General features: G+C 32.4%; 1 protein-coding gene and 1 long non-coding RNA gene across 2 annotated transcripts; one reads left to right on the plus strand and one right to left on the minus strand.

Moving 5' to 3' along the window:
- Positions 1-9,620: 9,620 nt before the first annotated feature.
- LOC139510973 (contactin-6-like) lies at positions 9,621-37,011 on the minus strand. The gene is made up of 8 exons (XM_071297533.1): positions 36,945-37,011; positions 22,666-22,722; positions 19,523-19,825; positions 18,805-19,083; positions 14,965-15,255; positions 13,000-13,284; positions 11,731-12,048; positions 9,621-9,957 (listed from the first exon to the last, which is right to left on the minus strand). The coding sequence occupies exons 3-8, from the start codon at positions 19,620-19,622 to the stop codon at positions 9,635-9,637; spliced, it is 1,596 nt and encodes a 531-aa protein (XP_071153634.1). The 5' UTR covers positions 19,623-19,825; positions 22,666-22,722; positions 36,945-37,011; the 3' UTR covers positions 9,621-9,634.
- A 1,730-nt stretch (positions 37,012-38,741) lies between these two features.
- Positions 38,742-42,806, plus strand: LOC139512705 (uncharacterized). Its single transcript, XR_011662322.1, has 5 exons — positions 38,742-39,368; positions 40,179-40,384; positions 40,869-40,935; positions 41,252-41,323; positions 42,313-42,806. It is a non-coding gene; the product is annotated as an uncharacterized lncRNA (long non-coding RNA).
- The last annotated feature ends 29,283 nt before the right edge of the window (positions 42,807-72,089 follow it).

The raw sequence follows: 72,089 nt of genomic DNA on the forward strand, positions 1-72,089 counted from the left end.
ACATCTTTAAAAACATAAATATTAAAATGCTGAGCAAATTACTCGAATGCAATTCATTTAGTTTTATCGATTTAGTCGTTAATTTGGATGACATCTACTATTTAGATTTAGAATGGAAATGGGGGATGCATTGTAAGAAACAACAATCCGACTACAGAGCAGAAAAAATAGCCACCAATGGGTCTTTCACACCGGTGGAGGGCTTTAGATTGCCACATAACAATAATGTACCTGTTCAGCAAATATGGGCGTCACACTAAACTCCGAATCACTTATCTATGATACAATTGTGAGTAATTATAATGAAAATGATACAGAAATAGAGTAACACATCTTGATTACATAACAATTAAAACATCCTTAAAACTATGTACATATACATAGTTTAAATACTTAAATGTAGAAGCATCGTCAAATAAGATTTTGACTAAAAAGGAAACAGATCAATCCTTACAGTGTGTTCTTAAACTACAATTTTAATCAACAGGGATGAACTATCATGAACCTTTCATCAGTTAAATAAAACAGAAAGTCTACAGAGCTTGTGGCCTTTCTTGACATTTTTAATTGATAAATTTGTTACAATTGCAAAAAAATCTTGTCTGTCTGATCGTTTTTCCAAACTACAACTTTAATTAACCTCTTACTAATGAAAACACCTCGCCATGACACTTTACATAAATAAATAAGCACGAAATGAGCCCAAGGTGAGATGATAAATAATACCTGCCTGATACAGGTTTTACAATAGTCATTTTTCGGACCCTTTATAGCTTGCTGATCGGTGTGAGCCAAGGCTCAGTGTTGAAGACCGTACTTTGACCTTTGATGGTTTACCTCTACCAATTGTGACTAAGACTGAGAGTTGTTTCATTGGAACTTGTACCACATCTTCTTATATCTACACGTTGTAATCGTTCTATACACAAACAAATATTTTATTTATTGCATAAATTACATCAGAAACAGATTGAATCACAAATACATTATTTTCAATATAATGGAATGCATGCGACTGTCATACAGGCGAGAGGTTTAGCTAGAAATAAAAACAGATTTAGTCCTCCATTTTCTTCCTAAGTAAATGCCTGTACAAAGTTATGAATATGACAGTTGTGTTCCACTTGTGAGGTGTAATTGAGATTTCGGTTTTGCCATGTTATAACGGACTTTCCATTTTGAATTTCGATATGATACGGAATTACAAGAGATGTAATTTATACAAAACGGTAACATTTAACACTGACCAATAAACCATTGAAATGAGACTAAAGACAGATAAAACCTAAAAGTTTCAAATCATTACATGCATCAAATATAGTTGACCAACAGCTTTAAGAACCTAGCACAAAAACTGAAAATTTACCTAACCGCCAGGACAATGGTTTTAACGTCAGATTGAAAATGCCAGTCATACATAAAATTGAGAATGGAAATGGGGAATGTGCCAAAGAGACAACAACCCGACCATAGAAAAAAAACAACAGCAGAAGGTCACCAACAGGTCTTCAATGTAGCGAGAAATTCCCGCACCCGGAGGCGTCCTTCAACTGGCCCCTAAACAAATATATACTAGTTCAGTGATAATGAACGCCATACTGATTTCCAAATTGTACACAAGAAACTAAAATTAAAATAATACAAGACTAACAAAGGCCAGAGGCTCCTGACTTGGGACAGGCGCAACAATGCGGCGGGGTTAAACATGTTTGTGAGATCTCAACCCTCCCCCTATACCTCTAGCCAATGTAGAAAAGTAAACGCATAACAATACGCACATTAAAATTCAGTTCAAGAGAAGTCCGAGTCTGATGTCAGAAGATATAACCAAAGAAAATAAACAAAATGACAATAATACATAAATAACAACAGACTACTAGCAGTTAACTGACATGCCAGCTCCAGACTTCAATTAAACTGACTGAAAGATTATGAGTTCATCATATGAACATCAGGCACAATCCTTCCCGTTAGGGGTTTAGTATCATACCATCATAACATATATGAGAAGAACATAACCCGTGTCATGCCAACAACTGGTTTTTGAATAAATGTGTTTAGTTCCGATGCAAAGACCCTATAAGTGAATCAATATTAACGCCAAAATATGCAATCTTTAATGACCTGACAACAGTCTCGTAACTATATCCCTTCTTAATAAGTCTATTCAAAGGTTTTGTTAGTTTTTGAGGTGAATACTGACACCTTTGTGCTTTATAAAGAATATTTCCATAAAAAATTGGATGTGAAATACCTGAACGTATAAGAAGTCTGCATGTTGAGCTATATTTACGAATGATGTCCTTATACCGATGATAAAATTTAGTAAATGTTTTGACTAGTTTGTGATATCGAAAACCCTGGTGTAATAATTTTTCAGTAATACATAAATTTCTCTCGTTAAAATCTAAAACATTGTAACATACACGAGCGAATCGTACAAGTTGAGATATATAAACACCGTAAGATGGTGACAAGGAAACGTCACCATCTAAAAATGGATAATTAACGATAGGAAATGAAAAATCATCTCTTTTATCATAAATTTTAGTATTCAGCTTTCCGTTAGTGATATAGATATCAAGATCGAGGAAAGGGCAATGGTCATTGTTAGTATTAGCTTTATTTAAAGTAAGTTCAACAGGATAAATTTCTTTAATATACATACTGAAGTCGTCATTATTGAGAGCCAAAATATCATCCAAATATCTAAAAGTATTATTAAATTTGTTTATAAGATGTTGTTTCGATGGGTCTTTGCTTATTTGTGTCATAAATTGTAACTCATAGCAATACAAAAACAGGTCCGCAATAAGTGGTGCACAGTTAGTTCCCATTGGAATTCCGATAATCTGACGATATACGGAATCCCCAAAGCGAACAAAAATGTTATCTAGTAAAAATTCAAGGGCATATATAGTATCAAAGCATGTCCAATTGACATAGTTTTTTTTGTTTATTGCTACTAAAAAATGACCTAAAAGAGTTTGAACATATATATTCACATTCTGACTTTTTAAATGCCCATTTAATTAGGTGTGTGAATTTTTTCTTAATGAGAATGTGAGGCAATGTGGTATACAGGATAGAAAAATCAAAACTTTGAACAGATTTAAAATCACCAATATAAGCATGCAATTTATCAAGTACTTCCAACGAGTTCTTGACACTCCAAAAGTAATTAATTCCACTATTTTCGAAGGCCTTATTTGAACAATTTATTATCAGGTTTTTAATTGTACCAAGTGTGCTGGTAAGAAGAATAGACAATTTAGTAGTGGAACAATGGCTTGAAGACGAAATAAATCTATATTTGTAAGGTGTTTTGTGTAGCTTCGGAAGCCAGTACATAGTTGGGACTTTCATTGTATTTGGCTCTGCTTGTAAAGCGGTAGCTAAAAGTTTATGTTTGTTACAGATGTCGTTTTCTGAAAATGGAGTCAGTTGGAATGTTGGTGAATTGGTGATTTCTTTTTTCAGAACCTCAATGTAAAATTTACGTCAAACAATAATAATATTATTAGCAGCTTTATCGGCCGGGACAAAAACAAATTTCTTGGCTAGTTCTTTTAGTTTATGTTTGATACGAGAAATAGGTTTTTTGTGGTTATTGTTAATAGTAAAATGTTCTTTAAAATGTTGAATACGCATATCAACTATCTTCATTACTGAATTAAAAAAAGAGTCCAAAGATTTTTTGTCAGCTTTTTCCCGTTTTATCCATTTCATACAGTAAGTATGGAGTGAGTCGTGGATGATATTACGACACTCATTCCAATTAATAATTGACGGGGGACGATATTTAGGTCCTTTACTGAGGAATGATTTTAACTCTCGGTCTTGAACGATGTTAAGATCTCCTGTAATAACATGGGAAATGGGTCCATAAATATATTCGGAGGTACTACAATTACATGAAGTAGGTGTATTTTCACTGATATTAACATCTTTACACAGTTGACTATAATTAAACACAAATTTCCGGGTAGATTTCTTGTAAATATAACAAATAAGAGGTAGCTCAGTATTGTCAAAATATCCAGGAATTTGTTCTTTAACAGAATGGTCGTTAAATATACCGGCAATATTTACAAAATCAAAACCTTTATTGACATACTTTATTTTAATAAAATGTTTTTTATGATCTTCAGGGCGATCAATTTTGGGAAATAGTATAGAATAACAATATGCCATAATAATTTGAACAATTTCATACTTAGGACTGCTATATGAAATTGTGTTGCAATCCTCCAAAATTTTATTTAACTTATTAACCGGTAATGAACAGAGTTTTGTTAACAGATAATGTCTGCCGTTGTTTTTTGAAATAGAAATTAGGTCCGAAATATTGGTATGATTGGTCCGAAATTTTCTTTGATTGCGATTTGTCCTACGACCGTGAGAACGGTTTTTACGAACAGTTTTAGAAACTATATCCAAAATGTTAACGGAATCGGTTCTAGATATATTACCAATTCCCATGATATTATCATTAAGACCGAGAGGGTAGACTGTCTGTAATTTTTTAATCCAATTTAATTCAATTATTTTCCGTGATCGTACAAACTTTGAATGAGATTCACCAGGCTGCTTATTTACTACTTCTAAAGGTTGAACTGCTAAATATTTAAAAGGATGGTTGTGCTTCTTAAGGAGTTGGTAAATGATACTTTTGAATTTATTGGGTCTTTTAAAACGATACAGATGTTCTTGAGTGCGTTTAGATAAATATCGTCCAGTTTCTCCTACGTACTGAATACCACATCCCGGTTTGTTTCATGTGAGTAAATAAATAATACTGTTTGTTTTTCAAGTTATATCAGTTTCAAAATTCAAAGAAAATGTGCGACCATTAAACGTGGACCTAACCGTATTGTTGGTGGAAAGACGGGGACATGTAAGTCATTTTTTGACATGACACTTATCGATAGAAGGGTAACCACGATTTTTATTGTTAAAAATGTTAGCGATGGTAGTATTTATAGATAACCGATTTTGAAGATTGAGACGTGTAGATACCCTTTGAACAAGTTTAGTATATAATATTTTTCCATTTCTTGTTTTTTGTTAGTGAATTATATTATAAAGGAGCAAAGATACTCAATCCTTAAAACAAATAACGTTGACCTTCTTACAGTATTTGAAAAACGGATATCTCACTGGCAATCATACCACATCTTTTTTTATTTATAATCATCACATAACTAAAACCTTGATCATTGATCTACTAAATGTATTCGGGGTAAAACAAAACCTGTTTGAAAGACATGTATGCCTTGTAAGGACCCCATGTATCAAATATAACTATTCAATTACTCATAATAGGTTGGACATTTACATGAGAAAATAACTATACAACGGATAACATAATATAGGAAACGGTTCTTTACCTTGATCGTTTGTTTAATTGGAAATATGACTAAATTACATTTCCAATAAAATTGATACAATATATATCAATCTTAAAATTCGAAGCAGCTTTAAACTAATATGAATTTTTTTTTTTTTGTAATGTATAGGGAAAATAATACAACACCATAATAGCAAAATGCAATAAATAACCAAGCTATTTCAATAATTTATGATATTACAAATGCATTAATATTACCGTTGACATATACCTCGAAACACGTATCATACCATTTGACCGTAAAGTCGTTGTCGGGCTTGACGTTTGAAATGTTTAACATGGCCATAAAAATTATCGTTTAAGTGTCATCATTTATCAGCAAAAACTATTTGGTTTCGCATATACGCAATAATAGCGAAGCATTAGGCAAGCACATCTTATCGTCCTTCCCTACACCTTTATCACCCTGCTTACTCGCTTCGTAATTCTCGTATCAATGCTTTGAGAAGAGAGCAGGCATTTTCAGCGTCGTCGCAATGTCTAAGTATAAGTTATCAGTAACATCACAATGTGTGAGGATATGTTATCAAGCTTGCTTTCGTCAAGAGTAAAACTGTAAGGGAAGGACAAAAAGAGCAGTGACAGAAACGATAAACAAATCATCGGGTTTTCTTCGTAAAGATATCGTAGAATATCAGCCACTGGACACCATGTGAAGCTCTTTAGCTCGTTCGCTGCGCTTACGCGCCAAAAAGTTCTCATTGTGTCTCGCGGCTTATATTTTACGATATCAATATTAACAAAACCCGATAATCTTTACTTATCAATCCAGATGTGACATTAATAAGCGTGGATGCTATTGGTTCAATGATATCAATGTATATAGAAGCGATTATTAACCAATTATCTTTTCTTTGAACTTATTTTTTAGACAGAGATGGCCGCTGGTTGTTTTCTCTATTATATCTGTTTGGATTTTACAATATTGTCAAAATAACAGAAATCTAAACAACTGTTATACAAATGAAAAGTTTTTGTAGCTATAAAACCAGGTTTAATCCACCCTTTCTAACAGGAAAATGCCTGTACCAAGTCAGAAAATTCTTTTGGTTGATAACGTCTGATTTTGTCCGATTTTATTGACTCCCCCGTTTTGATTGATTTACCTTTGAGTTTTGCAAGGTTTTTTTTATACTTTTTATTTGACAGGAATACTGTCAAATGATACATTTACGATGAGAACATTTAGTTAAACATATTAGATACTTTATACCCAAGTTGTATTTTGCTGATAAATGATAACAGGTTAACTCAAGACGCTATTAGACTTTAACATAAATATGACATATTTACAAATTACAAATATTTAACAATAAAAAAGAATAATTCTACACATAGTTTTACATATTAAATCATTCAATTAGCAATTTAAAAATATAATAAAATCACAACGTATATCTCACTAATAATTATAAAAGAGAATATGTGTTTGCTTGGACATTAAAAATAATAAGATAGATATTTGAAAATGTGTTCCATACTGAATATTGTCACAATACAATATATTTTAATAAAAAAAACAAATCTATTAGTTTCAGATATAGATATGAAAATGTTTCTTTAGAAAAAATCTTGTTATTGCTTATTTGCAACTGTAAGATCATAAAAAAAGTTTGTTTACAGCCTCTAGTGAAAAAAAATCATTTCAGAAAATTTGAATATAAATCAAGCATGGTTGACATAATTTATCCGCAACGCGTATACAATGACGTTATTTTGGCATCATGTTTTTGTCTATGTCAAGAAGGCTAATTCTGCTGGAAATTGAGTTTAATAAACATTGGGTCGACATATATTTATTTTGACATATAGGTCACATAGTAGAATTCATGTGTGCATATCTTTTAAAGCAACAGTTGAGATCTGTATTATTTCAAAGCGTGTGCAAGAATACAAATATTTCTATTTAAAGATTTTTCTGCCATCTTTGCACTGGTGCGTTTACGAATGGATTGTGACAATTTGTCCTTTTCAAGTTTCATTTCTTCAAGAATTTATTTTAAGACGGTTCCATATAGGCTAACATGTCTTCCTGAGTAAAATGTTTCTTTTTCCAAAAGTTTTTTTTTCTGTCAATTTTGATGACTGTCTAACCAATGCCAAGGGTTTTTTGCTTAAGAAAACGACAACAATTTAATATAAAACTAGAGGCTCTCAAGAGCCTGTGTCGCTCACCTTGGTCTATGTGCATATTAAACAATGGACACAGATAAATTCATGACCAAATTGTGTATTGGTGATCATGATGTGTTTGTAGATCTTACTTTTCTGGACATTCTTCTTGCTATAATTATCTCTATCTATAATGAACTTGGCCAAGTAATTACAGTGGAAAATATATTCTAAAAATTTACAAAAATTTACAAAAATTTACAAAAATTTATGAAAATTGTTAAAAATTGACTATAAAGGGCAATAACTCCTTAATGGGTCAACTGACCATTTTGGTCATGTTGACTTATTTGTAGATCCCACTTTGCTGAACGTTATTGCTGTTTACAGTTTATCTCTATCTATTATAATATTCAAGATAATAACCAAAAACTGCAAAATTTCCTTAAAATTACTAGTTCTGGGGCAGCAACCCAACAACAGGTTGTCTGTTTTGTCTGAAAATTTCAGGGCAGATAGATCTTGACCTGATAAACAATTTATATCTGTCAGATTTGCTCTAAATGCTTTGGTTTCAGAGATATAAGCCAAAATCTACGTTTCGCCCCTATGTACTATTTTTGGCCATGGCGGCCATCTTGGTTGGTTGGCAGGGTCACGTCACACATTTTTAAAACTCGATACCCAAATGATGATTGTGGCCAAGTTTGGTTAAATTTGGCCCAGTAGTTTCAGAGGAGAAGATTTTCTAAAAGAATACTAAAATTTTAGAAAAATGGTTTAAAATTTACTATAAAGGGCAATATCTCCTTAATGGGTCAACTGCCAATTTTTTGGGCCAGGTGAGCTACAAAAAGAGATCCACATTCGATACTGCAACTCAGAGAAAGCTTAAAGGGGCACTAGCTACGAGATATATAAAAAATCTAAAATTAGATTTTTTTCTGTTCAATCAATAATGAAAGTGAAATAGTGAAATAACAATTCGCTTTTTGCAGCCAAAAAGGTTCAATTTTGTCAAATTACACTAAAAAACATTGATAATTAGTCATTCACTTGCAAGTGAATGAGTCCACCTCTTTAAATCCGTATTCATGTGAACTTCAATTTAACCCCTAGCTAGAGATTGACAACGCATGCATTGTACGTGTACTGGTTATTTAAAGAAAAAGAATATAAACAATGAAAGTGAAACTACGGTAAATCATTTGATTACTAATTCGATGCACATAAAATCATTCTTATGCGGTTAAAATCAATGAGAAACATCTAATTTTAATCTATAAAATAAAATCAAACAGACCTATAAAAATCTAAGTGCACGTGTTCGTTTAATCTATCATCATATCTTTATTTATGTTTACATCGCTTATATGGTCATCTGAGGTCAAATCGATAGTTAATTAAATGGCGTCTGGACTAAAATACACACGAAACGAGCCTATATATTATCTACCCCATGCTCTGTAAACTGTTTATTTTAGACTTTTGATAGTTTGGATACATGTTTTACATTGTTATAAATCAAATATGAGAATTTGAGTCAAATCAGTGACCATGAATTTGACAGCTAGTGCCCCTTTAACATACAAAAGATGTTATTGTAATTTGGTCAAAGTTTTTTTTTTTATATACAATAAAGCAAAAAAAAAACTACTTGTCTTTAAATCAACGTCAACAAAATTTGACATTTTCCTTCACAGTATTTATATTGGAATCAATCATCAATTTTTTTCGAAAAATGATAAATATATTACTGAATGTTAAAGACTTGATTGTAAGCTAATTTTAGTATTCCATATACCAATACCCACTTACTAAAATAAGTTTATATAAAAATGTATTATAACGATAAGATTTGAATATAAGTAATTCAAGATATATTTAGTTATCAAAGGTACCAGGCTTATAATTGTAAACCGCAGACGCGCGTTTCGTCTTCATAACACTCATCAGTGACGCTAACATTAAAAGGTTTGAAAGCCAAAACAAGTACAAAGTTGAAGAGCATTGAGGACCAAAAATTCAAAACAGCTGTGCCAAATACGGGTAAGGTAATCCATGCCTGGGATTAGAAAATATATAGTTTTTCGAATAATTAGAACCTTATAACTATGTTATATTAAACGCTTCTCTTACGTTTTGCACATATCGTTTTATGGAAATAATATCGATAACAATTATCAATCCGAACGTGGCACCAATGAAAACTACACCCGCTATTCCAATCTGTGTGGACGATTTCCTGTCATCTTTTGCACTGGTGCGTTTACGAATGGATTGTGATAATTTATCCTTTTGAAGTTTCATTTCGTCAAGAACTTTTTTTAAAGACGGTTCCATATAGGCTAACATTTCTTCCTGAGTGAAATTTTTCTTTTTCCAAAAGTTTATCTTTTCTTTGAAAGAACATTGACATGTGCACATATCTATAGCTGAAAAAAAGAAATCAAACACTTAAAATGTAAAATCTAACCAACATTTCGTGCTAAACGGTTTTATAGAGAGCCGTGGTGTAGTAGTTAGTGCATCGGACTACTAACACACAGGTTCCTGGTTCGATCCCTGCTCCGGGGAGAAAATTTCAGGGACTGAATGTTCGGCTATCCCTTGACACCATTTGAGAGTATGATCTTTAGAAAAGGATGATAGTCCGTCGGATGTGGACAATAAAAGGATGACCCGTGTTAAGAGAGAGCCATATATCTTGCACGTTAAAGACACCCTTTTAGATTTAGAAAAAGAGCTGGCTAAAGCCGCTGCAAGGCAGCACTCCCACCCGCAAGGTGGAAATGGATTAATATAAGTTGCAATAACTTTTTTCCCAATCAACTATAAATAAATATGTTTAAACTAAACTTATTGTGTATACACTTGAAAGTCTGTAATATAATGATTTTACTACAAATATTCCCTAAACCTAACAGTATTCGTTAATATGAGGTCAAGGTTAGGTCCAGTCATAGCCTAGAAGGGAATGTACACCGTACTATTATACTGTCCATCAAATATAGTAAGCCTACTGTTATTATCGTCCAAGAAAGAGACATAATTACGCACTGAACATTGGTAAAAGAACCACCAGGTTATACGAACCCTGCCAGACAACATGTTTAGCATGCAATCATTTAAAAATGTGACATTAAAGAACATCAGTGAGCACGCTCACATAACCCATGTTCCCACATTGTCACTGGACAAACAAAAAAGTGTAAGAAAACAAATGGAATCCTAGTTTTCTGTCGATATGCACACTTACATAGTATGTCCGTATTATCTACAAAGTTTCATGAAATTCTGTTATGTGGTTTCAGAGGAGTTGTGATGACATTTATTGCTAATTGTACCTTAAATGCGGACTAGACTACGAAAAGCTTATAGTGTATACTAATATTAGTTCGAGGTCATGTGAATCCTATTTGGCAGACATATACAAGTATGCAAGTATCCCAAAAACCAAATATAAAATCATAATACTCATAATTAGTGAGTAGTTAATATGTAAAAAAACACACCTATTAAACGTATTTAGGCAGTCGATGAAATCAGGTGTAGGACAATGGACAAATGAAAGACGTTAACTTCGTAACATAAGGCAACTAGATTCTGAAACAGAAAACTTTAAACAAATAGTGAATGCCGTCGCTGTTGCTTGGTTGTAAGTATTTCGCCTTGATTTTTGCGAGTTTTATCGTAGACGATAAAAAAATAGATATATGAGTAGAAAAATATACACAACTATTTACTTTTATAAGTCACTATATAACTTTACTTTTATTAACTCGTTTTGTTTTTATGCAAAAGGGTCAATACGGAGCATACAAATCCATAAGATGAAAGAATTTAATAAGATTTTCATATTCTTTTTCTGAGAATGTACCTAAAAATAGAAATGCTAAAAAATATTTTATGCCAAATGGTTAATTTAAATAACTACAAATTGTATCACCCGTTGTCACAGATATACATTTCAATAACTAATAAGGAATATATGTAGTAACATTTTCTAGGTCACAGACAGATCACATCAACTTTCTTTTCGGAAAATATTATTGGTAGTTGAAAAATACATTGTAGAGTGTTTCGAATATGACATACACCATGTTCACTGTGCAATCTCTTTTTTTTTTTCTTTTTTCATTAAGTATAACGTGTAATAACATTTACAGGACGTAAAGTCAAGTATTTAATTACAAACTAATACTTACATTCATTGACTTGTATATATACTGAGTTTCCAGCACGTGTACCGACAGCATTTGTGACAAAGCACGTATAATTTCCTTCGTCAGATTTTTCTATCGATGTAAAAGTGATGTTTGGGTCTATCGAATTGCCACCAGTGGCTCTTTCTGACAATGGCTGGTATATGTCGTTTTGTTTTTCCCATTTTATATCTGTTGCAGGTGGGAAGGATTCATAACTACAAGTTAGTATAAGTGTTGAGACTGTTGACTCGTTCAAGCTTACAATCGTCGAGTATAAAACGTTGTTGTAAATTATAACGCTGTTCACGCTCGGGAAGTCTGAAAATAGGTTTAAACTAATGTTTATGGTGAAATATAATAAAATACTAATAAATTGAAGCTTTGGAAATTTGCAAAAACAACATGGACAAACAAATTACATGTAACCTTGCTGGTAACAACTATAATGTCAAACTATAAGGCATCATTTTTACAGCGAGTCAACTATTATCAAAATTTAAAACAAGAAAGAGAACTCTGCTGTATTAACCAGATAAACGACAGCACTAACGATGATTAACTTTTAAGATATGATATACCCATTTCTAAAACTAAAACAGTGAATATCAAATATCAAATATACCTACATAATCCCATAATTCTAACATAAAAGAAAAAAATACTATTTCAAATATCAAAACGTATCTGAAATTTATATAGCTAAATTATCGTTTGTGTTTGGTTTCATTTTAGTTCACGCATCATTGTAAATATAACGGAATTTGATGAGACTGTCATCAAAGTGAGAGGGTTATCGCTATAAAACCAGGTTTAATCCACCATTTTCTACATTTGAAAATGCCTGTACCAAGTCAGGAATATGACAGTTCTTGTCCATTCGTTTTTTATCTGTTTTGTTATTTGATTTTGCCATGTGATTAAGGACTTTCCGATTGGATTTTCCTCTGGGCTCAGTATTTTTGTGATTTTACTTTTTGGAACTCTTGGATGTATAGCAACCCAATATCATGGAAATTAAGATAGGAAATGCAAGCTCGGGAATATTGTATCAATTGGGCGATGTACAATCCTTGTCTAGGCGCTGATGGAAGGTAGATACACAGAAATGACAAGTTCACAACCAAGAAGCTAAAATCATATCTTTTTTGGTAAAGGTTTATTTTTTTCCTAATAATGCTCTCTTTGCAAGAGATCAAATGGGAAAGAAATCTGCAATGAAAAATAAGTTAAACATTCAGACCATACACTTATGCTTTGAATTTGACTTACCTCCAATCACATTAAGCCAAAGTCCACTACTAGTTCCGTTACCTTTATCGTTTTCAACTGCGCATGTGTACGTTCCTTTGTCACTAAACCCAGCATTTTTTATTGTCAATTCGGTTGGTGTTGGTTGGAGATATTTTGTTGTGTTATTAATATTAATACAGCTTCCATTTAATGACCAAGTTATTGTTGTTAATTGTGTTATCGGTGGATGCGAATCCACGGCACAGTCGATGGAAATGTCTTCTCCAAATGTAACGTTTTCATCAGGTTGTTCGTGAAATGTGACTGAAAAAAATAATAACTAGAATTGAAATTTGGAAAAGGTTAAAATAAACAATTATATAAAGATATTGAGAAAAAAATATACTTTGCTAACTTGCAATTCGTTTTTCGTTTGATGTGCTTTGTAATAAAAGTGTTTAAGTACTCCTTGTTTAAATGTAGTCCATCTATCAAAATATTCTGTTGTTGGGAAAATCTTGAATTCGTAGAACGACTTATTTAAATATTTTAAAGTACAGTCAGCATTTATTCAATGGAATATAAATGTGATGTGTTCCTTACAGAATTCAACGTGTAAGTCTGGAGCAGTCCTTTGAGATATTATCCAAACTTTTCTGATTGGGTTCCATTAACATATCCTCCAGAAGTAGAATTCAAAATAACAACACGTTTGATGTGTTTTAAGTTTTTGTGATTTTGACATTTATTACGGACCTTCTTTTTTGAATTTTCCTCGGAGTTCTGTAGTTTTGTTATTTTACTATCATAATGCTACCATTTATGCATACATGCTATAGAATAAAATTTCTTAAAGGAGTAGGTCCAGTAAGACCCCTTTTTGACCCAAAATATATCTATTGGAAAGAAGAATGCTTGTGCTACATAGATATAGGCTGTTTTTGACCAAATATATCGGGTATTAGCATCATTAAGTCATGCTAAATTACTGAAATCTTCACAATTTTAGCATTTTAGTTAAATTTTGGACAGTTTCCGTCTTAAATGAAAGTGGTCGCATTTGTGTTCATTCTTTATATTGAAATGTAATTGTATTTGATGATAATACATAACATATATAAAGGTTGAGGATGAACACAGATGCGGCCACTTTAATTTTTGACAATAAAATATCTAAAAAGTGACATTTTTTGGCATATTCGATTTATTTTTCATATTTAAGCTTGAATCGGAGCGTTTTTAAAGATTAAATAAGTTAAAATCATTCACATAAACTAATTAAATCAACTGTAATAGATACTTAAGTGTTTAAAAAGTGTTCAAAATCTTTCGTCAGATGAACCTGAAATTTGAGGCCAAAATCGGCTCTTACCGGACCTACTCCTTTAAACTGATGAATACACAGAATCTTCAGCTTAGGGGAGAAATATTTCTATTATTTAATCATGGTGAAATTATCCATTTTTATACATGTTCATAAGACGTCAACTGGTTGTGTTTCCTGGACACTTATTTTTTATGTAGATTTTTTTAAGAAGAATTTAGTTAGTTATGACAACATGCATATCAAATATTTAATGCGCAAATGGTGAAAGAAGTTACAAGACCCATAGCAACAACACTAAAACTATTTGAAGCTCGCGAAATCAGGCGTTTATATTACTCATCCGGTTTAGGTGCAACTGACGACATTCTGAGGGATGAACTTTTTTTAATGAAATACTTGCCGTCAAATAATGGAATTAATGACGACTTTTTCAGATAAGGATTAACTTTTTCGAATGAATATTCTGTCCCTGAAAATTACAGAAAACAGGTTTTTTTTGTAAAATCAAGCTTTCGTTCATCAGGTTTTTATTTAATAAACTGCATCAGTATAAAAATAGGGAGAGCTGGAATGATTCCGGTTAATTTTCAATAATTCTTGCAAAAGCAATATCAAAACATAAAACCAGTTAATAAGTTGGGCGGAATAACGAAATTAAAGTTAAAATCAGAACTTGCCTCCATATATTTCTAGTGTAATTGCATCACTCATGCTGGATGTGTGCCCGTTAGTTGCGTTGCATGTATAATTTCCACTATCCTGTAATGTTGGGTCAATAATCGTAAATGTAAACTTTTCTTGGTGATTTCCAGTGGATACGTTGAAAACCTTTGCTTCGACAATCGTCCCTTTAAATTGAAGTATAACATCGAGGATTCTAGGGGCGGATTTCACTTCACATGTTATATTAAATGGCTTTCCCAGGAATCCTTCAGCATAATGTGTATAATTAGTAATGATAGGCATATCTGTAAAAAAGGACTAGAAATACATAAAATATTAATTACATTTGTATCTCGTTCCCGGCATCTTTGAAGAATATAGAGTAAATTAGTAGAGATTTTTCAAAATAAATATTGTGTTTCGGCAATGTGTCAAATTAACTCGTCATAGATACAAGAATTAAATTTTGTATTTATGCTAGACGCGCGTTTCGTCTACATAAGACTCACCAATGTGCTAGAATCCAAAAAAAAGTTATAAAGGCCAAATAAAGTAAGAAGTTGGAGAGCATTTATGACCAAAATTCCTAAACGTTTTTCCAAATATAGCTAAGGTAATCTATTTCTGAAATAGAAAAGCTTTAGTATTTTAAAAATTTAAAAGTTTTGTTAACAGTTAATTTATAAATATGACCATATCAATGATAATTCATGTCGGCACTGACGTGATGACTACTTGGCTGGTGGTACCCTCGGGGAATTAAAACTCCACCAGCAGTGGCATCGACCCAGTGGTTGCAAATAAACTCATCATTGATTCCAGGATTATTTTTTTTAATTACGTCAGACGAGCGTTTCGTCTACATAAAGCCCATCAGTGACGCTCGAATCCAATAAAAGTTAGAAAGACCAAATAAAGTAAGTAGTTGAAGAGCATTGAGGACCAAAGGTAATCACGGATTGATATGTTCTAACTGTCGAAACCACAATTCCATTCTATTCTTTTATATTGTGAGATCCCTGCATTAAGAGAATTTTCACTAAATGGGCACTGATCACGAGCACCAGGACGGGACCCACGAGTGGAGCAGATACTAGATACTGGTATTCTTCCGGATCACCTGGTATCGGCCCCAATTTTTAGTGTTTTCGTAGTCCGAAGATTATAGTTGTGTGTAGTGATTTGTCTTTTCGTCGTTTTCGTTTATTGCCATTATTAGCAACACGACGGATCTGCGTACCCTTCCGGAGCACCTGATATCACCCCAAGATTTTGGTGGGGTTCGTGTTGCTTAGTCTTTAGTTTTCTATGTTGTGTCTTCTGTACTATTATTTGTCTGTTTGTCTTTTTATTTTTAGCCATGGCGTTGTCAGTTTATTTTCTATCTATGAGTTTGACTCTCCCTCTGGTATCTTTCGTCCCTATTTTAGGAATAAAGCAAATAAACCTTTTGGTAATTAACTGTAAAACCCTGAATAGCTGATTCGTTATCCTTCATGCACCTCAAATTGATGAACACAATAATAGTATACAAACCAAATTATATTCGACATTAATAAGAAGATGTGGTATGATTGCCAGTGAGACAACTTTCCACAAGAGACCAAACGACACAGTAATTAACAAATACAGGTCATGGTACGGCTTTCAATAATAAACAGTCCGTCCGACATAGTCAGAAATAAAAGACCCAATAATGACAAAATGTAAAACAATTCAAACGAGAAAATTAACGGCCTAATCTTAGTACAAAATATATTAACTCATCATCATACCAGGATTGGAACTGTATATTTGCGCCAGACGCGCGTTTTGTCTACATCAGTGACGCTCGAATAAAAAACAGTTCAAAAGGACATTGAGGACCAACAATTCCTAAACGTTTTGCAAAATACAGCTAAGGTAATCTATTCCTGAGGTAAAAAAGCCTTTTTATTTCAAAAGTTTTGTAAACAGTTAATTTATTTGAGTTTGGTATTTTTGTCATTTTTCTTTTTAAACTCATTTGAACTTGACATAAGACAGTGATATAACAGTACAACATCAAGACAAACTTTAAAAAATCAGTTGAAAAAGGGTTGATTCATCAAATTGATACAAAAAGAAAATATCAAACAAAAACACAAAGTGGACATGGACGGGTGCTTATACATAAACATCCCTACAAAAAAGACACTAAGTACAGATTTAAAGGTACTTCTAGTTACTTGCAGTTACTGTTCAAAACCATCTAATTACCAATCAGTACACATCAAATGGATTTAGTGTAAAACCGTAATAATCATAAGGTGAAAAACATGACCTTGAGCAATTCCAAGATACAGATATCGACGGTTCTTAAAACCTTGAATGTGCTTATGAATACAGATTAAAACAAATGTGTTTGATTTTAATTTACTGATTAATATTAATACCAATAAAAACATTTTTCAAAGATATAATTACAGTGTCTAGTTTGTTACCTGTGTTGCTATTTTTAAAAATATATTGACTGTAATCAATTGGGCTATCTCGGGAGAAATCACGAAACAAAAGTATTAAAAAAGAAAGCTAATGCAGTGGAAAGTGAAGGTGGTCTTCTTTATCAGTAGTTTTGTATACATATTCCCATGAGAATTAAAGATATCAAGATCTGAGAAGGACAGTTGACACTTTTTATGTTTTATTTCATAAAATAAGTTACGATTGCTATATTTATTTTGCAATATAAATATAAACCATTTAAGGTATATCATCTATTTATTTGCAGGTATTGATTCATTTGAAAACAAAATACCTCAAAACAACAAAACATCCACACAGTTTGCTGAAAACAGAGCGATTGTTTTTTATTATTATTGTTATTTAATGCAATCTTCAATACCCAATTATTGTAATTGATAAATTGTTAACAAACAAATCTATTAGTAGTAGTTTTAAAATAAAATTCTAAACTAACAATTGCTACAATTCTATTTTCAAATATGTTTCTTTAATATCTACAAGGCGGAGAAGCATCAGACATGAAAGGTGTCCATTGAATAGACATGTTTCATACATCCAGATACATTTAAAGGCGACAAATAAAACAGCACTGTAAATACATCTCAAGGTTAAGAAATTCGAATTGCCAGAACAAGCTTTTTTCATTATTAACACACAAAAAACAGGGGGAAAATACTTTGGAAACGCGAAGTCGCTTTTTGGCAATACATGTACGTTATATAATTAGTTGCATGATTTTGCTGCTTGAATGTCTGTTCCCCTATATATAAAGAAAAAGTAACATCTTGATGACTAACATATGAGTGCAATAATTCCTGATGAAGTAAGACCAGACAATGCGAATGTCATCTTCTATATATTACTAGTAGTCACCGAAGGTTTTTTTTAATCTAGAAACTGTAACGATAATCAAAAAGCTGCTGTAAACTTGTGAGCTGTAAGTTCTTCTTCATGGTAATGTATGCATAGTTCCTAGCTTGAATTGACATTGACATAATGAAATCATAATAGCATTCGGTATTAACTAAATAAAAGCAACAGTAGTATGCCGCTTTCGAAATTCATAAATCGATTGAGAAAAAAAAATTCGAGTTACAAACTCAAACTGAAGGAAACGCATCAAATATAAGAGGAGAAATACGACACAACAGAAACACAACATTAAAATGTAACACACACAGAATGATACTATAGTATAACAATGGCCATTTTCCTGAAAAGTTCCATTCATAGACTCAGTCAGACGAGATATTACTACTACTGTTAGCCACAGGAATATCTCTAACATTATCGTATGGTGGCTTTTTAAAAACAAGAAGAATTATATGTTTGTTTTGTTGCTGATTTTTTTAGAAAGAAAGTCAACTCACATCCAAATATTATGCTTTTACTACAGTTGAAATCTTTTGTATTGTTTGCACAGCATCTGTAATATCCAATATCGTCTGTAGTAGTCGTTGATATTTTGAGTGATGGTTCTTGTGGAGTAGATCCGCTGTACCGACTATCTGTTCTATCTATAAGTCCGTCGTCTTTCGTCCACCAAACATCCGTTACTTCTGGATATACATCAATCATGCACTCCAAATGTACGTCTCCACCAAGATTCAGCGGGTATTTTTCAAATGATATTTGAGGGTCAGGGGTTTCTGATTTATAACAAAACATACGTGTTTATCATAATGTATAACATTTTGTTCGATATTTGTAGACATTGTTTAAAACAAAAATATTTGTTATTTCAACAATAAAAGGTTCCACATGACTTGAGTACTAAAATTGCTAAATCTTTAGTTTTTACCCTGTTTTACTTTATTGACAATTATTTATGTTTATCCCTTTATTATGGTTCGTGGCAGTGTATACCTCTCATTTATTTACTTGATATGCTATTAATTATGTTTGCTTCATCTTAAATCGTATATTCAAATATAGTATTTGATATTCTATGTACATTATACAGTATCAGAGTTTTTATGAAATAAATATTATTTTTTCTAGATTATTCGTGCAATAAACCATGCATTTAAAAAAATTACTTTCTATATGTGTTTTTTTTTTATGAAAGTTATCATAAAATAAACTGACCTTCAAATATGAGTATGGATACCTTGTCATCATTTTCGCCATTCTCGTTAGACACATTACACTGATAAGTACCTACGTCCTCGGGTATAAAATCAAACATAACTAGCGGTACACTATGAGAAACTCCGGAAAAATGAGTGATTTCAGCTATAATTGTTTGTCCTGTTTGTCCATGCTTGGTCCATTTGAAACTCGTAATGTTAGTAAGCGATACAAATGAACACTCTAATGTCACATTATCATGTCTATGTACATGAATACTGCTGTTTCCAGGAGTTACATATACGGTTGGGGGATCTGAATCTGAAATGACGAAAATATTTAAAGTATGCGTTGTTATGAAAGGCGAGAGATACAAACAAGAGAATTCAAACTCATAAACCGAAATCAATAGCGTGGCACAAAACGAAAAACTATAAAAGAACGAGTAGAACTACGGCTTGTTTTTTAAACATACTGTTATAAAGATGATACAATTAAATATGCAAGAAATAATTTTCAAAAGAAATACACAATCAATAGAAATGTATAACACGTCTGTGAGTAACACTTCTTTAGAAGACACACAACATACTATATTACTAAATATTCGTTGTCATTGCAACACAGTTATGTGATAACAATTTAAAATATTCAAGCACCTGAACATGCTGAAGAAGTGAATTGGATTTATTTCATTTATAATACCGGAAATGAATGTGCCTTTGACCTGTAGACAAGGAAGGAAATTCAAGGAAATCTACGATTTATACCCGTAGAAAGACAAGAATATAACAGTTGTTATCCATTCGTTTAAATGTGTTTGAGCCTTTGATTTTGTCATTTGATGTTTTGGACTTTTTGTTTAAAAATTTTCTCGGAGTTCGATAATTTTTTTATTTTACTTTTTAACTTATAATATATACATATATAAGTTGATATTTTGCTTTGGACAACCTTTCATTAACTTTAGGTACAATGTACTATCAGATTAATTTGTCTTTTGTTATTGTGCTGTTGCTTGTTTTTGTAACTAATAATATATAGTGGTCGATTTCCATTCAATCATTGTTTCCAGTCTATTTCAATGTTGGGCTGTTATTTCAAAATCAAGGTTTCAATGTAGGGTTACGCGCCCACATAAATTTTTTATATCATAGCTTATTATTTACTCATCATGCAATGAGTTGTATCATGTTCGTTATGTGTTGGATGGTTGAGAGTCAAAATACATCTTAGATCATTCTAAGAGATTATATTGCAGCTTAAACAAATACAGACGCAAAATTGTAGGTAAAATTTTCAATCGAACATTGCATGTGGAAAACTCATGATAAGGTCCAAAGTCGAATATTATTCACGATTTAAGTTATATCAAGCCTCAGTCCGAGGATAATTCTATTACTTCATTGATAATGGCATTAAAATCACGTGCTAGGAAGTGACATGAACAACATGACAGGAAATGATGTCATTTTGGGCAATATGCGCAATTGTTTCTCCATAGGCGGTAATGGTAACGTTTTCTTCTGTAGCTCAGCCCATATCGTAAAGTTGTATATGTATGATGGCTTGTTTCGAAGCTGAGACATTTTTACATATTTTCAGGGTACGAAGTGTGATTCATTTTTCCGTAAATTAGCATACCTCGAAAATCCTTTCGTGATGCGGCTCTTCATGGTAAAAAGTCCCTTTTTTCACACAATAATTTCTTTGAAAATTTAACACTTTGAATACATATAATAACTCCATAGTTTTTGCACATTTATTCTAAGGTCCTATACTTTCCAGATCAACACAAAAGGTTAAGTTCAGTCACTATTTAAAAATTGAAACATGTCCAATATGACTACACAGAGATTTTTTATTTACACACAACTTTTGTGTTCCTAAATTAGAGGAGCATTAGGGATATTGTTCCATCTACGCGTTACAAAAAGTAGTGTCAACTCAATCATTATTCATAACCATTACTGTTCGTCAGCAATATTATGCCACATAGGTCTCTGTGTACGGAACACGCCCGTAAACATGCTGATACTCGTAGCTACATGTAAGAGACCATTATCCCTAAAGCTTTCGGAATATGCAGAATTTCTTTGTGATCATACGTTTATGGCCATTTACCCTACCGTCATTTAAACCTAAAAATGATACAATAGAAATAAATTCTAAAGCGCAAGCTTTGTATAGTAGTACCTTTTCACTTGCATTTATTTGAAAAACCAAGTGTCACTTCCTGTCATGTTGCATATCATGTCACTTCCTGTTCATACATCAAATGCCATAAAACTATTGAATGTCACAAGTAATTGAATAATATATATGATTGCGACTGCTGATGCCTCTTCAATTTGGTCAAAGGACTTCCGTTGAAGACTGTTAAACTTTGTATTGCAAGTGCGTGTTTCGGCTACACAAAGATATATTGCGCTCGAATAAACTAGTTGAAATGGCCTGATTCATATTTATGTTTCCAATAAATATATTGACCTTTTGGATTATAGCTCTTCATCTTTTATATAAGCTTTGGATTTCAAATATTTTGGCAACGAGCATCACTGAAGAGACATGTATTGTCGAAATGCGCATCTGGTTCAGGAAAATTGGTACCGTTAATGTTATTGCTTGCATGAGTTATTTATTATTCTTTATAAATTATTTTAAGAGGAAGTTCTTGAGATTCAAAATATTTCATAACTTTCGATAACGTTATTGTCGATAAATTATAGACTAACTCTAACCGTACAAGATAAACGTATTACTGTTACACTTGCACACATATTTTTAAGTTGGTTACATAGTGTCATCTTGTTAAGGATCTATGTAATCATGCATGATACATATGAACTTTGGTAACGAGTATTCTGGCAGGTGCACGTACCTTGATATAGTACTGCGTTGGGACACTCGTTGGCACTTATTTTTTTTTTGTTTTATGTTGTTGGTTTTTTTAATGCTTAAAACTAAATGCATGAATACCCAGATACTTACAATTTCAATTTTGAACTTCGTCAGTTTTAAAAAGAACGTAAATTTAAATTGGTTGACAACAATTGCTGTTTTAGGTGATTCTAGATTCGACAAAGCAATCAAATTATCCTTTCTTTGAAGTTAATATGTTTTGTATTAAGTTTGTTATTTCCCTGTCTAAGTTAACAAACCTGTAGGACATTTGTCTAATACTAAAGTTGGTTCTTTAGCCTCGCAATCGGGATGATCTGAAAACAAAAACCAATAAAAATGAAAAGTTGTGGCCTGGTCAATTCTATCTTTGTTTATTATACCATTTTTCTTTACTTTTCAGTTTGATCTGTCAAATTAATAACCACGACGATAATTTCAAATTATAGAACAAAATGATTTCAATACACATTTATATAAAATCTATTAAAATAATAATAAAATATATAAAGTTCGATTAACCGGTTCGCGTTTTTGGTATTCGATATTCTGTCCTTCCGACGGTTAACGGTTAACCGGTTAACCGTTGAAAACACTAATTTTATCAGATCAACAAACCAGTCGCACGTTGTTGTTAACCTGTAGAATACATTCAATAAAAATATTCCTTTGTATGAAATGGATGACGCGTACTATTCTCACAGTTTTAAGAATTATAGCTAGATGTTCATGTGTTTAACTCAATTTAGAACATTAAGATATTTTATGTTGTGCCTTGCAGATGCTGCTATTTTATGTTGTGTATTGCAGAACCTTAGTTGTTTCCTTTGTCGTTTTTCTGTTGGTCATTTTACGATGATTTCTTTGGTACGTTTTTCATCCACTTATGAGTTCATTCTCCCTTTGAAATCTCTACTGCCTCTTGTTCATAACCTCAAAACACCTTTTATGTTAATTTGTATACTAAGATTGCTGTCTGGCTGAATATCCCCTGGTAAAATCATATTCATACTTAAAATGTGTTTTAAAGTTTAACAATGTGTTGTTGGCAATTAGTTTCGAATGTGGGGTTATTTTTCCAATAAGTGTTATGTTCATCTTTTTAATACTGGTTAATGAAATCATTACAGTGTGTACTAGCTGTTCATTATCGCGTATGATACGATATTAACACGCCTACATAGCTAACGAATAATATGCATGAATATAGATAAGAACAGCACGTGTACCCATAAACTGGGAGTCGTAGATTTGTAGCATGTAACTGTGCATATGTAGTTTTGAGAATATAGAATAGATACAAAAATATTGTTTTTAATATTAATAATCCGAGCAAGTAAAAGACGGATTTACCATAAGCTTAAGGAAGCACTACAGATATTTTTTTATCACATAATTTTGAAGTAAGTTTTATTCTGCACAGTTTGTAAAAATCCCAAAGTCATTTTCATATCACAACACGGAGTAAATTGATAATGAACTTATGTAAATAAAAGCACATGGTAATTAATCTAAATATATAGGTATTTAGGATGGGCTAATATGTCAATCATCTGTTGATACCAGTGTCCAGCTGTTAATCCCTGACCACAAGATAGTGTAGTCTTAACTTATTGTTGTGCAACAAAATTATTTATATAACATGGAGAAATAAAGGCAACAGTAGTATACCGCTGTTCAAAGCTCATAAATCCATGGACAAAAAACAAAATCGGGGTAACAAACTAAAACCGAGGGAAACGCATTAAATATAAGAGGAGAACAACGACACAACACTAAAATGTAACACACACAGAAACGGACCAAGCATCAGACAAAATCCCACGAGAATAACAAATATAACATCAAAACCAAATACAAGAGAAAATCTAAAGGGAAAAAATCTACAAAAAATGGGGAAAAATACTATGGAAAAGAGTGGGAAAGTAGTTTTGAAAGCCTTTGACTGTCTGTATAAATTTCCTCTCTTTAGTCTTCTTCATTTAAATACAGTTTTATGCATTTTAACTATTTTTCAGTTTATGTGTAAATTTTTCAGTTCCATTAAATCAGGTGGGAAAGTGTATTTTCAAGAAGAGGGTGGTCTTGATCTTTTTATGAACATGTTTTTAATGCACACTTTTAATGTTCTAGCTAATTTCAGACATAGTTTATTTCTTTTTTTAAATTCAAATGAAAATTATTCTTTATATATAGGGAATAATGTTAAACATTGCTTATATGCAGCTGGCCAATCATGTTATTCTCTTATCTTAGACTGTCTGGAAAGAGGTGGAGCTTTGTCTATATTTAATTACTACATCACAACTGTTGGTCAAATCTGTAACGTCAAACTCCTCCAAATGCCAAGTTAGTGTTGAACAGTTCACATATAATACTAACCCGAATAATTCAGTCCCTCCCCGTAATCAATCGCTCCTACTTGCGAGGGCCTGAATTCCTTACACGATAAAAACTCTTTACGAATTCTTGATTTTGATTGGTGCCCTGTAGAAGAGGTGACCAATCAGCAATTAGCTCTATTTTATCGAGATAGGTAAATCCCGAGCTAATTCCGAATGGTTGATTGAAGATTTTTCATTGTCTATGCATTTAGGCGTTAATGTAGTAAGCAGAATATAACGACTGAATTATTCGGGTTAACATAATACAAAATATACAGCATTAGAGCATCAAAGTTCTATTGATATAGTAATGTTATCAGAACACTCCTGGGGTGTTCCCAGTGGAATGCTTGTATTTATATTGACTTTATAGAGGTTCTAAGAGGGAATTTCAGTTTTTAGGTCATTTCTCAGAACAATTTTTCATGACAATTGTAAGGAAAAAATGAAAATAGCTACTTTATGGGTACCCCATCGGCTTGACTTTGATATATATGATTAAAGGGTGTAAATTCTACAATACCGTGTCCCAGTTTTTGGATAATTTGTTTCTAAAAGAATTTATAGGTCTCCAAAGATGAAAGGTGAAATGAGGTTTGGCACCCAGCAGTTAAATTAATGTATCTTCTTACTGGAGGCATATATAAAAAATCTAAGACACGGATTTGGAGATTATGATAACAAATTTTTACTACCATTTCACATGAATGTGCCATTTTCAGCTAAGTTGGAAGACCACTTTTTTGGCAATGAATGAGCTATACTTTCAATTAATCAAACCAAAAATAAATTTATATATATATTAAGAAAGAGTTATATTTCAGCTTTAAAATGAGTTAAAGATTTTAAAAAACCTGTTGAGTAGTTTTGAAGAAATTAATCTTTAAAGAGCCTGTTGATTGGAGTCAGAAAATTCTGACTGTGGTGCTACCTTAAACTATATAAGAAAGAGACTTGATGTCTTTCCTATAGGTATAAGAAGGTGTGGCATGAGCGCCAATGAGACAACTCTCCATCTAAGTCACAATTTGTAAAAGGAAAACCATCAGAAGCTAAAGTAAAGTCTTCAACACGGAGCCTTTGCTCACACCTAACTGTGTAGCTATAAAAGGCCTAAAAGATGAATAGTGTAAAACCATTCGAACGGGAAACCCAACGGTCTATAGATATAGGAAGATGTGGTGTGATCGAGTGCCAATGAGACAACTCTCCATCCAAATAATAATTTAAAAAAAGTAAACCATTATAGGTCAATGTATGGCCTCCAACACGGAGCCTTGGCTCAAACCGAACAACAAGCTATAAAGGGCCCCAATCTATATAATCTATATTATAAAAAAAACGAGAAACGAGAAACAGTTATGATCCATATCAACAAACGGACAACTACTGAACATCAGATTCCTGACTTAGGACAGATGCAAACAAATGCAGCTGGTTTAAACGTTTAGAAAGGTACCGACCTTCACCCTAACCCGAAACAACAGTGTCACATCACAACATAGAAAGACACACAATAAATTTATCAATTGAAATGGCTTAACTCAATCAAAAGACATATTAACACAATAAAACATACACTGAACGAATAAATTTGATCTATGACACAATGTAAATACAAAATCAATAAAATAAGGGGCGAATGAATAAAGGCAACAGTAGTATACCGCTGTGAGATGCCAAATCATTTCGGAAATTCAACCATAACCTTGAAAAAATAACCTAGCCGCCAAAGAGAATAATGAACACAGATAAAAGAAAATAATTTTGTTGTAAGGTATGACGCATAAATTTTAATGGAGAACGGATTTTTTTTAGTTCATTGTACGAGAAACAGAAGTAAAACTTCATAGTCATGCTAAACATTTATCAAAGCTGGTGTATATTATAAATAGTTACATACCAGCTCCTTTGTTCTAACAGGGGTGATCACCCCTACTAGATCACCCCAGTTTGAGTTTCTTTGTTATGCATGCTTTCTTTAAAAAAAAGTTTTTTCTGTAACATTTTGGCGGGAATGTCAAATCCACTTTAAAACTTAATTGATTATACGGATAAGAGTATCTATCAAACTTCACGTAGAAAAAATCCAGTGTATATGCTGGGATTCGAACTCAAGACCTTTAGCATATCAAGCCACGACACATAACACTACACCAGGACGACTGGATACGAACTAACAGTTATTTGACATAATTAAAGGAAGCAAGATCTTTTTATAAGTGTGGCGAGTTGGCAGACTTTTATTCATTGGGGTTTAAATCTTTTTCGTTAATAAGTGAGTTGTCAGACTGATTGTTCAATTTGATTTTACTTTTTCAAAAGTGGGGCGAGTCAGTAAACAAGAGTGGGGCGATTTTTTTGTAAAGTGGCGATATAGTATTGGCCGATTGGCAAGTAGGGCGAGTTGACATTGTTTGATATCTACACATCGTGTTCGGGGGTCATAAAGGGTATACATCATATAGTAATATATTAAGTATATTTTAATGGTTGTGTGGCGTTCTAAACTAGATTTTATGAATTGTAAATGGTTTTAATTTTCGTATAATCTGAAACAGCTGGAATGTAAAATAGTTATCCCATTCGGACTTGGTGTGTCAATGTTAGATCACCCTCTGGCCTCCGGCCATCGGGGTGATCATACACTGAAACACCGCGTCCTTGTGCGATAACTATTAATGATTGAGTCAAAAAATGTGAAAATAATTTCGAGAACAGAAATAAGAGAGGAAACAAATAGGAAAATTATGGTCTCTTTTATTCTTAATATTTGAAAAAAGTATTGCCTGCTAAATGTATTTGAAAAATTGATATCAGTCATCAATCCAACTCTGCTGATGTTGAATGATTCATTTATAAGCAAATTTAAAGTACGCGTATATAGAGATTGTCAACATTAACTTTAATTTATCATTCAACTGTACGCCTGTGAAGTTCTAATTATATAATGATTTAAATATCGAGTGTTAACACATACATGACATATACAAGTATATAGATTGACACGAAAAACACGTGATTGTGAAATGTGTGTAGATGCAGTCGTTCATGCTTTCATAATTGTATTAAAGGTACTGAATATATATCGTAGTGACATCACGTTTAGGGCAATAAATGTACAATAGATATAAGAAGTCAGCATTTTGACATACAAGAAGCAAGTCTATAAACACATTTAATACATTTATCAAACAATTATTAAAAAAAAACATTCACAGGTATTAAAAATAAAAGAGACCAAAAAGAGTCATTAACCTTTCACTTTTCCCCTTTTTTCGATAGCTACATGTATTTTGACAATAACCAATAGATGCGTCTATATGATTTTTTTTTCTCTTGATAAACTTTATTTAATTATGTACTGTAACAATTAAATATTCACTAGACAGTACCTGTCGGCCTCTAATGAGGCTTTACCTGGGAATATTCCTTAAAGAAACCGAAACATTGCATATCAAATTCTATAGAAATAAGCAATAAAAAGTACGTAGTGTCAGGTCAGAAATATTGATGCCATACCATGAATAAGTGGATTTATGGTCATTTTATACACCAAAAAAATAAAAAGCTACTTTCTCGGCATTTCTTTTAATTTAAAAATTAAAATCTGGTAATTATCAATTGATATTGCAAGAAACGTTTCTGTACCGCATTTTTTTGCTAAAGTTTGCTTCTTAATTACACAGTGAAATTATATGTGTCCGATTTTCCGATAATTAGTTCTGTAGCCCGAGTTGTGACTAATTCACAGGTGTGCGATTGCGCAATTTATTGCCCTCCGATCACCTGAAATTAAGCCGGAGGTGAAGTTCTAAATGGATTATCACTTGGTTATTGTTTTTACAACTAAACATATTACTTTATTCAAACAGAAGCACTGGACAATACTATAATAAATAGAAAGTAAATTATTCTACAACGACTTGCCATGTATATGAAATAAGTGCCAGTTATAACTTATTAACTTAGTAAAATTATTATAAGTATAATAATTTTAAATATTCCCGGGATACGTGTCTGTTGATCTCTGTTGCAAACGTAAAAATAATTAATAACTTTAAACTTGCATCTAATCAATTTTTACAGAAAAACAGAATTCAATTCTTTTAAAATACTATTAATTGACGGTTGGTGAGACCTGGCTAGACGATCCATTTTACTTGAATGTGTTGTCATTTGAATCGATGGATATGATTGGACGAAATTATTTAGCATTGTCGATAACCCATTGTGATTGGGTACATATGAATTGCTATTGAAAACAGGGCGTAAATGCATTTACGAATCGCCCGTTAAACTGTAATTATCCAATAATGTGGTTCCCGCGTTCCTTTATTATAGATTGTCGACTGTTAATGCATTTATGATCGATAATGATAGATTGTCGACAATAATTTCGTAAATGCATTTACAACCGTAAAGTATAATTTACGCCGTACATCTATAATGGTCGACCGATAATCTATCATTATCCCCGATAAACTGTGATGATCTCATTTATGTGGTTCCCGCGTGCCATACATATACGTCAACGTATCAGATACAGATACGATACGTCTTTAAATGTCCCACTTCTACTAGAAGAGCATTTGCATTATTCACGTATCAGGATACGTGCACGGATCGACGTATACGTATCGAACAGATTTGTTTACAATATAATTCTTTATTTGCAAAACAGACAAAAACCAATTTTGGTTATGGCAAATACATTGACAAAACAAACATGATCAAACATAATGAAAACTCGACAATATTATAAGCGATATGATAAAAACAGTTATTGTTCTCCTTTCCTCAGTTCTAATGACTCTTTAATAAAAGAAACAACTGCTTTTACATCATTTGGTGTTGATGGATTTAGTATAATCACGAGTTTATCAGTTAAATTAAGTGTATTAAAATTCACATATTTTTGTATATAATATTTTAGAAAGATTTCTCTTTTATTTTCATTTATTTTACAGTTAAAGAAAAAATGAAATTCATCGTCTAAGATATTACATATTTTACATTTTCTTTCATTTCGTGGTATTTTGGTATATCGTCCAGTTTCTATTAAGAGACAATGATCGCTTATTCTAAATTTGGTTAACATTTTTCTTGTTTCTTTACTTGGGTTTGATAGGTAGTATTTCATTTGGTTATCTATATTAGATTTAAGAAATTTATATAGATATATTTTATTATTTTCGTTTAAGTTATTTATTTTATCATCAATAAGAGTTTGATAATAGTTGATATAACTCTTTTTTAATTGGGGTTTTAACATTTTAGTCTGTTTTAAAGTTTTAGTTTCCTCAATAAGTTTGATGTCACTATTTATATCTTGTGACACATTTTTTGCAAAAGTATACCAAGAGTATGTTCCCTTAGTATCTAAACTTTTAGTTAATTTAAAGGCTTCATTAAGAAGTGGGTTTAAATTTTCATTATTTAATCTAGATAGGTACATCATAGTTTGGGTTTTTATGAAAGTTTCTAATGGCAGAAGTCCTAGTTCATTTCTAACAGCTAGATTTGTAGAGCTTCTTTTTGTCCCCAGTACTTGTTTAATAAAATGTAGCTGGGTTTTTTCTAAAATAGTTTTATCAATAAAATGAATAGCATTTGGTGTTGAGCTATTTTTGTTAGCTCGGAGTTTAGCTCTATAAAATTGAATATAAGTGTCCATATTACATATTTCACTATTATATGTTAAAATAGGTTTGACCAAAGTTTCAAAAAGGTTGCAAGACACTCTCACAGGAAGTTGTCCAAAGCCTGATGGGTAAGAGTTAATAGCAAATAAAACTTTTCTTGCCTTTTTTGCAAGATCTGAACTACAACTAGTTAGACTGCCATTAGATGTTATAACACATCCAAGGTATTTATATTCATATACTTTTTCAAGGTATTTTTCTTTAAATTTCAAAAAGGGTTTATTTATTTTACTTGGGTTATTTTGTAGTATCATGGTTTTAGATTTTTTTGTATTAACTGTTAATTGCCATTTATCACAATACTCAGAGAGATTATTTAAGCTATTTTGCAGACCATTTTCCCTCTCTGATAATATGATTAAATCATCTGCAAATAGGAGACTTTCTATGTCAGAATTTATAAGTTTTACAGGGGAACAGTTTTGCTTTTCAAATATCTGACTTAAGTCATTAATAAAAATATTAAATAAAGTGGAGCTTAAAGAATCTTCTTGTCTTACACCTTTATCTATAATAAAATGCCTAGACTCTGAGTTCTTATGTTTGAAAGAACCAAGAGTATGATTGAATTGTGCTTTAATGATGTTAAAGATGTGTTTACCAACTCCTAGTTTACACAATTTATACATTAGTCCTAGCCGCCGCCAAAGAGAGTCAAAGGCTTTTTTAAAGTCTATGAAGCAAATATATATTTTCTTTTTATTTTTATGAAGGTATTTATTTATAATAGATTTAAGAATAAATAAGCTATCAGAAGTTCTATGATTCTCTCGAAATCCAAACTGTGAGTGGTTATATTTGGATTCCATAAGTTTATTTAGTCTATTATTTAACAATGCACTAAATACTTCTGACAAACAGCTAATTAAGGCAATTCCTCTATAGTTATTTAAATCATATTTGTCTCCTGATTTATGAATTGGAATAATATATGAGTTTTCCCATAGTTTAGGATAGCATCCAGATTTTAGTATAACATTGAAAAGTTTTGTAAAAGATTTAAGTGTAACAGGGCTACTGAATTTAATAATTTCATTTAAGATTTTATCAGGTCCTGAAGATTTACCTGTTTTTAGTTTATTTATAACAATTTTAACCTCTGATAGTGTAAAAGGTTTGTCAGTGGTGTTTATATATAACATTTTATCTTCAATATTTTTAAATTCTGTTTCTATGTTTTTTTGAAATTCTTTGTTGACAGAACAGCATTTTCCTTGGTTTTGAAAATGTTTTTCTAGCTCTTCTAAGTTTTTAAATATTTCTTCAGAATTATCTTCATGTTTTGTGGTCTTTTTCATTTCTTTAAGTATTTTCCAATATTCCTCTGAATTATTTTTATAACAGTTTTCAAGTTTTTTAAAAATATCGGTTTTGTATTTAGCTTTTTTTTGTTTAATCATCTTTTTAAAAGTTTTTAGAAGGTTAAAATATCTAGTTTTATATGTTTTATCAAATGGATTTGCTTTGCTATTTCTGCCGATGGCATTTATTTGATGTTTTAAATCTGTTATTGCATTATCCGACCACGGTTGTTTATTTTTTGGTTTACTTTTCTTTAAGTTTTTTCTTTTAATTACACATGAATTTTCAGCTAAATTACATAAAATAGTTGTTAGTTTATTTGTTTCATCATCAACACCTCTTTGATCATTACTGAAGTTTTGCATTTCAAAGTTTAAAATATTGTTCAAAACAGTTTCATCTGATAAATGGTCAAGCAATTTTAATTTTGATTTTTGCGAGTCCCACTTAAACGATTTATAGCTAGACCAATTTGAATTTTCAAAGATATCAAAATTATACTCTCTTTGCATACATTTCAAGAAAATCTCAATTTTTACATGATCTGATAGATAATTAAACTCATGTGTTCTAAAATATTCAACTGAGGAAAGGAGACTCTCACTTACAACATAATCTACAACACTTGAACCATTGCTTGTCATACAAGTAAAATTTCCCATTATATCACCAATATATCTACCATTTAATATACGTAGGCTTGACGATGTAGATAAATCTAGTAAATTTATACCTTGCCCGTTGACAACTTTGTCACAGCTATATCTATTAAAACAGTTATCTATTTTATATTCATCTGGTAATAGATTAGTTTGAGCAAAATTATTTATGTCTAGGCTGTCATCTTTAAAATAGTCTAATCTATTTCCAGTTCTAGAATTAAAGTCTCCTAAAAGTACAATTTTCCCTTTTTTAGAAAAAAATGTTTATTTCTTTTTCTAGTTGTAAAAAATCATCATCATAATGAGTGGAACTAACAGGAGGAATATATACAGCACATATATATATGTCATCAGACAATCCAAAGAATTTTTTATCGAGTTTTAACCATAGTCTATTATTTGATAAAGATCCATTTTTAACATAGGTTAAACCTTGATGTATGCTTTTTTTGTAAAATATTATAATGCCCCCACTATATCTTTTTTCACGTTTATTCTTTTTACGTATTTTGCTTATAGTGTTAAAGCCAGGAATGGTATATTCTTTGGATTCGCCTTTCCAAGTTTCTAGTAAAAAAATTAATGTCACTTTAAATTTGTTTTAAAAAGAACTCATCATTTGTTTTATCGCCTAAGCCATGTATATTCCATGCAGATATGCTAATTTGGTTGTTGTTAACAACATTCATTTTCATTTATTACAATATTTTTTAATGAGCAGTGAAAAAGAAGATAACTGATGCAAATCTATATATTGAGTATTAAAGGTATTTTGTTTCAAAATTCTTTTCTTTTTCATTTCAAGTTAAAACATGTTTAAATAAATATTATGATATTTTGAAATCTAGTAATTGTATCATGTTAACATACTATACAGTTATAGAAGGAAAAATACAACAACAACAATATATAAAAAAACACCAAAAAAAACAGAAAACAAAATATTCACATTATAGTATTCATGTTTTAGCTATACAAAGAAAGATAACTCTATTTGTTTCAGAAATTGGAATGTAATACAATTTATGAACATGTCAGATGTTACATGTGTGAACATTTTTCAGCACATGTGTGTTGTTAAGTAAATATCAAGACCTTATCAAGGTCAATTAAAATTTTTAATATCAGTATTAATAAAATGAATATAACTTGTTGTTATTAATTATTAGTAAACAAAATTTGTATACAATTTCAAATGTAAATTCATAGCAACATTAAGAATTTCTATTTCAAACCTTCAAGTGCTAGTTTGAGTAGTCGCATGTTTATGCCATTATTGCTTAAATTGTCGTCATAGCTTTGGTAATAATTGTTGTGTTTGTCATGTGAAGCATTTTGGTGATTTGTTTCTCTTTCATAACAATTATTGTTATTGTCATACATGTAAGTAGCACTTTGATGGTTTTCTTCATCATATCGATTTGGACGTTTGTAGAAGTGATTACCATTTTCTCTACGGAACTGTTGATTACGTTGCCTAGGAAATTGATGATTTTCAAAGTTCTGTTGATCATTTATTACTCCTAGTAGTGGGTTTGCTACATGTTTTAAATTTCTTACATATAGTGGGATACCATCATTTTGATTTAAATGGATGCCGTCTGTGAAGTGAAATTGTACGAAATTTTCATGTTTGACAAATTTAAGACTAATGTATATTCATTACATAGATCTGAAAGAATGTTGTTACATTTGGATCTTTTTGATTCATAAGTTTTGCTTGAATGTGCGTTTCTATAAAAATCGAGGCAATATAGCATTTATTATGATGTTGCTCCCTGGGACAAGTCTCTGTGTATCTAATATAAGTCTTTCCATATTTTTAGCCACGTCCTCTGGTGTACTATCTTCTAGGTCGTTTAATCCGAATTGAAAATCAATGTTGTCTGCTTTAAGCTTTCCTGTTAATAGAAACTCACTTGCACCTCGAATGGTTTTATCGTGCAGAGTAGTAATATTGGTTTCCTTGTATCTGTATATTCGATTTTTTCGCAGATCTTTCACCACTGATGAGCCTACAATCCATAAGTTAATTGGGTGGCTCTATTCTGGATTATTCTTACTCTGATCTTGGTCACGGGTTTCTGTTGCTTGAAAATTATCTCGTCTCGGTTTACTTCCAGTTGTAATTTGTTCATGACTTTGATTTGTACTAGGTTTGTCATATGTTTGTTTTTTCTCTTTTTGTTTATCTTCAACTGTACATGTATTTGTTATTACAGTTGCACAAAGTTTTTCCACTTTTGTAAGAGTATCTTGAATTTTATTTAATTTTTCAGATTGTTCCTTATCATATGCAGGATTTCTAATATCAGAAACACTTTTCTCTATGGTGCTAGTTGCTCTGGCTATATCAATAGAATTTTTGTTTACATGTTCTTCAATATTTGCAAGCCTTTTATTGATTTTACTTAGTTCCATATTTTTGTTTCTAAGTTCTTCCTGCTCCTTAGCCTATAATATTAGTTTTTCTTCCATTATTATGATCAGCGTTGCCAGATGGTCTATTTTTTTCACTGTATTGTAAATGACAGTCTATCAATTTGTTTTCCAGTGAATTGAAGGCATATAAAACATGTTGATTTTCACTTTCTGTATTCATGGTATTGGTCAAGTTATTGTTTTGTTTTATGTTTTCATTATTGTTTTTGTCATTTTGAGGTCGGGGGGATTCATCAGAGCTCCCATCTATTTGTTTAGGGGTTGTTTCCTCAATTTGTTTAGGGGTTGTTTCCTCATTTTCATTATATTCATCTTCTATAGGAATGTTTCAGTTTTGAAGTTGTCGAATGACGTTGTCAATATTTGTCTTGGAATTATCCTCCTTTATACAGTTGTTTATGCATTCTTTCAAATCAAAGAATTCTTTTTCCACCCATTTTTGACAAGAGTTCCCTTGTACAAGGCATCTTTTGGTTGAATAGTAGATAGTTATTGTGATGAGTTTGGTATTGTGGTGGAATACTTGCACTGTAGATTTGTTGAGAGACTGGGAGGGGGTCTTTTCTTCGAATGGTCGTTCATCGTCATGTAAATTGAGTATTTTGGATGATTTGTCATAGTCTGACCATTTCACATTTACGTTTGGAAATTTTCCTAAATCAATATAATATCTCAACAGCAATGCCCTTCGCCAGTACCACACAGATTTTTTGCTCAAGTCAAAGGTGATCTGTTTGTCATCACACGTGTTTTGCAAGTCGCTAGTTTCACTTTGTGCCATTTTATGTTTAATAGTTCTAGTGGGCTTTTGTATAAGCGAAATATAATATTTAACACTGTTTTATGTGTGTTTAGTTATAGTAGGTTAATATTGGAGATTTTCATTGCATCAGAAATCAGGTTTTTTGGCTACTCAGATTTTTTCATGTGCGCCGCCATTAACCGGAAGTTTAGTACAATAATGATTTTATCCCGGTCTCAATTAGAATTAAACGCATTATATAATATTTTCATCGGGACCAACTTGACTCAATGTATCGTTTCCTCATATACATGTTATACGATACGTCGATTCGGATACGCCAGTTAAAGACGTATCAACCGTATCATATACGTTGACGTATCCGCATCTGCAGATATACCAAAAACAGAGTATATGATCCCGAGCTTTAATTTTATGTACTTTCAATAATGCAAATGGCGACTGATTAATTTCTAATGCAGTAATTTACAAAACAATAAGGAAATATCGAGTTTTTGTGGAATATGTAATAAAATCAACGGTACCAACCCTACTTTTAAAGATATTCCGGATAGTTGGAACAGTTTACAGGCATGATAGGAGTGAATACGATAAAATCGTCTGTTTGTGTATGAACTTGTGCTAACGTAGAACCAAATTGTTAATTGACAAATAGAGTGATACTCAGTACTTTCTATTACCTTTTATGATAAAATCTCAAATGAACAATATTCAAAGTTCTTTACGTGTATATAAGTAGTACATTTGATTTTTTTTGGTGTTTATTCATATAAGATCTTGAAATATTTAACATTAACAGCTTTATATATCTCTGAACTGTTTATCCGTATTTTTGATGGACTTTAACTATCATTGAACACATTGTAAAATTGTATTGATATTTGTTTTTTCAGTTTTTCACCATTTGGATTGGTAGTGAAATAAAAGTCAGCTCCTGATTGTTTTGTCTTTAGATAAACCCAGTCATCTTGGTTAAACTCGCTGGTCCGGCCAGTACATTGGGCATTTGGTTTTGCTCATTTTTAAAGCTACATATATTTGATCGTAAGTTTTACTTTGGTCTAAATAGATATCTTTTTGAATGTCTATTGTAATCATATCTCTTCACTTCATTAAAACAAGTGGACATTATATAAAAGTAATTGTTAAGAATACATCATACGTTAATTTTTTTATATAACAAAGTAATATCTTGATGCAGATTTCGGATAGATATTATAAACGGGGCATAAGGATCCATTTTTATTGGCATAATGTATTGTTCAATCAATTAAAACTTACCGTAAATATGGCTGCTTATCTTAAAGTTTGGTACAATTTCGACAGCAGTCGTATCAAGTTCGAGTTCATTAGCTACAATGGAATATTATAATAACTACAGTTAAAATACACAGAATTTCTGCATCAAAAAAGCAAAAATGCACAGAATGGGAATTGAAACTGTATTCAAGGTCTTGTTAACTTCGATAAGGTAACTGTTGAGTGTACCAGTAAAAACAAATAGTAGTACTACTATTCGCGTCGAAGTTATATAGGAGGGTTTTTTTTACATTGTAAAGAAAACAGTCATCATAATGTCAACCTATAATATACAGGGAGAAATCTGTTTGCGCCAACGCTACGTTTACGCCACTAGTTTTTAAAACACATAGTATCATTAGAGCAAAAAATAAAGTATACGATTGCGCCAATTTAAATGCATAAATTTCCTTTCTCTTTATTAAATTCAGTGTTTGAAGTGAACATCGGATAATATTTTTAGTAGTTATCTTGGTGTAATCAGGGTAGTACAGTGTTTACACCGTTGTTTTACATCCCAGCTCCCTTGTTCTAACAGGGGTGATCTGAGCCGGATCACCCCTACCAGATCACACCAGTGTGAGTCTCTTTGTTATGCATGCTTTCCTTTGTTCTGTAACATTTTGGCGGGAATGCCAAATCCACTATAAAACTTATAATAAATTATACGGAAAAGACCATCTATGAAAATTCACGTAGAAAAAATCCAGTGTATATGCTGGGATTCGAATTCAGGACCTTTATCATATCAAGCCACGCCACGTTCCACTACACCAGGACTACTGGATACGAACTATTAGTAATTCAACATACTTAAAGGAAGCAAGATATTTTTAAAAGTGGGGCGAGTTGGCAGACCTGTGTTCAGTGGGGTTTAAACCCTTTTCGTTAATAAGCGAGTTCTCAGACTGATTGTTCAATTTGATTTTACACTTTTTCAAATTGGGGCGAGTCGGTAAACAAGAGTGGGGCATTTTTTTTCATAAAGTGGCGATTGTGTGGGCCGATTGGCCAATGGGGCGAGCTGACATTATTTGATATCTACTCATCGTGTTCGGGGGTCATTAAGGGTATAGTAATATATAAGGTATATTATAATGGTTGTGTGGCGTTCTAAACTAGATTTTATGAATTGTAAATGGTTTTTCGTCTAATCTAAAAACAGCTAGGATGTAAAATAGTTATCCCATTCGGACTTGGTGTGTCAGTGTTAGATCACCCTCTGGCCTCCGGCCATCGGGGTGGTCTTACACTGACACACCGCGTCCTCGTGGGATAACTATTAAGAAAATTCATACAACCTGAGTCGCAACCGAATGAGTGTATGAATTTCAACAACGGTGTTAAATTCGGGCATATCGCGAAGCGATATCTCAGTAGCATGAGTTCGAATCTCGAAAGCAAATTTACAGATCTAACATTGTTGGGCTAATTATTAGACGAATTATATATACAGAATGTACACAGCCATGTATCACCATCATATTGCTGGTGATTCGATGGATTAATCTGTTTTAGAGTTGTCACTGGTTCGAGTGGTCTAGCGCGTCGGATACAGTGCAGGCGATTTTGTATTACGATATCTCAGTAGTATGAGATTCTTTTGACAAGTAAAGGTAACACTAGGCCATGCATTAAATTGCAACTACATTAAAATACCAGTCTAAGTACCTCTAGTTTCGAGTAAGTAACAATATATATTTGTCTTATGACACAGCAATATAAGAATTCAGCTGGAATTATTTGGATTTGATTTATTATGAGGAATATATCTTCAATTAAGGTGACTTCCGATACTAAGGGAGATAACAACATTTTACTGATGTAAAACTGGTTCCCGTTTAAAAATTTAGGATATATCGCCTGTATATCTAGGTCACGGTAACAGTTCCGATGTCGTCTGTTGTCAACGTGTGTAAACAACTTCCAAGTTACAGCTCATCGCTCAGAAGAAAGGAAGGTTTATCATAAAGGATAAATGCATGCGTTCTTTAAAAATAAAGAATATGAATAGCTTCAGCCTGAAAGTTCACACAGTCTTAAATGATTCTCAACTTATAATATCATATGATATAAGTTTTTGAGAGTTGGAGAAATTCTGCGTCCGATCACAGACAGTGATGTTTCGTTTGACGGAACCTGGAAAGAAGGTCGACGGCTAGCTCTGATGATCACCTAGCGCAGAATATGTTTGTTAAGATGCAAAACTGTCCCCTGCGGATACTGTCTGTGAACGGAAATACGACCTTCAAGGCTTGGACCAGGAGGTGGAGGCCGTGGAGCATTTTGTCCATACCATATCGTTGTAGCTGCAGTGCATGTAACCTGCATATCATGTGTGACAGTGTAGAAACGAGGGGGAAAATGGGACTGGTGGATTTGTTATCAATTCAAAAGCTGCACATGGTAAGAGAGTTCAATTTTCTCTTTATTATATATTCTCTTTAGACTTTACACATTTTACTGGTTGGAGAAGGTGTATGGTTTCATGTCTTGAATAAATGAACCTGCCCCACACCTCTCTTTTTTTTTCTTTAATTCCCCTCTATTATGGTCTGGGGTTTATGTGGTTTGAGGGTAAAAAGCTTTATTTTGAGGGGAAGTGCTGCCCAAATTTTTTATGAAGCTGGAATTTTGCCCCTGGAAGTTATTTATCATTTTTGCAATGTACACAAAGACATCTATACATAAGGGGCTTTTTAGTTTTGCATCCAAAAGGAGAGGATTATTTTGTAAATACTTATTTGGTAGCAATTATATAACCATAAATAAAATTAGAATTGAAAAAGTAAACAATTGCAGTCACAATGATTCATTCACAAAAATAATGTTTTACAAACTCAAAATATTAGTTTTCTTTATTTTATAATCAGAATTTTCATATAAAGTCATCTTTTGCATGTGATCAGAGACCAAGTGGTCGGAAACCTTACATATTTAGTCATTTAGAATGATGTGTAGAATGCAGGATAATGCATGAAGGCAAAAAAGAAAATTAAGAAGGGGGGCACCCACCCTCATTCCACATTATTAGAAATAAATGTGAGTCTGTGATCTATAAGGTAAACATGAATTCACAATCATATTATATAAATATAAATTGAAAAAATCAATTGTATATTCCAAATAAAATTATGAACTCAAGTCTAAATAGTTTATAGTTTATCTAATTAACCAATACATGTGCAGACTGACATTTCATATCATATTTTTCAGGAATGATACATGCAGGAATTTGTGCCACACATTTCAACAATTTCCTTAATGGATTGAATGTACTGTCTGTGAATTCATCAGCCATACTTAAAGAAAAAGGAGAATTAAACTGGAAAGAAAATATTTGCAGTTGCAAAAGAATCCTGTAAATAAATTCAAAAGAAGAAACAGTTTTAAACATGGTTAATTTAATGAATAATTGGAAGGTAATTAAACCTTTAGTCATATAATTCATAAATTTTCCTAAGTAGATATAAAGTATAATGAGGACCATAATTATATTCATATTTGCACTTAAGCAGTCATAAAAATGAATTAACAGATCTTGGTAATAATTTCAAGTTTAGGGTCAATATTTCAAATCAATTTTGTGGTAAAGCATTGTTATATATACTTGAAGACTTTCATGTATAGAACATGACAGCTAGAATTTGTTTCAACAAAAATATTGAACTAGAATTAGTTACATATGTATAATTTATTAAATGAAATCTATATTAATGTATAATTTCAACAAATTTAATGAAACCTATTTGGTTTTGAAAGCCTTTATACATATTATTATTACAAATTTCATTGTTAACAGCCTGAGTTTCCAGTTAATTTTAAATGTAATATGTTTTAGCTATAGTATTTGAACACTGCATGCACTTTCATTTATATATATTTATTATCACTTTTTTGCATTAGGTTGAAGCTAGTTATGTTGCAGAATTGCAAATGTTTGGTACTGGTTGAAACTATGAAAGTAATACAGGTAAATTTAAAGAATTTATACTTTAACTTTATTAATAGAAAAGTTATTCCCAAATGTCAAGGTGAAAGTGGACATTGTAGATTCTAAACACCCATGTGAAAGCAACAGTCTTCTATGGTGAGAGGATGCCATACTTAGCAATGCTCTTGTTATTATATGGAATATGGCTTTTTTTATCATTATTTTCACTATTTTGATATTGAACAACCAACATTGATAAAAAGTAATATAAAACTCTCACTTTTTATGAATCCTATATTATCTGATTATATTAATTTACTTATTTAATTTTTGTTATATTTGTTATCAATTGTAGGTCTCATGGTCATCATTTAACAGCAGGTTATTAGCAGCAGTTTTGTAGAAAAATGAAGGATGACTGTCAATGGTAAATACATACATTTTAGGATAATTACATGTAGTTACCTTTGAAAAAAAAACTTAGGTTCCATTTGAGACTTTTTAATCTGATAATGGTGTTTTGCAGGCATTTATAACATTTCTTTTTGGACAATATATTTAGTAGACTCAACTATAAAATGTAGGATCATGTAAACTTGTACACAGATGTCACTGACCTACATTTTCCACTTCACTGACTTTGGTTACATTAAACATCCAATTTCAGATACAACAAATGTATATCTCAGCAACTAAAAGGTGTCAGATCATGCAAACTTATATATACACTCTCAGAGTCTCAGTAAGTAACTCAGCTTCCAGGCAAAAGAAGGTCACAGTGATCCACATTTTACACTATTGATTTGTACTTTATTTTATAATTTAAATACAAAGTATATTATCAAGACTGCCACTGGTTCTTATGTGCCACAATTCTGACAATGAAGATAACTATGTGATGTAGATAACTTATGTTTATTTCAAACTTGGTCACATGCTGTATATATGTAAATTTTTACCAAAAAGAACAGTTCAACTGTTTTGATTTAAGGTACACATATATGGTAAAGGTCACACCTATTAAATATACATGTACATGTATACCTTGAATTTATTTGCATTGGACCCTATAATGCTCCCTATATCATTTATATTGTCAATTATTGCATTCCAAATTGCCATTGTTCACAAAACAAAAACCACTAAAAAGGATGGCCATCATATGCAAAAGCAATATAAAATGCATACCCATCAGCTGACCTAATTATTGCAATCACTTCAAAAACCTGGCCATATATCATATTATAAAACTCTTAATGAGTACCTTTGTTAGTCAGGTATAAAATAATCTTTTTAAATTGATGTTGTAATGCATGATTGGATTAATTTTGCACTCACTGAAATATTATATAGATTTAGTAGTTTATTAGTATATATTACACCTTTTCATTACAAATAAATAAATTAAACTTTCAGGTAAATGCAGCAACAGAATGTTCCCCTGGAAAATTTACGTAAAAAATTTGGGAAAGTATGAATAAGAAATTAGAGAGGCAAACAGATAACCAGAAAACAAAGATTTTGAAAGAAAAGAATTGCCACTAATAGTAATATGCTATATCTGACTGGGAGCAACATGTACTATTCAATATGGAAGGATTGATAATTTTGACTGAGAACACAGTGAACTCTAATAATGCTATGACTATCAATAAGTACTTGACTGAATCAGAGGAGTAAACTAATTACACATTTGTAAATATAACAGTTATATGTTTGCTTGATTATTGAGGCATTCAAAATAAAGAAAGTTGAAAAACCTTTGAAAAAGTTATAATTTCATCATTTTTTGGTTATGTTACTATGACAACTGAAATATATAATGTATTATCATTATGCTTCATCAAACTTAAATCATTAATTGTGGAAAAGGTGACAAAGTCTTTTTTAATCCATTTACTTGCATGACTGTTACCTATGAATCGATAATTTAAAATAAAATATATTTGGTGATTTTCGCTAACTTCTGAGTAATTTATTTTGCTCATTTAACACCACAGTAATGCTAATATAAGCTGCATTACAATGTATCATAATATTTGTTTACATTTACATAGAAGCCATGTGTTGTTGGTCTGAAATCATGGTATTTGATCTGCCATTGTCTGTTAGGTTGTTAATCTTGCACATCAGAACAATGCAAAAACTTGAATTTTCCAACTTCATGTCCTGTTGCCATGGTAACCGTTGTTCATAGAAACCAAAAAATTGTTCTCATTTGATTGCCTTGTGAAACTGTATTATTCTGTGTTAGTTTAACAAAGGATATGACAACATATGTCACACTTTGATCACCGATGATGAAAGATATACAAAAAACTGCTGTTGATCACTGTTTCGTTAGGGGTCACAAAAACATTTTTCGTGCAAAAAATAGTCTGGTGACCCATATTTTTTTTAATTTCTTTTTAAAGCTCAATGTTATGACCATCTTATGTCAAATTTAAAAAAATATTCATTGGACCATTTTTTTGGAAATTTAAGAAAAATAGAAATTTTTAACAAAATCTGTGTTTTTTTTTGTGGAGCAGTGTTGATGAAATTAGAGACGAAATCAATGAAAATGAATAAAACTGCCATTATTTGTGTTTTATTTACATTTTAAATAATAATTTTGTAATAAATGAAGAACAAACCCTTCAAAATACTTTCAAAGGCTTGAAAAAAATCCAGAGTTTCTACATCAGGTATGTATTTATGCATACACGTGATGTACCAACTTTGGTGACCGTTACCATGGAAACGAGTCTGGTGACATACTATTTTTAACTCAAATTTTCATAGAGGCCATTGCATAGTATATGTATGCAAATTTTAAGAAAAATTCAATGGTGAAAAAAAATTTGCTATATCTGTAGGGATCCACCTTAAAGGTTAAAAAGCTGAACATCTTTCTGAATTAAAAATGAATTAATCTTCACTGTTATTTATCTATAAAAGAGAGAGAAACAATAACGTATAATTAGTATTAAACAAAACAGAGAAAACTATACCCTAGAAACTAAACGAACCATTTTTCATGGGAACATTGAGTTGGTTCGCAAACAGTACTTTAATTTCCCTGGTACTAACTGTTGAGTAGATTCCAGCATAGAAGGATGTTCTATCAGCATTTGTATATACAATTTGGAACTCTTTGTAACTATAAAAAAAAAAGTAAAACCATGACAGATGAACCAATCTTCTATAAATATAGATATAGATATAGATAAATATACACAAAATATAATCATCTAGAATAATTTCACATAAAGTTTCTTAATGAATGGAAGTATTTTAATAACCATGTTTTATGTCGTCATGATTTGGCGCTGTTTTTTTATGTTTTGCTTTCTATATTAACTGTTTCACAAGACATGGCCTAATTGTGTCGTCATTTTATGGAATGTAATTAAACTTAATTTGCAAATAAATCAAATTCATCTTGAGAAGTTATCATTTCAGAAATATAGAGGGTTCCGGTATTTCACATCCAATATTTCATGGTAATATTCTAAACTAAGCACAACAACGTCGGCATTGAACTCAAAAGCTAACATAACCCTCAAACAGACTTATTCAGAGGAAATATAGTTAAGATACTGTTGTCAGGTCATTAAAAATGACTCATAGTTTCTTTGCATCGGAAATAAATGTTTATTCAAAAACGAGTTGTTGGCATGGTAAAATATGTTCTTCTCACATATTTTATGATGCAAAATACTACTATCGGCCCTGTACGGAATATTACCAATTCGTGACATCTTGTGAAATTTAGTGAATATTGACTTTAATGTGTTCTATTCATTTGGGGCTACAACATTGTGCATACATCGTAATATTTTATACCATTATTGGGGTCATATTCAAACCGATCGTGACTGTGTGATCATTCAGGCCATTCAGGCAATGACGATATATGCCGCTAGAAAAAAACCACTTTTAGTCCCATTGTAGTAATGAATAATACTGAAATCGGTACTTAAGTAGCATGCCATATTTGCCAGTCAGACGATGCCGTTTGAAGGGCAGCCTTTTGTAGTTGCAGACTGCGGTATGTACTATGCTCACTGTTGATGGCGGTGACCTATAGTTTTTAATTTCTGTGTTATTTTATCCCTTTTTGAGAGTTGTCATATTGGGAATCATACCACATCATCGTATTTTTACATCAAGAAAAGTAAGCAGTGAAATGGCAAATGTAAAACAATTCAAACTAGAAAACTAACGGCAGAAATGTTTTGTACTTAAAAAAGTAACGTAAAACAAATATGTTACACAGTAACAAACAATAATCACTGAGTAACAGGCTACTAACTTGAGAAAGGCACATACAGAATATGTCAAAATTAAACTCGTTTGAAGGCGCTAACCCTTCCTTACCTTGGACAGTGGTGAAACAGCACAACATAAGTACAAAGTTTAACTATATTTTAAATGAAAAATAGCTTAACTAGAAATACAAGTGTCATACCACAAATTAAATATTTTTTTCTGTTCTACCAAATTTTTTTTTTATAGCTTTCTCAATATTTTACCTTAAGTTTAACTTCATAGAAAACCAGGTGTATCCTGAATGCACATGCATCACTTGTATACATGCCAATTTATACTAAATCAGTCTTATAAGAAAAATATGACCTTCGAAACACAGGTCATACTAAAACAACTTTTCTAGAAATCTTTAAATTTGTATACTATGGAGCGCATTAATCCTGAATTTTTAATGCAGACTCCAGTAAATTTTGACTCAAATGGTATTAATATATTTTTCTTTCACCAAAATTTTCCATTTCTGCAAGTTTGTTGGTTACTTAAGTAGACAATGACACCTAAAGCACTACTTTGTGTCAGAGTAGGGCTAATTGGTGGTCTGACACCTACATCTAAACAAAAACACAGAGTGGACATGAACAGGTACTTGTACATTTCCCACAACACTACTAATAAAAGATATGCACTATTATTAACATGGTAATAACGTCGTCATATCGATGACCGACTAGTACAGTGATTTTGTAATGGTTTTGGTTAAGTTGAACATGATTGTGTTAAGTTTTTTTAATGACAGATAATGACACAATATTTACCTACGATTGTTTTGCTAAAGGAACTTCTGAACATAAATTCAAGCTGAGAAGCATCTTTGTTTACGACCTATATGTTATAGTACACCAAAAAAATTATCATATACACGTAGGTATAATTTGACAAAGAATAATGCTTGCTTATGTCAAAACTTAAAAGTTGTTATTCGTTTCGTATTCATACAGAAAATTTATTTGTTTACTGTCTGTTACATCACCAATTTCGTTATATTACAACTGTCGTAAAATATTTCGAAAAATTTAATTTGCACAACTATTGAAATACTGTTAAAAATTGATTTCGCTGAAACTTAATTTTCGCGTTTAACCCATTTTATCCTATTTTAAGGCAATATAAATTATTGTCGCTATTTCCTTATGTTGTTGTTTAGTTCTCATACGAGTATATCTGAGTTTTACATATTCACGATGATCCTCTTCTTACAAAAACATGCATTGTTCGAGAAAATAAGTCCTCTACCTTAAAGCTTGGTTCACACTGCCGATCAGATCAACTCGATGATCCCGATTGTCCAAATTGCCACGACCAACCGTAACCAAATTCTTGATCGGACCTGTTTACGACTTCTACCCGACTACTCTCCGACCACTCATTGAATACATGATCGATAATTCAGACCAATTCGAGATCTATAGACAATCTTTACTCGACTAGCTAGACAAAATCAACAATATGCGGTATGGGCTTTGCTCATTGTTGAAGGCCGTACGGTGACCTATAGTTGTTAATGTCTGTGTCATTTTGGTCTTTTGTGGATAGTTGTCTCATTGGCAATCATACCACATCTTCTTTTTTATATGATACTCAATCCCCGCCTGATCTTGACCATACCAGACCGACCTCATCGTATAGGGGTCGTAGGGATAGTCGGGAATTGGTCGGGTATGTACAATTTTAGTATAAAAACGTCTGATTTGTTTTATAGGAACCGCAGAAGGGCAGTGGGCATTACGTGTTACCCTTGTCCGTCCGTCTCTGCGTACGTCCCAACAATTAGTTTCGTTCTCTAATTTCATGTTGCGAGAATTTGCGAATTTTGGCCGCGTCACTCTTACCGTTCTTTTGTAATGACTCTATGTAACGTTATATATGATATCTGTGGCATTACCTGTGTCTCATGGACACATTCTCCGTTTATTTGTTTAGATTCAGTTGTTCACAGAAGGTCCCAGTAAAATCATACCTTTAAAATATCTACATGGAAATAAAGCAGTTGGATTTTAAGGTGGTTAGAGCTTAGAGAGTATAAAAAAGAAGATGTGGTATGATTGCCAATGAGACAACTATCCACAAAAGACCAAAATGACACGGACATTAACAACTTTAGGTCACCGTACGGCCTTCAACAATGAGCAAAGCCCATGCCGCATAGTCAGCTATAAAAGGCCCCGATAAGACAATGTAAAACAATTCAAACGAGAAAACTAACGGCCTTATTTATGTAAAAAAATAAACGAAAAACAAATATGTAACACATAAACAAACGACAACCACTGAATTACAGAGACATGTTAATAGCTGTGACGGAGCTAAAAGTGAGCATAGAAGACGAACAGGAAGGCGTCTATAACAACGGGCGCCGAGAAATCTAGTTGAGGCAGTAGCTGACACGGCGATCACTGTGTGGGTAGTATAAAGTAAAATCACAAAAATACTGAACTTCGAGGAAAATTCAAAACGGAAAGTCCCTAATCAAATGGCAAAATTAAAAGTATGAGAGACTTGTTGGAGCTCAACAAAGAAGACCCCAATGATTATCAAAACTTCCTAAGAAAGTCCCTAATCAAATGGCAAAATAAAAAGTATGAGAGACTTGCTGGAGCTCAACAAAGAAGACCCCAATGATTATCAAAACTTCCTAGAACGCTGATATGTTATGGGAGTTTCAATGCTCTTTTCTTGAAAATGACACCAAAAATTGATAGATTTGATATCCAGTAGTTAAATGGGTAATGCTATTTCTTTTTGGTGTATCCATGTCAACAACCTGCTTGTTGTTGCTAACAAAATATTTCAAAAACGGGGTGAAGATGTCACATATTTCCTCAAAATTCGGCCAAAAATAACCGGGGCAAAAATACCCGGGACTGATACTTTTTTTCTGAAATTGTTTATTTTTCTCACTTGCAATTATACTACATCTTCTCACTCTTACACAACAAAAATTCTGGATATACGGAAAATAAGGGCAGTCAAAAAAAAAGAAGTCAATAAAACAAGTAAAATATAATCTTGATGTTCTTAAAACCAATTTTGAAGGTTAAATTCGTAATCAGCTGTCTAATAATGAATTTTAATGCAAATTTACATTCATATTTACAAAGCACAAAAATGTAAGTATTCACCTCAAAAGCTTACAAAACCTTTAAACAGACTAATTAAGAAGGGATATAGTTACGATACTGTTGTCAGGTCATTAAAGATTGCATATTTTGGCTTTAATATTGATTCACTTATAGGGTCTTTGCATCGGAACTAAACACATTCATCAGAGACCACCCCTATTGTTTTTGTTTTGATTTGTTTAGTTTTGATTTTTAATTTATTTCTTTTTTATTACTACTTTACTTTAATTTATTTCTTCTTTTTTTTTTATTTTCTTTTAAATATTTTAAACAGTTTCTGAATTGTGTTTTTAATAATTCACTTTTTGATTTGTTTTTTTTTTTTTTTTTCTTTTTCTTAACTTTTTCAACCAATATTGAATTAATTAATTAAGCGTTCCAGAGTTCGAATTTGTCCTCAGAAGAATATCAGTTTACATGTGTTGTTTACATGATGGTCATTAATTAGTTCCGCACAGTTAAATGTTTAGTAGGAACTTTGAGGTTTAGATAAATTATTTTATAGCTCGTTTAACTAATTCACCAATGTTTCTGTATCTTTTGAAACCTATTGATAGGTTTTTATGGAATTTAGCACCTATTGTAGAATCCGTTTTTATAAGATGCCAGTATTTCCTGAATACTTTTTGAAGTTTTTCTGCTTGAGGATGATAATTTGTAATGAATGATACATTGTATTTATTTTCAACTTTGTTCTTTTTCTTTAATTTAATTTTTCTGTCTTGGAATTTGATTTTTGATAGAATTTGTTCTACCAATTTCCGATTATATCCTCTTACTAACAGTTTTTCAATAAAGATATTTTTTCTGGTTTGAAATTCACTTTCATTGTTGGTGTTTCTAAGTATACGAATGCCTTCGCCTTTAATAAAAGATTTAAAGTTTGAGATGGGATGGTTTGAGTTTTTATGAAGATATTGGAATTTTTCGGTTTTCTTTGTCAAACATTTCAGGTCTAAAACACCAGTATTTTTGAAGAGTTCGCCCTTGAAGATTTCAAGGTCTAGAAATTTTATGGACTTTTTATTGCATTCATAAGTGAACTTTAGCAGGTCATGTTGTTTTTTTGCATTTTCAAACATAAAGTCAATTTCAGACTCTTTTGCTTTCACCATTAGAAGTCCATCATCTCTCATTCTTTTATGAACAATATTTTTTTCGGAGATTGGAGAGTTTTTAAGGATTGAGTTTATGTGATTGTAAATAGCAATGTCACATATTTCAGGGAAAGCTGTTTCTCCCATTGATGCTCCAATGATTTGGCGATATGAATTTCCATGAAAGGTAAATTCATTATTTGAAAGGATGAGTTTTATTATTTCAATCAAAAAATCTTTGGTAGGTTTTGTTATAGAATATTCAATTTCGTCATGTTCATCAAGCACTTTTTGTTATGCTTCTGTGATTTCTTCAAATCTGAGATTGGTATATAGTGATGTTATATCATATGTAACAAGTAGTACATTATTATCAAATGTACAGTTTTAAATATTTCTGATTAAGTCACCTGTATCAGAAATGTATGTTTTTTGTGTTTTCACTAAGGGAAGTAAGAAATAATCTAAGTATCTCCCTAACCTTTCAAGTGGTCCATTACACTGTGATATTATTGGTCTACCAGGGACATTTATAGTTTTTATTTGATTGTTCTCGTTTTCAATGTTTTGTAAAACTTCACGGTCTAGTTTGTGAATTTTAGGGAGGAAGTATGCAAAAGGTGTTTTTATATAATTTTGTTCATTTTTAATGTATTTGAAAGATATTTCATCAATACAGTTTTCTTCTTTCATTTTGTAAATTATTTCATATACATTTTTCTGGGTGTTTTTAAGATTTATCTCTTGGATTTGTTCATAATGTATGTTATCATTCAATTGTTTTTCACCTTCTTTTAGGTAGTCAGAAAGATTTTGAATGACTGTTACATTGTTTTTATCTGCTTTATGAATGATGATATTTTCATCGTGTATAAGATTCTTCAGACAATTCCTTTCTTGTAGTGAAAGGTTAAATTCAGGGACATATTTAGATAATTCCATTTTCGTATAGAAAATATATTTTTCAATAGGGTTGTCGGTAAATGCCGGCACCGAAAATTTTGAATTCTCCTTGAACGGATGAATTTTACTTTGTATATTTCGATTTTCAAGGAAAAAGTATGAGAGTCTCAAATTTCTTTCCGTTTTTTTTTTAAATCTTTCATTATTTGTTTTATGGATGTTTTTGTTGTTGGAACAAAGTTTAGTCCTTTAGCAAGAACTAGTGTTTCTGGTTGTGATAATGTTTTAGAGGATAGGTTCAGCACAAATTGTTTTGCAATTTTAAGCTTGATTTCTTTTTTATGTAATTTTATTTTATTTTTAACGGCTTTGAATTTTTCAATGTTTTTATATTTTTTTTTCTTGTTTTTATTAAGTCTTCTATGTTTTCCCATGCTTTTCTTTTGCATTGGTAATAATTTTGTTTTGTAGTATTTCATATACTTAAATATGATTCTGTATCACTATTCTCATTGGATGTTTTCAATTGTGTAATGACCACAAGGGGTTTGTCCTTCTTCATTACTGTTTGGTCAGTATCTATAATTGCTATCTAGATCAATCGTGGATACGCAGTAGGCAATAAATAAACAAACCTAGGGATAAAATATTCCCAGGTTTGTTGATTTTCTGTCATTAATTTGCAACATATCAACAATCTAAGTAAAAGCAAAAGTAGAGTTTAGGTACATGTATTTTAGTAATCATTTGATAAAAGACAAAAGTTTGATATCGATTCTATATAATTTAATTAGTAATGATTACAGATTTATCTCACATGAAACAATTATGAAATTTGTAATTACTGTTCGTTTTAATCCATATGTATAGGAATGAGATATTTCCTTGTTTATTCATAATTACTTTTCACTTTATGCATGCAATCATTTATTTGTGTTTGGCTAACAGTTTGGCTAGTTCATTCAATACTTGTCCACTTCCATTCTTCTTAGTTTCGGGTTTCTTTCTGCTAGGAGTATTCTTTCTAGTTTCACATTTCAAGCTTTTTGAATAGTTCCTTAAGCGTTTTTCGAACTCATCATTTATTTCCCTAGACTTTCTATTTAACCTATTTCTTGCGTCACCACTTTTTTCCGTAGTTACTCCAATGTATTCTATTGTTTCAGTATATGCATCACTTAGCAACACATTCAGTTTATTAATATGTTCTTTCAGCACTTGTATTATAGAATCCTAAAGATTGTCTATTGCAGGTTTCAATGTTTTGTTGATATCTGCATTGACATCATTGTTGGTCTTCGGTCCTACGTTTCCATTGAAATGCACGGATATTATTCCAGATTTAATGGAGTGTTTCTTTTGGAAGTAAATATAAATGTCTCTGTTAAAGCCTAACCAGATCCATACAAGCAGTTATATGATCAGATCTACTGACAGTACCGTATTGGTTCTGGACCGGACTGATTTTAAGATTTCATTTACTGTTATCTGTTATTGTCCCTTTTCAATTCCTTGTTATCTGTTTTAAGCCAAATCAATTTACTGTTTTGCTGTTATTGGAACCCCCCTTGCCCCCCTCCCCAATTATAGCACGCTCTTTCCACGATTATACTACGTTCATACTGCCACCTTCAGTTACGCTCTCAGCAACATCGTGATCCATATAAATAGCAAATGTCTCATAAATACGTAAATTTCCCGGAAAGAACATATATACAGTGTGCCACCAAAATCTACCAAACTTTTGGGCGTGGTGGTAGGGGTAGAAGTAGATGCAGAGGGAGCTGCAATAGTAACGAATCCTTATCCAGTAGAGATGTCGGACCGACCAATTAAAACTCAATCACAATTTAATATGAATTTATAGATCAAATGACGATGTATGAATGTACGATAGTAGGGATGACACAGATTTGTCAATAGATATAGGAAGATGTGGTATGAGTGCCAATGACAACAAATGGAAGTTTTTAACGACCTTGACTGTCTATACAGCCCTTGCACGGTCGACAACTCTCCAACCAAGTAGCAATTTATAAAAGTAAACCATTATAGGTCAAGGTACGGCCTTCAACACAGAGCTTTGGCTCACACCGAACAGCACGCTATAAAGGGCTCCAAAAATTACTAGTGTAAACCATTCAAACGGGAAAACTAACGGTCTAATCTTTATAAAAACGAAAAACGAGAAACACTTATGAACCACATAAACAGACGAAAACCACTGAACATCAGATTCCTGACTTAAGCATGGTTTATGCGTTGGAGAAAAGGGACAATATGTCCAAATTACATACAGACAAACAAACCCAGGAGCGATTTTATCTTTTTCAAGTGACAACGACAATGAGCACGATGGTCGTAGTATGAACATAGTCGGGTTGTAAGAAGAGCGTGATGAGGACGGCATGGGCGTGCTAGAATCGTACTATGGTCTTGAACAGCGTGGTTCAAACGTGGTATAGTCGAAGTGGAAGCGTGGTAGTGTCGCGGTGAGAACGTGATGCAGTCTCTTAGACTAGAATCGCGCTTACACTACGACGGTACAGCGACCTTTGTGATCTTACCACGACATTACTGCAGTCTCAATACGACGACCTGATTTAGCCACGACCGCACCACGATTGTTTTGATCATGTTCAAAGTTGGTCACGCTCATAACGATCATGAAAACCTCACCACGACCGTACAGCGACCTTACTGCGATTTACACGATCGCACTACGATCGTCAAAATTTGCATGTTTTCACAGACCGTAGTACGATCGTGGTCTAGTGTGAATGCGGTATTAAGCTAGGTTCACACTGCCGATCAGATCAACTCGATCAAGTCCGATCGAGACAAATTACGTGATCGGGAGACTGGTCTGACTTAATCGACAAGAATGTTCGGGATAGTCTACCTTGCTCGTCATCGATCTGACTTTCTACCCGAGAGTTTTTGACATGTCAAAAACATTCGTGTAAGGATTGAGAAGCAAGTCACTCGAGAAGAGATCGGTAAAAGATCGTGCAAAGATCGAGTTTGGTCGTAATACAAAATTTTTATCAATCAGTACTCGATCATTTCGACCTTTGCTCGACTAATATCCGATCATTTCCAGATGAACTCGGCCAATGCCCAATTGCTTCCAGATCACTGCGACTTGTATATTTATATTATCCCAGACCAACTCGACCAATACCCGATACCTTCGCGACCACATTCGACCACTCTTCGATCTCAACTCGGCTATACACGAGAACACATGACTGCTACATGATTCTCTCAAAAATATATTGGCAACATAATTTTTAACTGTACAAAAATTCCTCCATGTACAGTACGTGTCTTTACTTTTGCAAGGAGAGGTAACATTTTAAAAGAGAGACAAAAGACACCAAAGGAACAATCAAACTCAGAGGTCGAAAACAAACCGACACAGCCATAGCGAAATTGGTAACCGACGAGGAAGGGAAGAAAATCCTGCTATTTTGGCAATGGCGGATTTTTTAAAAATAATAACGTAATTGTGCAACAATATTCATTGTTAGACTGCTGATGACTAAGTTATCTTTCAAAGTTGGTTGATAAGAACTTCAAGATTATATTTTACCTGTTTTATGGGCTATTCTGTTTTGTGAGTCCGTATTTTTCGTTTGTCCTGAAATGTTTGTAGCATAAAAAAGAAGATGTGGTACAATTGCCAATGAGGCAGCTCTTCACAGAACACCAACTGACACAGATATTATCAATAACAACTATAGGTCACCTAACAGTATTTTTTTTTTTTCATTCGAACTTTTTGACCTAAAATCTCACAAAAATGAGACGAAAGACAAATATTTTTTATTTGGTGCGAATTTCTTTCTAACAGTAACGATACAAACTGTTCAGCGAGCACAAGTTTTGATCATTTGTTTCTAACATACTTTTGCAAGTTTGCATAAACTTTGACAAACTATTCACTCGCTGCAAATGCGTCTACAGTTTGCCGTTCGTCGTTTGTTAGTTCAAACGATGCATTTCTTTCTAACTTTTACATTAAATTTATTATCTAAACGTGTTCTTGCTTGTCATAACTCAAACCATTGTCTTAAATTACTCAAAATGTCAATCCCCTGTAACCAAACGATGCATTTGTTTCTACTTCTGTTACGTTTAACAAACTATAACAAACGAGAAACAACGTTTACCAAACTTTAGTTAGAAAGAAATGCACTCTTGATCTCTTGATAGATATATGTTAAGTTGTAAACTGTTTTAGAAAAGGTTCACTCCAGGGGATTGAAATTCTACTTTGGGTCGAACTTTTGGGAAATATGTGACATCTTTACCCTCTTTTGCTATATTTTTTTGGCAAATACATACAGGCTGTTGCCATACAGCAAAAAGAAAATAAATATCTTTAGCCATTGAACCACTGAATATCAAATCTATGAAAAATTCTGATTACATACTTATGCACATATATTTGACAAAAGTACGCTTTTATTTGTAAGAAAGCAAGGAAATGGGGATGGTAGAGTTGATGTGTATCGCTATCTAATATAAGTACTAATCCAGTGACAAATCTCATTTTGTGGTGACATTTCCAAAAAAAGAACAATAAAACTACCGTTACATATCAGTGCCCACTATGAGGAAGTTTTTATAAACATTGGGTTCCTCTTTATTGAGTTAGTGCAAGTCCCTCAAACTGCCCACGCAGTGGTCCTCGTGTCAGCCACTGCCTCACCTAGATTTCTCGGCGCCTGTTGATGTCTACACCATCTTCTTCGTCTTCTATGCACTCTACAAGCTCCGTCACAACTATCAACCTGTCTCTCTGACCCCTTACCACCTTGCCCACAAATCCAACTGCTTTATTTCTATGTAGATATTTTCAAGGTATGATTTTACTCGGACCTTCTACTCAATATTACCAAATAAACGGAGAATGTGTCCATTGGACACCAATAATGTCCCAGCTAGCATATATAACATTATAAAGGGTCATGTTGGGACGTACGTGCGTACGGACGGACAAGGGTAACACTTAATGCCCACTCCGAAGTGGCAGGAAATAAAAACAATCGTACGTTTTTGTACTAAATTTGTGCATACTCGACCAATTCCCGATCATCCCCACGACCCATATACGACCAGGTCGATCTGGTCTGGTCGAGATCAGGCTGAGATCGTGAATAGTTGATTTGGTCTAGCTAGTCGAGTAAAGATCGTAAATTGATCGGAATTATCGATTAATTATTCATTTTGTTGTCGGGATGGAGTCGTGATGGGGTCATTAAGGAGTCGTGAATGGTTGAGTTAAGGTCGAATACAGTCGGATGGCGGTCGGGTAGAAGTCGTAAACAAGCCCGATCAAAAATTTGGTTTAGCTTGGTCGTGGAAATTTGGACAATCGGGATCATCGAGTTGATCTGATCGGCAGTGTGAACCTAGCTTTAAATATAAAGCTAGGTTTACACTGCCAATCAGAGACTCAATCGACAAGAATGTTCGGGGTTGTCTACCTTGATCGTCATTTATCCCACTCTCTACCCGATAATTTTTACATGTTAAAACAATCGAATAAGGACCGAGAAGCCAGTTACTCTAGAAGAGACGGCAACTTCGCCGAGTAGCGATCGAATTAATCGAGGAAGGATCGTGCAGATATCGAGTTTGGTCGAAATACAAATATTCTAACGATCAGTACTCAATTATCTCTACCTATGCTTGACTAATATCCGATCATTTCCCGATCAACGCCAACCTTTTTGATCTGTGGTCTCGATTAACTCGACCAAAGCACAATCACGTCCTGATCGCTGCGACTTCTATTATTTTTAATCCCAGACCAACTCGAAAATATTCCCGTTCTCTGCGTGACCACATTCGACCACTCTTCGATCTCTACTCGGTTATGTATGAATATACATGACTGCTACACGATTCTCTAAAACAGTGAACAAAACTATACTGTCACTGTATTTCCTTAACTGTACAAAAGATTTACTCCGCAAAAATTCCTCCATGAACAACTTAATTGTCTGTACTTTTGCAAGGAGTGTTAAAATCTTGAAAGATAAGAAAAGATATTAAAGGAACAATCAAATTCAAAGGTCGAAAACAAACCGACTCAGTAATGGCGAAAAACGAAAACCGACGAGAAGACAAAAAGCACTCCACGAACACAACATAGCAATCTATAAACTGAAAAACATGAAACCCAACAAAAACTTGGATGATATCAGGTGCTCCGGAAGGGAAGTAGATCCGGTAATAACATTATTCATTTTTAGAAAGCTGATGTCTAATTTAGCCTTCAAAGTGGGTTTAGAAGAACATCAAGATTATTTTTACCCGTTGTATAGGCTATTTTCTATTTTAATGTCCGTATTTTCCGTAGGTTCGGAAATTTTTGTAGTATGAAAATAAGAATATGTGGTATAAATTCCAATAAGACAACTCTCCACAAGACACCAAATGATACGGGTCAACTCTAGGTCAACGTACGGCCAAATGATTACAAATACTTTTTTTCACACAAAATTTTTGATGCAAGTTTACCAAAAAATTTGAGGCGAAATAATGATTTTTACTTGAGCTCTTAATAGATATAGTTTCAGAAAAGGTATCTCTCCAGTTGACTGAAATTCTAGTTTGGCCAAATTGTGGGGACAAGTGTGACATCTGCAACCCCTCTCTTTTTGCAATATGTTTTAGCAAATAAACTGTTGCTATGAATACACAAAAAAAATGAAATTATCTTTAACCTTACAACTTCTGGTATGTAATCTATGGAAGAGGGACGAAAGATACCAGAGGGACAGTCAAACTCATAAATCGAAAATAAACTGACAACGCCATGGCTAAAAATGAAAAGGACAAACAGACAAACAATAGTACACATGACACAACATAGAAAACTAAAGAATAAACAACACGAACCCCACCAAAAACTAGGGGTGATCTCAGGTGCTCCTGAAGGGTAAGCAGATCCTACTCCACATGTGGCACCCGTCGTGTTGTTAATGAGATAACAAATCCGGTAAATAATCTAATTCCGTAGGTCACCTTTATGAAAAGGAGGGGGATTGTAGTTACGACGTAAGGAACATATCTGATATAATTTGTGAAACGGTTATTCCAAAACGGTCAACCAACTCGTCATGGCGTCCGTAAAATTTACGAAGAGATGATTTCAACTTCACCATTTGGAACTCTTGATTTAATAGCTTCCTTGTGAGCAACAACCCTCTATCAAGAAAATCATGATAGGAAATGCAAGCACGGGAATATCTTATCAATTGGGAGATATATACACCGTATGCAGGTGCTGCTGGAATGTTGCTACTTAGAAATGGAAAGTTCACAATTGGAAAGCTGAAATCATCTCTTTTGTCATAAAGTTTTGTTTTCAATCGATCCTCATTGACGTTACGCACGGTATTGGTGCCACTTATCGTTACACGACGTTCCCTAATAAAACGACGATTTTGACGTTGTTCCACGGAAAGTTTCAAACGTTGACCTTATATTCTACTAATGTGAAAATGCCGCTTAAAGTAAAGAGATGGTCGAAGTTGCTTCTTTATATGGTTTTATTTTTTCAAGCCGGTGCAAATGCAAAATTCCATTGAATGAAAACAAAATTTTAGATACATGAACAATTTTTTATTTTTGCGAAGAATTGTCTGCAACAATAGCACAAAATGACAATTTGATGTCTTGTAAAATGATTTAAATATATAAAAAGAGGATGTGGTATGATTGCCAATGAGACAACTCTCAACAAAAGATAAAAATGAGACAGAAACTAACAACTATAGGTCACTGTACGGCCTTCAACAATCAGTTAATTCTATTTCTTAAAATTAAGCAAATATGAATGCTCTCTCTGCCAGAAGACGTCTCCTATCTTTGCTAGTGAAATTGTAAATATTTCTTTTCTTGTTTCTGTCTCTTTTCCCCAATTACACGTTTATATATGTTTGTTGTAATTTGGTAATTTTGCTTACTCAATTAATATTCAAATGCTTCTTGATTTGTCTTTGATTATGTGAAAGATGTAGGTAGTATATCGCAAGCTATTTTTTCTTTTCATAATCTTATTTTATCAACACTTTAATCCTGGGACTATTATATTAACGTTAATATAAAAGTCCAATAATTTGGTTTTATTTAATTTTTCTTAAACAGTGACTTATAATTACATTATAATTCATATTATTTATTTTAACGTAGTAGCAAGTCCACAATCTTAACATCAATCCCGATTTTATGGAAAATGTTAACTTTATCATTATTTCAAAAATCTCTAACAAAAAAATTTATAAAATGTGCATCATGTTTGAAAAAGAAATATGTGCTCTTATGCTGCCGTTGCCAACTTTCAATGATTTAAAGTTGGTCGGGGTCTAAATTATTTTTTAAAAAGAAAACGTATTCTCTGATTAAATTTTTTAAATCGGGATTGTTTTACCAGGCAAATAATTAAGAAAATTCATGTTATGTACGAATTTACACATTTTGCACATAAATCAGGCCGTTAGTTTTCTCGTTTGAATAGTTTTACATTTGTCATTTCGGAGCTTTTAAAAGATGACTATAAGGTAAGGGCTTTGCTCATTGTTGTTTGCATATAGAAATTATTAATTGGTCTTATACGGCCGCATCTTCTACTTTATTGTGAAAATGAGAACCGTGATTGTGTATTGTTTTGTTTTTTCTTTCGGAAACATATTTTGCAAGCTATCCTTTCATCTGATATTTTTTCACAAACTCAAGCTTCAAGAAAGGGTCGGCAATCAATACTATTTTTTTTTTTTAAATATTTGAAATTATAGAATTTGGCAAAGTATGGAAAACTTTTACACAGACCAATACCTTAGCTACATCACAGATTACCAGCAGGTCGAAATCCGATTTTGAATAATACATTTTTTTTTTATTAGATGTGATTTTTTTTAAGTAACTGCTATATTTCATATTTACATAGATTAGTGTTTTCTCAAGCGAACAACTATGGACCGTCAGGAATGCTTTTCATGCATTTTTTATACTGTACAATATTTTTGGTTCCTCGCTTCCATTTTCAACATATAACTGAGTATCGGTTTACGCAAAATCTTCTTTGACATTCATCTGATTATTTTTATGTTTTCGGTTTCAATCTTTTTGGTTTCGTTTTTACATGGTTTTAAAAGTTTAATCAAAGTACTGAAGTACTGAACCTCGGATGACCGTAAGTTCTTGTGGATGGTCACAAGCACTTGTCTCAGAAAAAAAATCACATTTCTATACCGGAAAACTGAGGTTTATGTACAGAGATATATTTTTTTCTGAGACAAGTTCGTGCGTGGATGATGAATAAATTACAAGGAATTCAACTTCACTGCTTTAATATCTATTATATTGTGGTGATACAAATACGTATACTCTGGTTTGTTGTTATATATTATATTTATAATTGTATATAGTAGTTACATGTATGTATAATTTTCATCCAATTGTATATCATTCTATTCTACGATTCTAAAAAAAGTGCAGTACAAGTGCATGGTGGGCACTCTTCTATAACAATTCGATTTTTCCAATAGATTGGCTTTGAGTAGACATTCATATTTTCCAAAAAAAACTTTCTTGTGATTTTCTTCCGCATGCGTTAACACAATTTTTCTGTACGTGTGCATTTTTCAAAGCATATAAATATTTTTAACGACATAATATTTTCGTATTATAAATTTCTGTTCTTATGAGTATTCAATGAAGAAGTGAATTTATAACAAGCGATAAGAAATGTTATTTTGCACTCGATGATATCCGCGTATTCATACGATCGGTTACCAGTCAAAAACGAAAGTCAAATCTCTATGACAACAATACATCGGAATGCCCTCACGGTCATCGCGATATAAAAATTAAAATCCAAGCTATGTTTTGTGGCGTTCTGCGAAAAAAAAAAAGATCTACTTTACACTGCTGATTGATTGGTTGATTTTTTTTCTAGAATGAGTTGGGAGTGTCTGTAAATTAATACCTTGGAGCTAGCTGCTTCATGTTTGTGTGCCATCCATCATATATGTCGGACAACTACTCTCTCACTCTCTCTCTTTCGTTCTTTCTCAAATTATGGTAAAAGAAAAATTTCAATTTCAATATACTAGTTTCATCACATGCCTATGTACCAGGTACAAAACTTCTAAATGTAATAACCTTATTTTTCAACCTATTTTTCAAACACATATTACTAGGTAGATGACTAGGAATTGTTCTACTCACAGTAGATAAAAAAAATGATCGTTAGCTATACTGAAATGTTTATGACACAAGTATCTCTCTGATAAAAAAGTTTTGTTAAATGAGTCGATGCGACAAAAAACATGATTGCACGTTTTACTGAAATGTTTACGACTAAGGTGTACTTTTTCTCATAATTTTTTTGTGAGAATTTTCATTCATGTGTTTAGCTTCGAATCTTTTGATAGCAACGCTAGGAATTACAGATACTACCTGGCTTAGGAGGATAATTAAGATGATCTCACTTTTGATCGCATTTTCTTTTTCAATGTATCTTGCTCATATAAAGTGGGAGTGTGGTCATTAGTAAGTTATCTCTTTGTTATACCTCCGGGGCCTTGTCTTTATGACGTATCCGAGTTAAATATTTCGACATCTTATATCCTTGAAACAATGCAGATCTGTATGATAATGTTAATGCATATTAAACGAGAACTTTATTTTATATAGATCAGACCATATCATGAAATTATTTTATGACAAATATGCAAGAAAATTCGTATACAGTTTAACGTTATTATAACGCGAACGTCAAATTACGGTTACGGGGACATTTCATTGGACATCTTAGATCCTTTCGGATTTTTTAACTGCAACTCAAACAAAAGTACATATGATATCATTTTAAAGGAAATTAAATGTATTTTCCATTCATATCAGTTAACAGGTGTTAAAAAATTGAGATATAGTAGAATTTCGTTTGATAAAAAGCCTCTGAATTATTCTTTGTGTTATTTTGTCAATCGGGACATTTTATTGGACACGGGGAAAATGACGATGTTTTTAAAATAAGACCGCAGTTACTTAATGATGACTTCAGATAGCTTCTTCGGGACATGTATAATTTTTCTGATATTATTAAAATCCATTTTCGTCCGTAATATCTTATGAAAGTGAAGACAGAAAAAAAAATTACGGGTTGAGCTGCTAATTGGGACATTTTTTCTCTTTTTTATTTAAACTCTTTTGACGATCTTCCTTCCCTTAAAGTTAAAAACGTCTGTTACTTCATTTTAAGTTAAATGTATACAAAACAATTGCAAAATTTTTAACCATTCTACTTACTAATGAATCCGCACTGGGATTTTAAAGACTCACATACAACAAAATTGTAACAGCGGGACACCCTTGAAATGACGTTATAGGCATCGAAATGAGCAAAGTTTTTCATTAAAAAATAGACAAAGCACAAAATCATCTATGTTATTGATTTCTGTAGTTTATTTCCTTTCGAATGATATGCATAACATGGATATTTATTGTATAGGAATAGAGCTTGAATTTTAATAACCCGCCTTCTAACCCATACTTCCAAAGTGACACCAATATCGTGCGCAACGTCATTGTCAATTTCTAGATGTAAGTCAAGATATGAGGCCGACTTAACTGTATCTGTTGTATCCTTTCTCTCTAGTTCAATTGGATAGATGCGTTCGACAAAGTCACCAAATGGAAAATACTGATTGCATATTTATGCACATATATGACACAATCTGTAAGCTTAATTTGTAAGATAGAAAGGAAAAGGGGATAGAAAAATTTATGTATATTGCAATCCAACATAAGTACCATAGCGGTGACAAATCTCATTTGTTGGTGTCCTTTTAAAAAAATGAGCAGTGAAAACTCCAATAATATAACAGCTTTCACTCTGAAGAAGTTTTTATAACCATTTGGGTCCTCTTTGTTGAGCTTCTGCAAGTCTCTCATTATCCCAATATAGTTGTCGACGTGCCAGCAATTGCCTCATCTAGATCATTTTTCGACCTGCCTAAATTCTTGTTCGTCTTCTACGCTCTCTTAAAGCTCCGTCACAGTTATTTACCTGTCTCTCTGTAGCTCTAACAATCAAACTGCTTTATTTCCATATAGATACCTTGAATGTATGATTTTACTCAGACCCTCTGTGAACTTCATTGTCACGGTACTACATATAACCAAATAAATGGTGAATGTGTCCACATAACACATATAATATCCCCGCTTGCATATATAACGTATGTATATAACATAAAGGGACATTACTAAGAGTGGTAAAATTTATTATTTAAAACAATGAGAGTGTTTGACCATTAGAGAAATAGATTTAACAACTTGTGAAAATTGGATATCGCTTAAATCAACTCTCATTTTTTGAATTTAGATAGCAATAATAAAGTAGACGAAGACTCGTTTATTATCATATTGAAATTAAATAACTCGATGCGGTAAAATATACGCCATCCAAACTCACACTTGATCTGTGTAGTATCATGGTACATTTTGATTGACGCAAAGTAAAGTTAAGAGACCGGAAACTAATTGTCTGACGTACAAACAGAAAGGGTAACACTTAATACCCCTCCTGGGGCATAAAACATTCAGACGTTTCCTTATACTGAACTTGTACATACCCGACTAACAGAGGTGGCGCGCTATACATTTGGAGTGAAATGCCAAAATATTCAAATAATATATACATAAAAAGAATAAAAAAAGACCTTCAGGAGGTAAAAAAACCCAAATTTTCAGTCATTCATTTTCATATATAAATGAATAGCATGAATGGTAAGTGATAGAGACCTAAGGTATATTAATTAGATGTCCTTGGTTCATAATGAAATTGAAGCGAAAGTGAAAGGTCAATATCATATTCTAAATTTTAACTTTTTGATTATTCATGATCTCCTCATTCACTTTTAAAGACACATATAAAAGAAATTATGCAAAATGTTTGCCTAATTGTGATTAAGATATGATACATTGGTCTGAAACAATCCAATGACATCCTATAGGAGTTAATGTCCCTAAAATGATTCAATTTGAGGTCAATAGATGTCTACTCCAACTTGGTACATGATAAAGCCACTGGGTCTTTTGCAAACTGTTAATTGATACATGACCTTGAATAAACCGGAAGTAGCCATTTTTACACTTTTTTAATCGAAAATTTCTGAACACCTATAAAATGCATTCAAAATCCTATCATTTGAGACCGGAGGTGAACTTCACTACACCGGAAATTCATATTATCTCCCTTAATACAGACAAAAAGTATATACAAACCATATACTTGTGGAATCAGTGGGAATAAAACTATCCTTTGAGACCGGAAGTGACATTTTAACCCGGAAATAGACAATTATCTCCCGTATTTAAAACATAAATATTTAGAAATATTTATTTAACAAATCAGTATGAAGAAACCTATGCTTGGACGGCAATAGTAACTTTAGGTAGGGAAATTGCTTCTCATCAATAATTTAGAAAATTGCGGTGGAAATACCTTCAATTATTTTTAGCTATGATTCTTATTCAAAATCGAAATCGAAAATTACTCGAAACTTAAATCGACGACTTATTCGAAGAATAATTTGAACAGTAACCATGATAAGCCGAACTTTTTTTCAACTCAAATCACTCATCCGAGGCAAATAAAACATGGAAATCGGTTTCAAAACTAGTTTTTTCCAAATAGTAACGTGGTTTTCCCAGGCTGAAACCCAGTTGAAATAGAACAAAAGAATTGAAGCGCTTTGTTAGAGAAGGCGATATATGCTTACTGTAATGTTTACTATAGTAACAACATTTTTAAAAGTTAATAGAAACCAATAAAACCACAATTTTCTTCTCAATTACGAAGTGTTTTATTTTAAAAACATTATTTGCATAAGTTTTCAATTTATCTATTACATAGTAATGCAGAACAATTAGATATCAAAGTCGACGACATGGGTATCTATCAAGTTGGATGAAGAAAATATATAACCTCCGATTTTGTTTTTAAAATTACCACGGACGGAGATCATATCAATCTATTAGTTCAGTAATTTTCGTGTCTGCCCTTCCATTATGTGACTCAAGAAAAAATTCCAAAAAATGGGTATCAATTGAATCGAAAAGTGAAAATCGAGTGCACCTTTTTATGTTAGGGCGTGTTTGAGGTGTATGTTTTGTCTTTATAACGTACAAAGCAAGAGTATTTGATATATTATCTCGCTTAAGATTCTATCATTTTTATATATCAACCACTGAAAATTTTAAGTCTGCCCTTCCACGAAATATTTAATAAGAATTTTTTTTAAATGTTTAAGAATTTTCGAAAATTCCACCTGACAACCGATTAGACAATAGTTTTAAGTTGAATCAATGCAGACAAGGTCATTAACTGATGATCATTAGCTAGTAGATACATTTGTCTTTTAAAATACAACTAACATATAAGGATCGGTATGGTGCTATGTGGATAAATTTATCGGTTTTCAAGAGCAAAATTGGCAGCGCGTCATCCCTACAATGACTTCCATGTCTACGATTGTGAAAATGAACTGGCGTAATGGGGCGATAATTTTGACGAAGTAGAATCCTGACTGTTCCTACAAGTTATGTGATAACCACATCAATAATGACAGAACCACATCAAATACGTGAACGAACGCATCATGTTGTGTACAATGTTAAATTTTGAAACATTATTAAGTAATTTTAAACCCAAATAAGGAATTCGCAATTCATCATTACAAAATAAAACAAACCACATCATGTAATGAACAACTAGATTACGTTAAGTAACATACACATCAAGTAATGTTAAAACCTCATTGCCTAATAACACAACCACATTTTATAAAGATGAAACCACATTTAGTAATGACACCATATCAAATCCATACGAAACCATAACATGTTATATAGAAATATCCCTAATGACTATTCGATATTGAGTTATATCAAAACATCATTACGTCAAGTCACTACCATATTATGTAAAAACAAAATAATATCATCATGTTATAGTGGAGCGGCGAATGTTGAAAAAGTCATTAAGTAAACAAGTTTAAATTACCTAACACCTCTTGGAGTTTAAATGTCTTATAATGTCTACCTATTATTCAGCTTCAGAAACATGTTTGTCGAAATTACCAAATGAGGTACAAATGACAATTGATTACCGATAGTACATATATAAGTTTCCGTGTTTATCTGTAGTATTGTTCAAAATGGATCTTGTATATTCATACTTTAAGTTGCCTGGCAGGCACGGTTTATGTACTATACATATATCAAATAGAGGAACTGGTTTTGTATTTATCTTCATCATTGATACATTTTCAACGTGAGGAATTTGATAAGTTAAAATAGTTTTCTCTCATGTTTTCTTAAAGGCTACCCCTAAAAAGTTCAACTACTGTTATATCAGTTAATCATATACTTATAGAAAATAATGGTAAAATTGTACCGCTTGACAAAACAAATTTGAACATAAATTTATTTATTAAATTTATAGAATTGTCTTAGTCGTGCTTGATATGACTTTTGTTTATCAACTTTTTCCGGTATATATCAACTGTTTCCGGTTGGTATCGCATGCCTTTCTTTAACGTTCCAAAATTATACCTCAGTGGTACATGTTATTTAAAAAAACATAACTAAGTAGTATAAAACAACTCAAAGGAGGAAAATAGAAAATATATATTATTGAAAAATGCAAAACAAATAATATATTCAATGAATTTTATAAAAAATTTAAAAAGTTCTTGTTTGTATTGCCTCTGCTGAAGCATATGATAAAAAGAACATAACATGTTATTTTTCATATCAGACACCTTATCAGCCAATGGTCATAATCATCCCTCGAGCCTGTAGGCTCTCGGGCTGATAAGGTGTCTGATATGAAAAATGTGATGTTATAATCTATATGTATCAGGTGAATATATCGGTAAGAGAAAATATAAATGTGCTATATTATGGAACGCCACAGCTGTCTTATGTGATACTCTGATGTTCCGTTATGTACTAATATTATTCTAGTTACATAAGTTACAAAATATGTCACAAAACAATTTTCATGATATTTCATCTGTGTTATCAGCTATGTCGGCTGAAACGGCCTGGATATTGTTGCAACTTCCTACATTTAAAAAAAAGCACAAATCAGTTCAAGGAAGGAACTGATCTTTGTTAACACATGCTGCCTGGTATGATTTTTCTCCTTACACGAACAAATTAGATCTTGTAAAAGCTCTGATGCCATTTGTTAATCAAAAGGAAATGGCTCCAGCTTGTCAATTTGCACAATTTTCCAACCAAAGTCACCCAAACGTTGCTTTGCCACATTTCACACAGTACGTTATGTTGAAATACTTATTCACATGGCGGAAGATTTATATGACCTTTATCTTTATTTTTGTCAGAAAATTAAAATTGTTGTAAGTGTTTTTTTATTTGTTTTTCGAGTCGTATAAAGCAGTAACATACACAATAGAAGCTACTACAGCACTATTAATATCATCCTGTGTTAAGGCTACAAGATAAATGAAGCGGCTTGATATCTTCCCGAGGTTGAATACTGACTTTCACCGATGCCAACAAAAAATCGAAGTGGAATCACACCCACTCAAGGCATGAACGGACGACATAATACCGGTGAAACTCAAAATAGTGTGAACTGGTATAAATTGTCTTGTATCCTTCAACCTGACCATTCTTATTCTGCATTGACGTTATTTGTGGGTACTTGTTGACTAGGGAACTCAATGGCAGCCCTGTAGTGCTTCTCAATTTTAGCATTTAGGCAAGATGAAGTACAGTCAGGTTAATTTTATGTGGCCCAACTCCGGGTACGGTATTTCCTCGCTGCGTTGAAGATCCATTGGTTGCCTTTGTCTGTTATCTGCTCTTTGTTTGTGTTGTTGTCTCGTTGACATATTCCCCATTTCCATACTCAATTCTATGGTATGAATAAGGTCGCTGTCAATAGTTTCAACTTCTATTTCTAACGCCTAATCATAATACACAGATTAATCAGTCGATTGTGGTCTATATGCCAAGTATGTGGTCAAAAATATCGCATGATAAACTGCATTATTGAGCAAAATTTCTTGCTCTAATTTATAAATCAGAATAATATCTGCGTCGCATGCTGTAACAGCATTATCTTTAAGATTGGCTAAATTTACAACAGAAACAATGGTAAGTAATGTTTGATGTATTAAGAGGATGAACATTTTTTTCAGACAGCACACATGATAAATTGGGCTTTGTTTATGGTGCTACATTCCTTTTTAGTCGAAGAATGTGCTACGACTCGCCTTTTCTTGGCATCGGGCGAATCCAGTTTTAACGAGACAGTAAAATTGACTTTTTATTTGAATACAAAACAAACCAAACACACCTGAAAACCAAACGAACCCTTCAATTATATCCACGATCTCGGATTCAACATAAACGAATAAATCCGGGTGAAAGCAAATATTTAGCCAACTATTTTTCTTTTATTTTCAAATAATCTTAAAAAAGTAAATTGGGTCGATTAAAAGATAATACGGTGGCTAAACTATTGTACCTTTAAAATATACCTTTTCTGCACGTTCATATAATGCTAGGTAAAACACGATGATTTTTCATTCCTTTTATTTACCGTTTTCAGATGCATTTTAATTTACACATGGGACTACTTGAAATTCCTCCGTAGTGTGTGAGATTCAAGAGTAACTTTTTGTATCAATTTCGTTCACAAATTATTTTTAGAATGTGTTATAGTTATTAGATTTGTCTACCAAATCAGCAGTGGGATATTCGTTGCAAGTTTGGTAACGTCAGTTACTTTGGACATTTTGGTTATCCTGCGTTAATTTTTAAGAACAAAAATTTCAATCCAGATCGTTTGACTTGCTATGTAAATTCAAAAATGTAATTTACTTTTTATTTACTCATTTGAAAAGAACTGAGACAATCGTTCTAACTAACTTATCTTATCTAACTTAACCAAACAATGACAAAATCACTGAACTAAACGCTCATCGGTATGTTGACGTTGCTACATGTACCCGTGTAAAAGGTATAATATTTGTACAACTGAAAACTTAAATCATTAAATCTTTATGATTATCGTTCATCATATTGAACTATTCCACTTAATGACTATGCGTATTTAACTACATCTCGTTCATACTAGACATTTGCGGAAACTGTCATACACCTACGATTAGGATTACAATTATACTTATAGGTAACATTTAAATCTTGGGCTTTCTCAAAGTGTAAACATAAACCGTTGATCCAAAACAATGTACCGATAGGGATGTTTTCTGTAGTTGAACAACGATTGTTTTTCTAATATATTTGCAGCAATAATATTTATATAATTATCCCCCCACATGAACAAGGATGGGACTGGTATTCTCAAAACATGGGCTTATTTTAACCCCTGTTCCGAGACTGGTACTATTTTAATGGAATTGTAATATAGAGTGCACTGACTACGCAGGGGTCGATATAGCCATTCAAAAGGGTTTTCCAACCCAAGATAAAAAGGGGGGTCCGACCATATGTCCCTTTTCAAAAGCATTGACCAGTAAAAAAAGGGGTATTCCAACCCCCAGAACATCCAGTGATCTCTCACTGCGACGTTGTTCATTTCAACACAAAGTTTATACGCAAACCTATTCAATTGATTGTAACGGATAACAAATGCAAAAGTGTAGCAGGCGAGAAGAAATTGTTAACACAATCACAATCTATTTAAGTCGGCAACGCAACAGTTGAAGATAAAAAGTTGTAATCGTGCAGTAGAGTATCATCTGAACAATATTTTTGCTGTTTTTTGTACAGTAACCATTGCATTAAAAGTACCCTGTTTCGCGGGGAATTCTGTTTCTCCTGCTGATAATATATGTATCGTACATAAATCTACACCTTCGGTCTTTATAAATCCTTGTCTTTAAGTATTCGGCTTTGTGAGGTCCTGGTGGTAAATCCAGAAAAGCGCTTTGGACACAAGAAATTAAACGTGTTGCTTACATCAGTTTTTTTTTTTTTTTTTTTTATAGAAGACACCATTTGCTATTTTGTATTTGTATCTGTATTGTTGGTTAGTTTTTGTATTTTGAGATGACCCTTTGTTTTTGTCACCTGTAATCGTAAGTCTAACGTGTAATCCTAGGTATAGACCTAGTTTCCGCAAATGTCTATTAACATTATTTATTTTGTCATTCATAAGGACAGTCTCCGAAATTTAGATATATAGATTATATCACAAATTTAAATTAAGTACTAAATGATAACTGAAGTAAATAAAAAAAATGTTTAAATCTTTTCAATATTGAAAAACAAATCTACATCAAATTCAAAAAAGCCTTTACTGTCACCGTTTTAACAAAACAAAAAAACAACAAAAATGAACTGCTGGGTCAGGTGTAAGTAATTTATTTTCATGATCTATCAACCCAGTTGTACAGCAGTTCTCAGAAGGAAATTGGTGGAAAATGACGACTTGTTGTACTTGTTAAATTGTCTTAACAATAATATTATTTCAATACAGTTTTGTTATTTTCAAATTATTATGTACACTTAAAACAAATCATAGTCATAGTCATAATTATGTTTGATTACTTTTCAAACTTGTCAATTTGCACAATTTTCCAACCAAAGGCACCCAAACGTTGCTTTGCCACATTTCACACAGTACGTTTTGTTGAAATACTTATTCACATGGCGGAAGATTTATATGACCTTTATCTTTATTTTTGTCAGAAAATCAAAATTGTTGTAAGTGTTTTTTTATTTGTTTTTCGAGTCGTATAAAGCAGTAACATACACAATAGAAGCTACTACAGCACTATTAATATCATCCTGTGTTAAGGCTACAAGATAAATGAAGCGGCTTGATATCTTCCCGAGGTTGAATACTGACTTTCACCGATGCCAACAAAAAATCGAAGTGGAATCACACCCACTCAAGGCATGAACGGACGACATAATACCGGTGAAAACTCGAAATAGTGTGAACTGGTATAAATTGTCTTGTATCCTTCAACCTGACCATTCCTATTCTGCAGTGCTTCTCAATTTTAGCATTTAGGCAAGATGAAGTACAGTCAGGTTAATTTTATGTGGCCCAACTCCGGGTACGGTATTTCCTCGCTGCGTTGAAGATCCATTGGTTGCCTTTGTCTGTTATCTGCTCTTTGTTTGTGTTGTTGTCTCGTTGACATATTCCCCATTTCCATACTCAATTTTATGGTATGAATAAGGTCGCTGTCAATAGTTTCAACTTCTATTTCTAACGCCTAATCATAATACACAGATTAATCAGTCGATTGTGGTCTATATGCCAAGTATGTGGTCAAACATATCGCATGATAAACTGCATTATTGAGCAAAATCTCTTGCTCTAATTTATAAATCATAATAATATCTGCGTCGCATGCTGTAACAGCATTATCTTTAAGATTGGCTAAATTTACAACAGAAACAATGGTAAGTAATGTTTGATGTATTAAGAGGATGAACATTTTTTTCAGACAGCAAACATGATAAATTGGGATTTGTGTATGGTGCTTCATTCCTTTTAAGCCGAAGAATGTGCTACTGATCTCGAAATTCTGCTTACTTATGCTGTTTTTATAACATGACGTATAATACCTATATACGGTTGATTCAGTATCTGTATCATTACAGAATTCACTAAAAAAAAATCATCACGTCTTTTTGCGGCAGCATTTATCAGACTTTTTCGTCCACATTATGTTGATATAATTAATATTTCTTAACACCAGAATCGCAGATAATGCATTAGTGAACAATAACTACGACTCGCCTTTTCTTGACATCGGGCGAATCCAGTTTTAACGAGACAGTGAAAATGACTTTTTCTTTGAATACAAAACAAACCAAACACACCTGAAAAAACAAACGAACCCTTCAATTATATCCACGATCTCGGATTCAACATAAACGAATAAATCCGGGTAAAAGAAAATATTTAGCCAACTATTTTTCTTTTTACAAATAACCTTAAAAAGTAAATTGGGTCGATTAAAAGATAATACGGCGGCTTTACTAATGTACCTTTAAAATATACCTTTTCTGCACGTTCATATAATGCTAGGTAAAACACGATGATTTTTCATTCCTTTTATTTACCGTTTTCAGATGCATTTTACTTTACACATGGGACTACTTGAAATTCAAGAGTAACTTTTTTTATCAATTTCGTTCACAAATTATTTTTAGAAGGTGTTATAGTTATTAGATTTGTCTACCGAATCAGCAGTGGGGTATTCGTTGCAAGTTTGGCAACGTCAGTTACTTTCGACATTTTGGTTATCCTGCGTAAATTTTTAAGAACAAAAATTTCAATCCAGATCGTTTGACTTAATATGTAAATTCAAACATGTAATTTACTTTTTATTTACTCATTTTAACAGCACTGAGACAATCGTTCTAACTAACTTATATTATCTAACCTAACCAAACAATGATAAAATCACTGAACTAAACGCTCATCGGTATGATGTCGTTGCTACCGGTGTAAAAGGTATAATATTTGTACAACTGAAAACTTAAATCATTAAATCTTTATGATTATCGTTCATCATATTGAACTTTTCCCAATTAATGACTATGCGTATTTAACTATATCTCGTTCATATTAACATTATTTATTTTGGCATTCAGAAGGACAGTCTCCGAAATTAAGATATAAATAGATTATATAATCACATTTGAAATT

This window comes from Mytilus edulis, chromosome 2 (assembly GCF_963676685.1).
Source record: "Mytilus edulis chromosome 2, xbMytEdul2.2, whole genome shotgun sequence".
Lineage (NCBI taxonomy): Eukaryota > Metazoa > Mollusca > Bivalvia > Mytilida > Mytilidae > Mytilus > Mytilus edulis.

What these genes read in the sequence shown, in the direction of transcription:
- LOC139510973 (XM_071297533.1), bottom strand. Translation starts at nt 19,622, where the DNA reads ATGTTTGATTTTATACCCGAGGACGTAGGTACTTATCAGTGTAATGTG. An exon ending in TTGGCTTAATGTGATTGGAG is followed by an intron (nt 12,049 to 12,999) that starts GTAAGTCAAATT and finishes ACCTATTTTCAG; the next exon opens with ACTTCCCGAGCGTGAACAGC. An exon ending in ATATATACAAGTCAATGAAT is followed by an intron (nt 9,958 to 11,730) that starts GTAAGTATTAGT and finishes TCTTTTTTTCAG; the next exon opens with CTATAGATATGTGCACATGT.